The 72,089-nt window shown below is 43.4% G+C and overlaps 1 protein-coding gene across 1 annotated transcript; it reads left to right on the top strand.

The window, feature by feature from the left end:
* The first annotated feature begins 35,899 nt into the window (after window positions 1–35,899).
* Window positions 35,900–54,490, top strand: LOC141093122 (uncharacterized). The gene is made up of 4 exons (XM_073579602.1): window positions 35,900–35,969; window positions 42,737–45,162; window positions 54,231–54,292; window positions 54,457–54,490. The coding sequence occupies exons 1-4, from the start codon at window positions 35,927–35,929 to the stop codon at window positions 54,488–54,490; spliced, it is 2,565 nt and encodes an 854-aa protein (XP_073435703.1). The 5' UTR covers window positions 35,900–35,926.
* The last annotated feature ends 17,599 nt before the right edge of the window (window positions 54,491–72,089 follow it).

Genomic DNA, 72,089 nt, shown 5'->3' with positions numbered 1-72,089 from the left:
GTTCCAAGGAAGAAGCCTTCCTGGGTCTGCGGCTGCAGATAGAGCGCTGCTCGGGACATTACCCTGGCCTATGTATATTAGTTGTATATGGGGAGGACTACACCTCCCAGCATGTGCTGAGACTCTCGGTCCGAGTCTAAAGCCACGGACGTTTATGATCTTTTGTGCCTAAGCTAGAGGCTATTTTGGTGATACGCTGATTTATGGTTTATGGAGCAAATAAACCTCATGAACTTTGGGAAGAACCTGCCTCATGATTGTCTCCCGCTGCACCTGAGCGAGTCACATCCCTACAGGGGATAGTCAGCATCTGCACTCGCCATCCGCGTGAAATCATCGAAGGCACGCAAAACGTGGCAAATGTTCTTCATAGAGGCCCACTCAGTGGTGGTGAAGTGTGAACGGCGCGCAGTGCGACTTGTTTGCGCCTGATGCAGCTGGTACTCCATTACTGCTGCCTGCTGCTCACACAACCTCTCCAACATATGTAACGTTGAATTCCACCTGGTGGGTAGGTCACATATGATGCGATGTTCCGGAGGGCGGAATAGGTGCTGCAGAGCTGCAATGCGCGATCTTGCCATGCTGGAACGCTGCATGTGAGCGCACTCTATGCGGACCTTGTGCAGCAGTGCATCAAGATCCGGATAGTCCCTCAAAAAACTCTGCACGACCAAGTTGAGCACATGTGCCAGACATGGGATGTGAGTGAGGTTGCCTAGGCCCAGAGCTGCCATCAGATTTCGGCCATTGTCACACACTACCATGCCTGGCTGGAGATTCGCTGGCACAAACCACACTTCGCTCTCCTGCTTGATGGCATTCCAGAGCTCCTGCGCTGTGTGGCTTCGATTCCCCAAAGAAATTAATTTCAATACGACCTGTTGACGTTTGGCCACGGCTGTGCTCATATCGGTCGTAACAGGTAAGCATTCACGGGTCCATGTGGAGGTAGACTGTGACGGCTCCTGCAGCGCTGATTCAGAGGAACTGGAGTATGAGGAGGAGTCAATGTGTACAGACTGGATTACTGCAATCCTGGGAGTTGGCAGAACATGTACAGCGCCACTCTCAAAATCTGTACCCGGCTCCACAATATTTACCCAATGGACAGTGAGGGAAAGATATCGTCCCTGTCCATGGTTACTGGTCCACGCATCGGTGGTCAGGTGGACCTTGCTACTGATGGTGTTTAGTAGCGCATGTTTAATTTTTCCCTCCACATGCTTTTGCAGGGCAGGGACGGCTTGCCTGCTGAAATAAAAGTGGCTGGGCACGTTGTATTGAGGGACTACCAATGCCATGAAGTTGCAGAAGGTGTCAGTCTCCACCAGCATGAATGAGAGCATTTCAAGGGACAGTAGTTTTGCAATGCCAGCATTCAGCGCCTGTGCTCGGGGGTGGTTTGCCGAGTATGGGCGCCTTTTCTCCCATGCCTGTGCCACCGATAGCTGTAGACTGGTCTGGGAGTGTGAGGATGACAGGGAACGTGATGCTGTGGGTGAATTGACACTGTGTCTCTGTACAACAGTGCCAGAAGTTCTTCCATGGCAATCCTGTGAGGAAGTCGAACCAGCTGTGTGTGAGCTGGAGGAAGAGGCTACAACATGAGCTGAAGAGGTGGTAGGTGGCGCTGTAGGTTGGCCTAGGTCTTCAGTGTGTCTTTGTAACTCCACCACGTGCTTGGTCCGCACATGTTTCCACATGTTTCCACGTGTTTGTGGTATTGAGGTTGCTGACACTTTTCCCTCTTTTCACTTTCTGATTACACAGCTTGCATTTGACAAAGCAAATGTCATCTGCAACTATGTCAAAAAAGGACCAGGCACTGCAAGTCTTGGGAGCGCCCGTTTTGGGTTTTGGAAGAGGCATGCTCCTAATTGGTGCCGAAGTGGAGGCTACAGGCAACCGAGTCTGCCCCCTCCCTCTCCCTCCTTTTTTGGCCGTTCGGGGAATCTCTTCCTCAGAGCTGCTCCGACCACCTTCCTGTACCTCACGCCATGATGGGTCAAGGACCTCATCATCTACACTACCCTCTTCAAACGACTGCTTCTCCTGGGTAGTCTTGACAGCACAGTACGCACCAGAAAGTGGCACCTGAGTCTCATCATCAGATGCGTACTGAGGTGTGCTGACCATAGGCACTGGCCCACCCGCCTCTTCAGATTCAGAGAGATAAAGCTGTTGCGCATCACTGCATACTATCTCTTCTTCAAATTCTCGAATGCTGCTTGGCTGGCCCCCTCTTTCGAAGCCAACAGATTCAGAGAACAGAAGTAGAGATGGCTCCTGTCCAGGGCTCTCTGACTACCTGGGCAATTTGGCAGGTGGTGAAGAGACAGATGGGTGCTCTTCAGTGCTCTGGACCTGAGAGGATCTGGAACTAATTGAAGTCGATGCGTTAGCTGCCATCCATTCGACAACGGCTTCAATTTGTTCGTCCCGCAGCAGTGGGGTACAGCGAGCTCCTACAAAGCTGCGCATAAAGGACTGTTCCCTGGGAAAACTGGGGGATGCTGAGTCACTGGTGCCCGCAGCAGGCACAGAATCCCCACGTCCTCTCCCTGCAGAAACTCCACGCCCACGACCACGTGCCTTACTCCCTGCCTTCTTCATCTTGGTGGACTGATAAAGATAGGCAGAAAAGTACTAAGGGCTTAGTGTGATTATTCCTGAACAGATGCTAACAGGTATAAGAAACACTAATTTTATAAAGTGCAGACTAGACTTTAATATGAGCTAATGTGGCCTACACAACTGTAAAGTGGAGTGTTTGGTGAACTTTATTAACTTTTTTTTTCACATAAAGACACTGGATGTGCCCAAAGATGTAAAATTGATAGTATCACAAACTTTTTGTAGCTATTACAATGCAGGAAGGTAACCTACAATGCAATGGATGAGGCTCCAAAAAATAGGCTAATACTAATCTGGCTGGGGCTGCAGGGCACAAGCCAGCAGAAAGGCTCCTATTTCTACTCCTATATAGTGTTTGCAAATATTCTAGCTGGATACGGATGGAACCACACTAATAGGAGAAATCTGGAAAAATGAGCAGCACTAATGCAAAAAAGGACAATGTATGAGGCAGTGACACACGCTGAGCGGACTACAACCGGAGGTGGCTGGCTGCAGAACACACTACAGCGTGAGCTGCACTCACACACAGAGACCTCGCAGACAGCCGTGAACAGCGCTGCAAGGCTGCAGAAAAGCTCCTCTATCTACTCCTATATCGTGTTTGCAAGCAATCTAGCTGGATATGGATGGAACCACACTAATAGGAGAAATCAGGAAAAATGAGCAGCACTAATGCAAAAAAAGGACAATGTATGAGGCAGTGACGCACGCTGAGTGGACTACAGCTGGAGGTGGCTGGCTGCAGAATACACTACAGCGTGAGCTGCACTCACACACAGAGACCTTGCAGACAGCCGTGAACAGCGCTGCAAGGCAAAAGAAAGCTACAGCGGTTGATCAAGTAGCCTGGGTACAGCACAATATAGCAAATCGCTAGGTCACACTGTCCATCAGAAAAGCAGCGTCCTGTCCCTAACTGAATTCACAGCAGAGTGAACCCAAAATGGCGGCGGCGGCTTTTATAGTGCACCATGACCTCATTTCAGCAGCCAATCACAGCCATGCCAGTAGTTACATGCCTAACATGCTCTAACAGGATGTGCCCACACTTCTTAGGATCCTCATTGGCTGAATAAAATCAAACTGGCTCATTGCATTATGGGAACTTCCGATTCCAGTATTCGATATACTAAAAGTATCGGAACTCAGTATCGGAATTCCGAAACCGCGAATATCGGCCAATACCCAATTTTGCAGTATCGGAATGCTCAACACTATCAGTGACAAAAAATTCTCCATTAAATGTCACCTGCTTAACCCAGCAGGAGGTACATCAGCATCTAAAAATCACTAAAGTTGAGAAATCCCCAGGCCCGGATGGGATACACCCACAAGTACTGCAGGAATTAAGTACAGTCATTGATAGACCATTTTTTTTAATCTTTAAAGATTCCATAATAACAGGGTCTGTACCACAGGACTGGCGTATAGCTACTGTGGTGCCAATATTCAAAAAGAAGACAAAAACTGAACTTGGAAATTATAGGCAAGTGAGCTTAACCTCAACTGTAGGTAAAATCCTGGAAAGTTTTCTAAGAGTTACTATACTGGAGTATCTGGAGAAGAATAACCTCATGACCCAATATCAACATGGGTTTACAAGGGACCATTCCTGTCAGACTAATCTGAGTTTCTGTGAAGATTTAAGTTCCGGACTGGACCAAGGGAATGCAATGGATGTGGTGTATATGGACTTTTCAAAAGCTTTTGAAATGGTGCCACACAAAAGGTTGATACATAAAATGAGAACAATGGGGATAGGGGAAAATATGTGTAAGTGGGTTAAGAGCTGGCTCAGGGATAGGAATCAAAGGGTGGTTATTAATGGTGCACACTCGGACTGGGTCACGGTTAGCAGTGGGATACCACAGGGGTCAGTATTGGGCCCGCTTCTTTTTAACATATTTATTAATGACCTTGTAGGGGGCATAGAGAGTAATATTTCAATATTTGTAGATGACACTAAACTCTGCAGGGTAATCAATACAGAGGAGGACAATTTTATATTACGGGAAGATTTATGTAAACTAGAAGCTTGGGCTGATAAATGGCAAATGAGCTTTAATGGGGATAAATGTAAGGTCATGCACTTGGGTAGAGCAAATAATTATACATCTTATGTGCTTAATTGTAAAACACTGGGCAAAACTGTCACTGAAAAAGACCTGCGTGTATGGGTGGACGACAAACTCACATTTAGTGGCCAGTGTCTGCAATATCAAGACAGGTTATTACACTTGGGGTTATTTAGTTTAGAAAATCGAAGGCTTAGGGGTGATCTTATTACAATGTATAAATATATGCAGGGACAATACAAAGACCTTTCTAATGACAGGGACAAGGGGGCATCCTTTACGTCTGGAGGAAAGAAGGTTTAATCATAATCACAGACGTGGATTCTTTACTTTAAGAGCAGTGAGACTATGGAACTCTCTGCCGTATGATGTTGTAATGAGTGATTCCCTACTAAAATTTAAGAAGGGACTGGATGCCTTTCTTGAAAAGTATAATGTTACAGGGTATATATATATATATATATACTAGATTCCTTGATAGGGCGTTGATCCAGGGAACTAGTCTGATTGCCGTGTGTGGAGTCGGGAAGGAATTTTTTTCCCAATGTGGAGCTTAGTGTTTGCCACGTGGGTTTTTTTTTTTAAAATGCTGGAATCAGGGTCTCTACCCCTACATCATGCTGCTGTCAGATGGAATAGTAAAAACTTGGTGACAGATTTCCTTTAACTCCTTAACAACCAGAGGTATTTTTGGTTTTGAATTTTCATTTTTTGCTCCCATCCCAAGAGCCATAACTTTTTTATTTTTTTGGTCAAAATGGCCATGTGAGGGCGAGTGGCACTTTTGAACTACACCTTTGGTTTTAACATATCATGTACTGGAAAAAGGGAAAACAAATTCCAAGTGCGGTAAAATTGGAAAAAGAAAGTGCAATCCCAAAGTTGTTTTTTGTTTTTCTTTTACCATGTTCACTAAATGCTAAAAGTGATAAAGTGATCTACCATTATGATTTTCCAGGTCATTAAGAGTTCATAGAGACCAAACATGTCTAGATTCTTTTTTATTTAAGTGGTGAAAAAAATTCCAAAGTTTGCTACAAAAAACATTGTGCCATTTCCCGATACCCGTAGCGTCTCTATTTTTCTTGATATCGGGTTGGGTGAAGCCTTATTTTTTGTGCACTGAGCGGACGTTTTTATCGATACCATCTTGGTGTAGATACGATCTTTTGGTCGCCCGTTATTGCAGTTTAATGCAATGTTGCGCGATCAAAATAAGTAATTCTGGCGTTTTGACTTTTTTTCTCGTTACATCGCTTAGCAATCGGGTTATTTTTTTTAAATTGATAGTTCGGGCGATTCTGAACATGGCGATACCAAATATGTGTATGTTTGTTTTTTTATTGTTTTATTTTGAATGGGGTGAAAAGGGGGGTGATTTTTATTTTTTTCATATTTTGAAAAACTTTTTTGTACTTTTGTCATGGTTCAATAGTCTCCATGGGAGACTAGAAGCTGCCATAATCCGATTGGCTTTGCTACATACAGACGATGATCAGATCGCCTGTATGTAGCAGAATTGCACACTTGCTATGAGCATCGACCACTGGTCAGCTGGAGAACTGCTGGAAACCTCTGGTTGTCATGCCAACCCATCGGTGACTCGCAATCACGTGACAGGGGTCACCGATGGGCGGGTTTTCCAGCGCGCTTGCTGGAAATATGCGATAAATAACACTGTCAGAGACATCAAAGGAAGGGAGTCCAACATCGGCATACTATTACGCCTGATGTAGGAAAGGGGTTAAGAAATCAATATTACTGTGTGTGACATGTCCAACATGCTGCATTAGATTCAGCACAGTATTGTAATAGTGGAATCCATGTACACACAAGTTTACTTGCAGAAAAGAAAGATTATTATTTTTTTTCTGAGAGCTATCAATTTTTATTCAACTGTAACATAGTACCAAAGCTTGTTTTTCTTTTAAGTTTATGTGCACACTGTTTTTTTTAGATGCCAGTGTACCTACAGTTGTGCTCAAAAGTTTACATACTTCAGCAGAATATTTGATTTCTTGACCTTTTTTCAGAGAAATGAATGATAACCCCAAAATTTTCTCCACTCATGGTTAGTGGTTGGATGAAGCCATTTATTGTCAAACTACTGCGTTTTCTCTTTTTAAATCATAATGACAACCCAAAATATCCAAATGACTCTGATCAAAAGTTTACATACCTTGGTGATTTTGACCTGTTAACATGCACAGAAGTTGACACCAATGGGTTTGAATGGCTACTAAAGATAACATCCTCACCTGTGACCTGTTTGCTTGTAATCAGTGTGTGTGCGCATAAAAGCAGTGTGAGTTTCTGGGATCCAGACAGACTCTTGCATCTTTTATCCAGCCACTGACGTTTCTGGATTGTGAGTCATGGGGAAAGCAAAAGAATTGTCAATGGATCGACAGGAAAAGATAGTTAAACTGTATAAAACAGGAAAAGGATACAAAAAAGATATCCAAGGAATCGATAAAGCCAGTCAGCAGCGTTCAAACTGTGATTAACAAAAGGAAAATCAGGGGCTCTGTAAAAACAAAACCACAGCCAGATAGACCAACAAAAATTTCATCCACAATTGCCAGGAAAATTGCTCGGGATGCAAAGAAAAAACACAAATAACATCAGCTGAAATAATGGACTCTCTGAAAACTAGCAGTGTGGCTTTTTCAAGATGCACAATAAGGAGACATTTGAAGAAAAATGAGCTGTATGGTCGAGTCGCCAGAAGAAAGCCATTACTGAGCAAATGCAACAAATTATCTCACCTACAATATGCAAAACAGCCCTGAAACAAGACTCAAAACTCCTGGAACAAGGTAATTTGGAGTGATGAAACCAAAATTGAACTTTTTATCCACAATCATAAATGTTGCTTTTGGAGAGAGGTCAGCAAGACGTATGATGTAAGGAACACCATGCCTACTGTAAACCACAGAGGTGGATCACTGATGTTTTGGGGATGTGTGAGATAAAAAGGCACAGGAAACATGGTCAAAGTTGAAGGACAAATGAATGTAGCACGTTATCAGCAAATACCGGAGGCAAATTTGCAATCATTAGCCCGGAAGCTGCGCGTGGGATGTACTTGTACGTTTCAACATGGCAACAATCCAAAACACAAGGCCAGGTTGACCTGTCATTGGCTACAGCAGTACAAAGTGAAGGTTCTGGAGTGCCCATTTCAGTCTCCTGACCTCAATATCATTGAGCCACTCTGGGGAGATCTCAAGCGCACACTTCATGCTAGGCAGCCCAGGAATTTACAGGAACTGGAGGCTTTTTGCCATGTAGAGTGGGCAGCTTTAAAGAAACACACCAAAAAAGGTTAGGTTAGATAAAAACACCAGAAGCAGGCAAAGATGCTCACCTGCCAAGGCCACAGAACAAATGCACTAAACCATGGTGCAGTGGACCCATTAAGATGGCACAGGTGCAAAAATACCTGATGAGGCAGCCAGACTCCAATAAGGAAAGGCCACTTGGTATCATAATGCACAAAAAATAGAATCTGTATGTGGCAGTGTTCACACAGAAAATGCAAAGCATTCGGCTGAACCTATTAGTGATGCCCATACTATTAAATCAGGGGGGACAGCCAGGGCTACAGGAAAAGGTAGTTATACTGTATAAAACAGGAAAAGGATACAAAAAAGATATCCAAGGAATTGATAATGCCAGTCGGCAGCGTTCAAATTGTGATTAACAAATGGAAAATCAGGGGCTCTGTAAAAACAAAACCACGGTCAGGTAGCCCAACAAAAATTTCACCCACAACTGCCAGGAAAATTGCTTGGGATGCAAAGAAAAAACACAAATAACATCAGCTGAATTACTGGACTCTCTGAAAAATAGCAGTGTGACTGTTTCAAGATGCACAATAAGGAGACACTTGAAGAAAAATGGGCTGCATTGTCGAGTCGCCAGAAGAAAGCCACTACTGCGCAAATGCAACAAAGTATCTCACCTACAGTATGCAAAACTGCCCTGAAACAAGACTCAAAACTTCTGGAACAAGGTAATTTGGAGTGATGAGACCAAAATTGAACTTTTTGTCCATAACCATAAATGTTACTTTTGGAGAGAGGTCAACAAGGCATATGATGAAAGGAACACCATTAGTACTGTAAAGCATGGAGGTGAATCACTGATGTTTTCGGGATGTGTGAGCTAAAAAGGCAAAGGAAACTTGGTCATAATTGAAGGAAAAATGAATGCAGCACGCTATTAGCAAATACTGGAAGCAAATTTGCAATCATCAGCCCGGAAGCTGCGCATGGGACATACTTGTACGTTTCAACATGACAGCGATCCAAAGCACAAGGCCAGGTCGACCTGTCATTGGCTACAGCAGAACAAAGTGAAGATTCTAGAGTGGCCATCTCAGTCTCCTGACCTCAATATCATTGAGCCACTCTGGGGAGATCTCAAGTGCACACTTCATGCTAGACAGCCCAGGAATTTACAGGAACTGGAGGCATTTTGCCATGTTGAGTGGGCAGCTTTACCATGTGAGAAAATAAAGAACCTCATCCACAACTACCACAAGAGACTTCAAGCTGTCATTGATGTTAGAGGGGGCAATACACCTTATTAAGAAATGGGATATGTGAGCTTTTGATCAGGGTCATTTGAATGTTTTGGGTTGTCATTATGATTTCAAAAGAGAAAACACAGTAGTTTGACAATAAACGGCTTCACCCAACCACTAACCATGAGTGGAGAAAAAGTTTTGGTGTTATCATTCATATTCACTGACAAAAGGCCAAGAAATCAAAAATTCTGCCTGGGTATGTAAACTTTTGAGCACAACTGTACATTGTTTTTGAAGAAGATGGTCCAGGAAAATGTGAAGTCTTCTTTGACATTGCTTTTTTTTTTTTTTTTTTAGCTACTTGTTTCATACAAGTCAGCTTGCACGCTCAGGTCACTTTTAGCTGCTGAACGGCTTTTAAAGTCTGAAGCAGTTAAAAAGTTAAAAAAGCCAGAACATATGCAAAGCAAGTCATTCTGATACAGCAATGTGTATGTCCATTCGTTTTGGTGTTTTTTTTTTAGCTCTCTTTCAGTTGTATTCCAGGTGAGGTCTGCTTGAAAAATACGTTGTGTGCGCATATCCATATACAGTCCTTCGCTTTCCAGCAAACTCATTATAAGTGTTTTGGTGCACAAGTGATGTAACACAGGAACTGTGGCCTCCCTCCAAAAAATATAGAAAATAAATTGGGGAGAGATGCTCTGTTTAGTTCACCAAAAGCTGTTACACATGACTTTCACATTTAAAATGTATTTCAGAAACGTTTTGTGGTTCATCAGCTAGGTTGCTTTGTTGGAAACAGTCATGACCTAATATGTTTCATTGTATGCCAAAAATAACATGCCAAAATTTTGGCAAAATTTTCTCCCACAACTAATGGCTGTTTGAAAGTTAGATTAGACAGTCAAAATGTTTGCAAAGTTTACCTCACAGCATGAACCACTGTGACAAAATTGGCACACTTCTAGACTGTCTAGACCAATATAGAAACATCTGCACATGAGGCAAGTTCTGTAAATCTGCCCCAATGTTTGGAATATCAAAGCTATGGTATTCCAGAAAGTGTTTCTGAACATAGTATGGGCATAACTTTCCATAGCCTCTGATGGAAAACACTTCCAGTGGCTTTAGTTACATTTTAGTCTTTCTTCAATTATCCAGTACAAACCACAAAAGGAAAGAGGGTGCCCTACAAAATGGAAAAACAATCCTCTCATATCACTTTGTACTGGATGGAGTTACACTATTTTTAGATATAGAAGATTCATTGCACAAATGTTGCAACAAAGTAAAAACAAACCTGTTTATTTGTGTAACTAGAGTTATTTTTGAAAGGTATTTTGATATAAGGCTAGAGCACTGATCTGAACCCTTGCCCCAGGTAAAGAACTGTCAAGCAAATGCGGAATTTGAGTACACATATATTTTAGAAAAATTAATTTGAAAAAAGTATGGTGCCTACAGCGAAACATGGTGGCGCACTTTTCCAACACGACAATAATCCAATATACACATCTAAGGCCACTGTTGAATTTCAGCAGAAGAACAGGGTGAAAGTGATTCAGTGGTCAAGTACTGCATGTCATGGAGGTCATACAAAATAGTAGCTTTTGATGTTGGGTGTGTTCATGCATCAATTAACTGAGTAAAACTGAAAATTTTGAAATATTATTAACCTTACTTTCATGTTAAAAAAATAAAATTGTTCAATGAAACTCAATGACATTTTGGAAAATATTCTTGTATAGTGAAATATTCTTCAAAATCTTTCTTCGTAGAGCAGTTGTATCCATTTATGTTGAATATAAGTAAATACAATATGTATAGTTTTTGTCGTAGTTCTGTGGTCACTTGTTTTTGCAGGGTTTATGAATGTTTATCTACTTTCTAGCTTTATGAGGGTTTGTTAATATATAGGACATACATTTTACAGTACCAACATAGTGGGTGAATTTTTATGAAATCTCATCCATAGGCTGCAGAGAGCAATGACTAGTGCTATGGATTTGCCATCCACTAAAGTTGAGTACAACAATCTGTGCTGCCCTTCTGACTTCCAATCTGATCTTCAGTGGCATCTGGACAGCATCATCCTTGGTGCCTCTGGACAAGACTCCATGATGTCATGTGAGGCCTAGTCACGACATACATTCGCGGCATAATAAACACCAGAGGCGCCCAGGATGCCAGCATCAGAAGAGGAATTTGCCATTGATCACTGGATTGATTGTTGGACCAGAGTAGTAATCTTTTAGATGTACTCTAACATCAACAGCATGCCAATTTATTCTGAGGATATACACTCCTTACAATGCATAGAGTGATATCACTGTTAAATGCACTGTCATGGGGTTACCACAACAGTGTGGCACCAGAAGACCGCAGCGTCTGATTGCTCCTTTGCCTATGCTCAGTGTGAACCTTGCCTGGGGGATCATGCACAACAAAGCATATAGGCTATAAATTAGCTTTTCAGTACGGATTTGCAAGTTCAAAAAATCTGCACCATTTTATATAGAAGGAAGCGGAAGAGGTTACATTAACTCTCATCTCTAAACTGTGGGGGGACAAAACTGTGGAAATTTAAATCCGGAGCATGACAATTTATGCTATGAACTGTCACATTAAGGGCTCGTTCACAGGAGTGAGGATTCTCTCTTCCAAGAGAATTGGATTGATTATGGTAATGACACTAAGCTCAAACTCTGATCAGAGTGTCAGTTCACTGTGATCCATGATCCAATTCTATCAGCTGAGAGAATCATATCATGGGTGTGGAGAAGGCGGAGAGCTTAATTTCTTCATCTTCTCCATTGTCTTCATCGACGTAAATTGGACTGCAGTCAGGTGACATCCGAGTGCAATCAGATATTTTACATGCATCCATAGACTTATGCGGGTGCTCCTGATGCGATTTGTGGAGCCACTCCCAGCATGCTGCAATTGTTTTCACATGTGAAATCGGCATGACAAAAATTGCAGATCTACCCTGCCCCATTGTATAATATTTGGTTGAGTACTATGCGACAAAACATTGGATGCCACTCAGCCGTGTTATATGCTCTCATGAGTGAGCCCTGAATGCCACTCTTTGCAAAGCTTAGGTTGAAATCTGTGTCAAATCTACATGTAATGCTCATGGATTTTGACACGCGTTTTGATGCTGATTAACTGCAGATAAAGAAAACCATAGCAAACAAAAGAGTCAAAGATAATAATTTTTTAAATGAGGAAAACAATCCAATATCACATGTCTATGAGTGTAAAAAATATGGGAACCTTTAGGATTAGTAGATAATTTGAAACTTTCAATCACTACTGCACCTTTAGAAGCAATACAAACTGCACAAAGTTCAGTTAAGAATGCAACACTTCTCTTTGGATACGCATGAAATACTGCAAAAACAAATTTTGGTCCCAATTCATCATGACTGGTGCTGTTCACGTGTAAAGGTGATGGACTGTGCTGTTGTGTTCCCACCCCTGAAGACTCCAATCGCGCTATGTGTTGTCTTGTAATGTGAATATTGTCTTGCACCTTTTGTATATATTGTATCATATGAAGTAAGTGTTCATGTAAAGTGTGTAGTAATGTAATACATAGTGTAAAGCATAGTATTATAAGATATGTACTTTAAGGCATAGTGTAAGATGTAGATAGTTGACTGTAGGGTAAATCTAGAGTTAATGTTTGGGACTAGCCCATAGTGGGAGGGCTGGCAAACTATGAAACATCTGGTCCTGGCGAGGCCAAAACTCTGGCTACATGTGGCCTGCACAGGTGTAAGGCCCTCACAGCACACACAGCCAGGACCCACACTTCCATGTAACATGTTGGGGCAAGTTCCTCGCCCACGGCTACCATTCCGCGCTACATTACACACGTCAGCCTTGATGAGGGTGTGTACTGGGGTCAAATGCTCCTGATTCATAAAGAGGTTCATGCTTTTTGATGAATCAGGAGTGCCCAACAAGTGGCAAATGCCTCCGTGCACCACACCACAAATCTAACTCTCTTCAAAGACTTGGGTAAGCCCTTGTCACACATTCATCCTGACCATCTTGGTGGAGCTGGGTGAAAACATAAAAAAGGCCAAAAGTTCTGTGACTTTTCAAAGCTATTTACATTAGTAATCGATTTAAATAATCAGGGCTTATGTCTCGGTATATACAATAGATGCAATAGAGCGCTCACACCTATATAGCAGCCACATTATGCTTTTTATACTGAGCTGTCTAAAGGACATGTCTATGGACCATAAGAGCATGAACAGACATATACGAGAGAAATTCTAGAAGGAAAAGCCACTACATACATATAAGGCTACATCCCCTGGTGATTACTTGCTAAGGTTTTCATGCTGCACATTATTTCCAGCATTTCCACACTCATTAGGTAAAATAGGTTACTGAGGTTTTCTTCCATTTTGTTTTTGAGTATCTTTGAGTGCATTTTTTACATATGTTTTTATTGTTGCGTTTTTTTGTCGCTTTTTGGCAAGTCATGGTTAAAATGATGCTGCTTTCTTTTTTATCCTTCTCCGTAGCATTTCATTAATAATGACATCTGAGTGCAGTCCGATTTTCACCGACTGACACAATGCAGAAGATGGAGAAATTCTATTTCCTTCTTCCTCTCACCTGAGAGAATCCGATCACACTCTGATCACAATCAGATCGAAGTTCGATCAATGTGTAGCTCAATCGGCCTAATTCTCTCGGAAGAGAGAAAGTGCGGTGTGGTGTGACCCTAAACCTTAGGATGGTTCCCCACATAGCATGTTTAGGAAAAACTGTACTTTTTTATGCTGGTTGCTATAAGTTAATAAAGAAGGATAAAAAACAGACATCATGCCCTAGGTGTGTTTGTTTGTTTCTCTATAAAATTTAAAATTTCTACATTTAACCCCTTCCTGACATCAGACGTACTATCCCGTCCATGGGACCCGGGCCCCTATGCCCATGGACGGGATAGTACGTCTAGCGCGATTATCACAGCTGACACCCGGCACTATGTGTCAGGGGCGGTCACGGACCGCCCCCGACACGTTAACCCCTTGCACACCGCGATCAAACATGATCGCGGTGTACCGGGAGTTAAAGGGAAGCATCGGCAGGGAGGGGGCTCCCTCTGTGCTTCCCTGAGCCCCCCACGGCAGCGCAATGTGCAGCGCTGCTGCGGGGGACTCCTTTCCTGGCTTCCTCAGTGCCTGCAAAGCGCAGGCATGAGGAAGCCTTGTGCACTGCCTGTGACAGATTGCTGATCTGTCACAGTGATCTGTGATGTGACAGATCAGCGATCTGTCACAGGACAGTGATGTCCCACCTGGGACTATGTAATAAAGTAAAAAAAAAATTAAAAAAAAGTGTAAAAATAATTTAAAAAAAATCGCCAAATAAATTAGTAAAAAAAAAAAAAAATATTCCCCAATAAATTCATTTTTTGAAAATAAAAAAAAACCCAAAACAATAAAAGTACACATATTAGGTATCGCCGCGTCCGTAACAGCCCGCCCTATAAAACTGTCCCATTAGTTAACCCCTGTAGCAAACCTCTAAAAAATTAAAAATAAAAAACGAAGCAAAAAATAATGATTTATTATCATACCGCCAAACAAAAAGTGTAATAACGCGCGATCAAAAAGACGCATATAAATATCCGTGGTACCGCTGAAAACGTCATCTTGTCCCGCAAAAAACGAGCTGCCACACAGCATCATCAGCGAAAAAATAAAAAAGTTATAGCTCGCAGAATAAAGCGATGCAAAAATAATTATTTTTTATATAAAATAGTTTTCATTGCATAAAACCGACAAAACATAAAAAAAGACCTAAATGAGGTATCGCTGTAACCATACTGACCCGAAGAATAAAACCGCTTTATCAATTTTACCGCACGTGGAACGGTGTAAACGCACTCCCCCAAAAGAAATTCATGAAACGCTGGTTTTTGTTCATTCTGCGTCCCAAAAATTGGAATAAAAAGCGATCAAAAAATGTGACGTGCCCGAAAATGGTACCAATAAAAACGTCAACTCGTCCCGCAAAAAATAAGACCTCACATGACTCAGTGGGTCAAAATACGGAAAAATTATAGCTCTCAATATGTGGTGATGCAAAAACTATTTTTACAATAAAAAGCGTCTTTTAGCGTGCGACAGCTGCCAAAAATAAAAACCGCCATAAATAGTAAATCAAACCCCCCGTTATCACCCCCTTAGTTAGGGAAAAATAATAAAATAAAAAAAATGCATTTATTTCCATTTTTCCATTAGGGCTAGGGTTAGGGCTAGGGTTAGGGTTAGGGCTAGGGCTAGGGTTAGGGCTTGGGTTAGGGCTGAGATTAGGGTTAGGGGTGTGTTGGGGTTCGAGTTGGAGTTAGAATTGGGGGTTTCCACTGTTTGGGCACATCAGGGGCTCTCCAAATGCAACATTGCGTCTGATCTCAATTCCAGCCAATTCTGAGGTGAAAAAGTCATATGGTGCTCCTTCCCTTCCAAGCTCTGCCATGCGCCCAAACAGTGTTTTACCCCCACATGTAGGGTATCAGCCTACTCAGGACAAATTGCAAAACAATTTTTTGGGTCCAATTTCTCCTGTTACCCTTAGGAAAATAAAAAATTGGGGGCAAAAATATCATTTTTGTGGAAAAAAATGATTTTTTTATTTTCACGTCCGAGCGTTATAAACTTCTGTGAAGCACTTGGGGGTTCAAAGTGCTCACCACACATCTAGATAAGTTCCATGGGGGGGTCTAGTGTCCAAAATGGGGTCACTTGTTGGGAGTTTTAATAGTTTAGGTACATCAGGGGCTCTCCAAACGCACATGACACCCGCAGACCATTCCATCAAAGTCTGCATTCCAAAATGGCACTGCTTCCCTTCCGAGCCCCGACGTGTGTCCATACAGTAGTTTTCTCCCACATATGGGGTGTCAGCGTACTCAGGACAAATTGGACAACAACTTTTGCGGTCCAATTTCTCCTGTTACCCTTGGGAAAATGAAAAAATTGGGGACTAATTGATCATGTTTGTGGAAAAAATACGATTTTTTTATTTTCATGCCCGGGCATTATAAACTTCTGTGAAGCCCTTGGGGGTTCAAAGTGCTCACCACACATCTAGATAAGTTCCTTAGGGGTTCTCGTTTCCAAAATGGGGTCATTTATGGGTGTTTCCACTGTTTAGGTACATTAGGGGCTCTCCAAAGGCAACATGACACCCGCAGACCATTCCATCAAAGTCTGCATTCCAAAACGTCACTACTTCCCTTCCGAGCCCTGACGTGTGTCCATACAGTAGTTTTCTCCCACATATGGGGTGTCAGCGTACTCAGGACAAATTGGACAACAACTTTTGGGGTTCAATTTCTCCTGTTATCCTTGGGAAAATAAAAAAAATTGGGGACTAATTGATCATGTTTGTGGAAAAAATACAATTTTTTTATTTTCATGCCCTGGCATTATAAACTTCTGTGAAGCCCTTGGGGGTTCAAAGTTCTCGCCTCACATCTAGATAAGTTCGTTAGGGGGTCTAGTTTTCAAAATGGGGTCATTTGTGGGGGGTTTCCACTGTTTAGGTACATTAGGGGCTCTCCAAAGGCAACATGACACCCGCAGACCATTCCATCAATGTCTGCATTCCAAAACGTCACTACTTCCCTTCCGAGCCCTGACGTGTGTCCATACAGTAGTTTTCTCCCACATATGGGGTGTCAGCTTACTCAGGACAAATTGGACAACAACTTTTGGGGTTCAATTTCTCCTGTTACCCTTGGGAAAAAAAAAAATTGGGGAATAATTGATCATGTTTGTGGAAAAAATACGATTTTTTTATTTTCATGCCCTGGCATTATAAACTTCTGTGAAGCCCTTGGGGGTTCAAAGTGCTCACCTCACATCTAGATAAGTTCCTTAGGGGGTCTAGTTTTCAAAATGGGGTCATTTGTGGGGAGTTTCCACTGTTTAGGTACATTAGGGGCTCTCCAAAGGCAACATGACCATTCCATCAATGTCTGGATTCCAAAACGTCACTACTTCCCTTCCGATCCCCGACGTGTGCCCATACAGTAGTTTTCTCCCACATATGGGGTATCAGCATACTCAGGACAAATTGGACAACAACTTTTGGGGTCCAATTTCTCCTGTTACCCTTGGGAAAATAAAAAAAATGGTGACTAAAAGATCATGTTTGTGGAAAAAATACGATTTTTTTATTTTCATGCCCTGGCATTATAAACTTCTGTGAAGCCCTTGGGGGTTCAAAGTGCTCACCTCACATCTAGATAAGTTCCTTAGGTGGTCTAGTTTTCAAAATGGGGTCATTTGTGGGGAGTTTCCACTGTTTAGGTACATTAGGGGCTCTCCAAAGGCAACATGACACCCGCAGACCATTCCATCAATGTCTGGATTCCAAAACGTCACTACTTCCCTTCCTATCCCCAACATGTGCCCATACAGTAGTTTTCTCCCACATATGGGGTATCAGCATACTCAGGACAAATTGGACAACAACTTTTGGGGTCCAATTTCTCCTGTTACCCTTGGGAAAATAAAAAAAATGGTGACTAAAAGATCATGTTTGTGGAAAAAATACGAATTTTTTATTTTCACGCCCGGGCGTTATAAACTTCTGTGAAGCACTGGGGGGTTCAAAGTGCTCACCACACATCTAGATAAGTTCCTTAGGGGGTCTAGTTTCCAAAATGGTGTCATTTGTGGGGGGATTCCACTGTTTAGGTACATCAGGGGTTTTCCAATCGCGACATGGTGTCCGATCTCAATTCCAGCCAAAAACGTCAAATGGCGCTGCTTCCCTTCCGAGCTCTGCCATGCGCCCAAATAGTGGTTTACCCCCACATGTGGGGTATCAGCGTACTCAGGACAAATTGCACAATAACTTTTAGGGTGCTGTTACCCTTGGAAAAATAAGAATTGAGGGTGAAAAGATAATTTTTGTGGAAAAAATATGATTTTTTTAATTGTACGGCTTTATGTTATAAACTTCTGTGAAGCCCTTGGGGGTTCAAAGTTCTCACCACACATCTAGATAAGTTCCTTAGGGGGTCTAGTTTCCAAAATGGTGTCATTTGTGGGGGGTTTCCACTGTTTAGGTACATCAGGGTTTTCCAATCGCGACATGATGTCCGATCTCAATTCCAGCCAAAAACGTCAAATGGTGCTGCTTCCCTTCCGAGCTCTGCCATGCGCCCAAATAGTGGTTTACCCCCACATGTGGGGTATTAGCATACTCAGGACAAATTGCACAATAACTTTTAGGGTCCTGTTACCCTTGGGAAGATAAAAATTGGGGTGAAAAGATCATTTTTGTGGAAAAAATATGATTTTTTAATTGTACCGCTGTATGTTATAAACTTCTGTAAAGCCCTTGTGGGTTCAAAGTTCTCACCACATATCTAGATAAGTTCCTTGGGGGGTCTAGTTTCCAAAATGGGGTCACTTGTAGGGGGTTTCCACTGTTTAGGTACATCAGGGACTCTCCAAACGTGACATGGCATCCGATCTGAATTCCAGCCAATTTTGCATTGAAAAAGTCAAACGGCGCTCCTTCCATTCTGAGCTCTGCCATGCACCGAAACAGTCGTTCCCCCCCACAAATCAGGTATCAGCGTACTCAGGACAAATTGCACAATAACTTTTGCAGTCCAATTTCTCCTGTTACCCTTGGTAAAATAAAAAAATTGAACCTGAAGTATTTTTTTTGTGAAAAAAAGTTAGATGTTCATTTTTTTTTAAATATTCAAAAAAATTCCTGTGACGCACCTAAAGGGTTAATAAACTTCTTGAATGTGGTTTTGAGCACCTTAAGGGGTGCAGTTTTTAGAATGGTGTCACTTTTGGGTATTTTCTATCATATAGACCCCTCAAAGTGGCCTCAAATGTGATGTGGTCCTAAAAATAAAATGGTGTTGTAAAAATGAGAAATCGCTGGTCAACTTTTAACCCTTATAACTTCCTAACAAAAAAAAATTTTGGTTCCAAAATTGTGCTGATGTAAAGTAAACATGTGGGAAATGTTAGTTATCAAGTTTTTTGTGTGCCGTATCTCTGTGATTTAAGGGCATAAAAATTCAAAGTTGGAAAATTGCCAAATTTTCAAAATTTTTGCCAAATTTCCGTTTTTTTCACAAATAAATGCAAGTTATTTGAATGAAATTTTACCACTAACATGAAGTACAATATGTCACGAGAAAACAATGTCAGAATCACCGGGATCCATAGAAGCGTTCTAGAGTTATGACCTCATAAAGGTACAGTGGTCAGAATTGTAAAAATTGGCCCGGTCATGAACGTGCAAACCACCCTTGGGGGTGAAGGGGTTAAAGAAAAAAAAACAAAAGCAATAAAAAATGCCAGAAAACGTGAGGAGGCATGATTGATTCCAAGTTTACGTGTGCCTTGAAACACATGCAAATATTGAGGTAAAAGTATACTGAATGAACAAAGCACAGTTTCAGGCAACTTTTGCATTTGTTAAACACTGAACTTGGTTAGAAACCTAACAGAAAAGTAAACATTTAATAATAATAATAATAATAACAATAATCTTTAATTATATAGTGCCAACATTTTCCGCAGCGCTAAAACACAAGTCATAAGTAACAACGTTAACAATACAGTAATTAAAGCGAAATAAGACGACCCTGCTCGTGAGAGCTTACAATCTACAATGAGGTGGGAAGATACAAAGTACAGGGGTGTATTTACAATGATGGTCTAACCATCTTGAGGGAGTGAGGGATGGATGGAGATAGTGAATGAAACATTTTTCCTCTATAGAGAAAAAATTTTTAAAAGGCGCTATTCCAGCTCCTGGCAAAAGCGTCACTTTTATTCCATATTAAATGGTATAATTTCATCCAAAATAGTGAGAAAAAAAGTGATGCGTTTCAAACGTAGTCCAACGTTCTTTGTCAAAGTTTAGGCTTAAAATCGATAAACCCTCAAACACACTGTCTGTGTACAAGGCCTTACATATTGTCATGGAAATGGAACCTATTCTAAATGGACGATCTACTCTCCTGCTCAGTGACTGCCAAAGGAAATACTCGAAATCCATGAGGAAGTAATTGAGACATTTCTATAGGCCATTCTTGGGGTACTAAGGTCAAGTAATTGAACAGTGAAAAATGCAGAGCAGAGACCTCTCAATAGGGTTTCCAGCACCCACTAGTGGAGAAAACATATATTACAAGTTGCTAGCAGAAAAGTGTTTATCTAAACTGCGCTGACTTTAAGGCCGGGGTCACACTGGCGAGGAATACGGACGAGTGAGAGGCGCTAAAAGCACGCATTAGACACGGACCAATGATTCTCTATGGGGCAGCTCCCATCAGCCGTATATTTCTCGTCTGTATTCTACGATTCGCCCGTAGTACGCCAATGCAAGGCTATGGGTGCGCTAAAAATACGCATTACACACGGACCAGATGTGTGACTTGCGAGAAATATGCACCCGGTGTCCTTTAGAAAAGCCGGCAATTCAGTGCGCTATACAGTAAAATCACACTGACAGGTTTAATAAAGAAAGAATAGATATAAATACATAGAATACATATATATGTCATTGAGACACATATATATATATATTTATATTTCACAGAGTTCTTCATAGCAGAATAGCCGCTAATTCAATTGCCGGCTTTTGTGAAATCATTCCTCAACCCGACATGAAATGACACATGGTTTACATACAGTAAACCATTTCATTTCATGTTTTGTTTTGTATGTCTTTCATTAGTTATTAGATGAGGGTTGATGTGTAAAATTTGGGAGGTGTAGGTGTTAATTTAAGGGGTTAATTCATTGTAAAAAAATGTGTGGGCTCCCGCATTGACAAATTACCGCGGGAGTCCACACATTTTTTTACAATGAATTAACCCCTTAAATTAACACTTACACCTCCCAAATTTTACACATCAACCCTCATTTAATAACTAATGAAAGACATACAAAACAAAACATGAAATGAAATGGTTTACTGTATGTAAACCATGTGTCATTTCATGTCGGGTTGAGGAATGATTTCACAAAAGCCGGCAATTTAATTAGCGGCTATTCTGCTATGAAGAACTCTGTGAAATATAAATATATATATATATATATATGTGTCTCAATGACATGTGTATATATATATATATATATACACATATATATGTATTCTATGTGTCTATATCTATTCTTTCTTTTGTGTTATAAAACCTGTCATAGGGCTCCATTATATGTCCATTTTGCAAGCCGGCGAGAAAATCTCAGCATACAGATGGCATACGGATTACATACGGATGCTTACATGCGCAAAATACGCGACCACACCTTGCTTACGGATGACATACGGAGCACTATTTAGGGGTCATTCATCCGTATTACGCCTGTAAACTACGGGCCGTATTTTACGTCAGTTAGTGTGACCCCGGACTTATAGAATTAAGCTGCATTTATAACAGTCAAAAGCCATTAAACAACTGCTGAACTGCAACATGTTTGCTGCTAAACGGTGGTTTAACTCCTTCTCGCCACAGCCCATTTTCATTTTTGCGTTTCTGTTTTTCGCTCCCCTTTTTCCCAGAGCCATAACTTTTTTATTTTTCTGTCAATATGTGCAATGTGAGGGCTTGTTTTATGCGGGACAACTTGTACTTTTGAATGACACCATTGGTTTTACCATATTGTGTACTCAAAACGGGAAAAAAAATTCCAATTTCAGTGAAATTTCAAAAAAAAGTGCAATTCCACAAAGGTTTTTTGGATTTTTCTTACCATGTTCACCAAATGCTAAGACTGACCTGCCATTATGATTCTCCAGGTCATTACGAGTTCATAGACACCAAACATGTCTAGGTTCTTTTTTATTTAAGTTGTGAAAAAAAATCCAAAGTTTGCTAAAAAAAATTGTGCCACTTTCCGAGACCCATAGCATCTCCATTTTTCGTGATCTAGGGTTGAGTGAGGGCTTTTTATTGCTTGATGAGATGATGTTTTAATTGATACCATTTTGTTGCAGATACGATCTTTTGATCACCTGTTAATGCATTTTAATTCAATGTCGAGGCGACCAAAAAAAAAAAAAAAAAGTAATTCAGACGTTTTGAGTTTTTTCTCTCTACGCCGTGTAGCGATCAGGTTAATCCTTTTTTTATTGACAGATCAGGCAATTCTGAACGTGGCAATACCAAATATGCGTATGTTTGATTTTTTTGTATTGTTTTATTTTGAATGGGGTGAAAGAGGGGTGATTTAAACTTTTATAATTTTTCTTTTAATATTTTTAAAAACATTTTTTTTTACTTTTGGCATGCTTCAATGGTCTCCATGGGAGATTAGAAGCTTCCATAACCCAATCGGCTCTGCTACATACAGGCGATGATAAGATCACCTGTAGCAGAATACCTCACTTGCTATGAGCGCCGATCATGGGGCAGTGTACATAGCAATCCAGCAGTGACAACGAAAGAGGCCTCCAAGAGACCTCTGGTTGTCATGCCAACCCATCGGTGACCCGCGATCATATGACAGTTAGCACAGAAAAAATGCAATAGATAAGACACGTGACGTGTAGCAGGACTATCATTATGGGAGAGGGAAAAACATAAATATTGGACCAGTTCATAGATAAGGAGTCTGGATGTTTTATTGTCCTCTGATTGGGGTCTCCTAATGTGTTGTGATGCCTCCACAAAGTCTTAGGAGCAAATTCCTTAATTGATATAAAAAGACATAAATCCATGTGACACATTTATTCCAGCATGCAGAGTGTCAAAGGTCATCATGAGCTTGTACTCTCAATGCTGGAATGAATGTGTCCCATGGATTTATGTATTTTTACATCAATTAAGGAATTTTCTCCTAAGACCTTGTCGGGGCATCACAACACATTAGGAGACCCCAATCAGAGGGCAATAAAACATCCAGACTCCTTATCTATGAACTGGTCCAATATTTATGCTTCTGCCTCTCCCATAATGATAGTTCTGCTTCACGTCACTTGTCTCATCTATTGCATTTTTTCTGTGCTGTGTTGTGTATAAATATGTGACTCTTCAGATTTTGTATTAGTCTATGCCTGATGAAGAGACCTGAGTAGTCTCCAAAGGTTGCAATGTGTTGCCATCTTTTCAGTTAGCCATTAAAAGGTATCAACCACTGAGGACTCTCAATTCTAAATATTCTTCTATCTACTGGCTAACAGGGTACAAAGATATACATCTTTCCTGTATCAAAATGGATCTTTGTATGGATTGCATTATGGATTAGATCAATAAATAATCTTATATCTTTGGACACCTGGCAGTCTTTTTTGCGAGTAGATGATTAAATTACTGGGAAGCCAGCGGTTCCAGGAAGACCAAACTTTCTCTGTGTATTTTCTTCACTAGTAAAAAAAAACTGCTAAAAATATAAAAGATAATTGCCCTAAGATAGACTGGTTGCCCAGGCAAAGACATCTCGCTACCCTAACAAAACAGAGAGTGGTGGTAGCAAGAAGTGTGGTGTGGATGTTTGAACTGGCTGTGAGGTGCGCTTAGTTCATTGTCAGTCTATTGTGATAGGTCAATGGACCAGCGAATGTGAGTAGCAGAGTCCCGCTTTACTGTCATAACGAAGTCACTGTGTAGAAGATAGGGTGGTTTTCATGACATATCTTTTTATATTGCCTCCTTCTGTGATAATCTATTGTATCTGTCTTTTGTGTTTATTGTAATAGAAACTTAGCTTCTAATAAAGTGAAATCTCACTACACAAGCTGTAATAGAACAAAAGACAGGAAACAAAATCTATAGTGTCTAATAATATTTGTACCATTGTGTAAACAGTATTATCACTCATTGTAATAGAGCCATGAGTCATATAGTGGCATCAGCACTACAAAGGAGGGATAAATGAACACAAACCATTGTCAGGACACTAAGTTATGTCTAAGGGCCCCGTCACACATAGCGACTCACCAGCGATCCCGACAACGATATCAACGTGTCAGGATCGCTGGTGAGTCGCTACATGATCGCTGGTGAGCTGTCAAACAGACAGCTTCACCAGCGATCAGGACCAGCGACGCCCAGAGCGCGGCGTCGCTGTGTACTTAGTTACCAGCGCGCTGATGCAGGGAGCTGGTAACTAGGGTACACAGAGGGTTTCTAAGGGACGTGCGTCACTTAGAAACCCGATGTGTACCTTAGTTACCAGCTCCCTGCATCAGCGCGCTGGTAACTAAGGTACACAGAGGGTTTCTAAGCACAGCGCCGTGCTTAGAAACCCTGCGTTTACCTTAGTTACCAGATGATCGCTGGTCTCCCGCCTGTCACACGCAGCGATGCGTGCTGGCCAGAGGGGGACCGGCGACCAAAAAAATGTCCAGGGCTTTCCAACAGCGATCAGCAATACCGGCAGGGGGGCCGGTCGCTGATCGCTGTCACACACAGCGATCTAGCTGGTGAGATCGCTGTTACATCACAAAACTTGTGACTCAGCAGCGATCTCGCTAGCGAGATCGCTATGTGTGACGGGGCCCTAAGGATACAATTAAATACAACAGGTAATCCTCATTACACAATACAAAAGAGAAGAGTCACAAGGCACCTTATGTCTAGGCTGAGCCCATACCACTATTTTTGCTTGGCTCAAGTTCAGCGGTAATGACATTATCCGTATATAAACATCTGGTTAAGAAATGGAATCAAGAGCAAGCGACACTACTCTGTCCTCCTCCTCCTGGACCTGTCGGCTGCCTTTGACACAGTGGACCATTCCCTATTATTACAGACCCTCTCATCCCTCGGCATCACAGACTTGGCCCTATCCTGGATCTCATCATACCTAACAGACCGGACATTCAGCGTCTCCCACTCACACACCACCTCCTCACCTCGCCCCCTATCTGTCGGAGTCCCACAAGGTTCAGTCCTTGGGCCCCTGCTGTTCTCTATTTACACCTTTGGCCTGGGACAGCTCATAGAATCTCATGGGTTTCAGTATCATCTCTACGCTGATGACACACAGATCTACATCTCTGGACCAGATATCACCTCCCTACTAACCAGAATCCCTCAATGTCTGTCCACTATTTCATCCTTCTTCTCCGCTAGATTTCTGAAACTCAACATGGACAAAACAGAATTCATCATCTTTCCCACATCTCACGTGGCCCCCCCTACGAACCTATCAATTACAGTAAATGACTGCCCACTCTCCCCAGTCCCACAAGCTCGCTGTCTCGGAGTAATCCTTGACGCTGATCTCTCCTTCAAACCACATATCCAAGCCCTTTCCACTTCCTGCCGACTTCAACTCAAAAATATTTCATGAATCCGTTCATTCCTCACCCAAGAATCTGCAAAAACCCTAGTCCATGCCCTCATCATCTCTCGCCTTGACTACTGCAACCTCCTGCTCTGTGGCCTCCCCTCAAACACTCTCGCACTCCTCCAATCTATTCTAAACTCTGCTGCCCGACTAATCCACCTGTCCCCCCGCTATTCCCCAGCTTCTCCCCTCTGTCAATCCCTTCACTGGCTCCCAATTGCCCAGAGACTCCATTACAAAACCCTAACCATGACATACAAAGCAATCCACAACCTGTCTCCTCCATACATCTGTGACCTCGTCTCCCGGTACTTTCCCGCACGCAACCTCCGATCCTCACAAGATCTCCTTCTCTACTCCCCTCTTATCTCCTCTTCCCACAATCGCATACAAGATTTCTCTCACGCATCACCCCTACTCTGGAACTCTCTACCACAACATATCAGACTCTCACCTACCATTGAAACCTTCAAAAAGAGCCTGAAGACCCACCTCTTCCGACAAGCCTGCAACCTGCAGTAACCACCGATCGACCAAACCGCTGCACGACCAGCTCTACCCTCGCCTACTGTATTATCACCCATCCCTTGTAGATTGTGAGCCCTCGCGGGCAGGGTCCTCTCTCCTCCTGTACCAGTTATGACTTGTATTGTTTAAGATTATTGTACTTGTTTTTATGTATACCCCTCCTTACATGTAAAGCGCCATGGAATAAATGGCGCTATAACAATAAATAATAATAATAATAATCTTTCTGATTACTTTAATTCTTTATCATTTGAAACTTACTGCTGTGTGGACAGGTAGGATTGATTAAAATGGTCTTAGGACATATTCAGACTTAATGTAAGCTAGGAAGACCTGATGATAGTAATAATAGACAGACAACATGTTCGCACTTTACAATTCAGACGATGTCAGTCATAACAAAGTAAAACATAATTCAACAATGCATACAATACGATAGAGGATCCTGCTTGAAGAGCTTACCATCTATGAAAAAACAGGGGTGGCACAAAAAGTAAAAAGTGCTTGGAGTGTATGGTCCTACCATCTTTTCTTAAACAATTATGTTCATGTAAACCTGCATGAATTGGTTGCCAGCTGTTATTTGCATTTGTTTAGATACTTCTGCATATAGATAGAAAAGATAGATTATGAAAAAATGGAGGGAGAGGTAAACTGAGAAAAGTTAGATTAGTGAGGTGATGTAATATGCCATCTTAAAATAATGTGTTTTAAATGCATGTTCATAATTCTGGACACTCAGAATTATGCGGACTGTTTGGGATAGTGCATTCCAGAGAACTGGTGCAGAATGAGAAAAGTCTTGGAGATGGTAGTGGTAGGTTCATATTATGAAAAATATTCATCTTAGATCATTCTCAGAAAAGAGACTGTGAATAGCATGGCAAACAGAGCTGTGAGAAGGTGCAGTACTGTGGAAAGCTTTGTGGGTGAGTGTGATAAGTTTACATTGCATTCTGTAGTGGATTGGCAACCACTGCAATGACTGGAACAGGGTGAAGGCATCAGTGTAACACATGGAGAGAATAAAGAGACTAGCTTCTGCATTTTGGATGCATTGGAGAGGGGAGAGTTTGGTGAGAGGTAGACTGATTAGTAGTGTTTTGTCAAGAGTAGGAGAAACAGAGCAACAGTAAGAGTTTTTGTAGTTTAAAAGATAACAAAAGGTCAGATTCTGGAGATATTTTTGAGGTGTAAAAGACATGAATGAGTGAGTGATTGGATATAGGGAGTAAAGGACGGTCCTGAGTTAAATATAATCCCAAGACGGTGGGCATGCTGCCTAGGAGAAATGGAAATATCAGGATTAAGTAGAGTAGAGGCAGGATGAAACAAGAAGTTTAGGTTTTGGAGATAACATGATTTTAGAGACAGTGAATATTAATTGGTATTTTATAGTAGTAGTAGTCTATGAAGTATATTTCTATATTTCAGAGAAATATATGAAGCTGTCACGCTTGGGTCAGAAGAGATACGGACAGTCCATGCATTGCGGTCCGAGATCGGACCGAAATCAACGGACGTCTGCATGAGCACTAACTTATAGTAATTGTTCTGTTCACTTAGGGTAGGAGAATGATGGAACACACTCAGACTTGAATGAGCCTTGGCATGTGAATGCCTTTCAGTTGTTCAGTCTTTTTATAATCCTTGTCCCAGGCTCAAATTTCTAGGATGGTTTACATTTTCAATAGGTAAATCAATGTAACTAAACAGTAAGCTAATAGGGGGGCAAACAAATTCAATATTAAATAGTTCATTTTCTTGCAGCTCACTTATTACAGGAAATGGGGACTACCCAAATTGGTAACTAAGTCTATGCTTGTACTAAACAGCCTAGGTGTCAGGAATGACACTTTGTACGCAATGAAATAACCCCCTTTGACATTTGTTCCTGCCATTCCTGCAATACAAGTTTAAAGATTTTAGTCATTTGTGCAAAGTTACTTAATCAGGGAGAAAAACCAGCTCACCCATGGAGTAAGTGCACGGATAAGGTGCAGCATTTCATACAGCATGTAGCACAAGGAAGGCAGGTCTAGCACTATTCTGAAGATAGGGTTTACAACTTCATTGTCCACAAATTAAAATCTAGCTCAAACCAGCAAGAAATACAATGTACTTTATGTACAACATTAACCATGTAGATACTAGACTGACCCTAATATTGACTTTTCTTACACCAATAGAGCAGAGCACAGTGAGAACGAGTTATTGATGCTAAATGTCAAATGCTGCAGAGATAGCCAGATGAAGAAGAAAGGAATTGTTAGTATTAGATTTACCTGTTAGTAGATCACTAGCAAAGCCAACAATGGCAATAGTAAGATACCAAAGCTTAATAATAATTACCCAATAATAATAGTTATAAAAGTCAAACATAGATATAATCCAAATTAAACAAACTGTGAAGAAAAAAAAGAAAAGTGAATGAAATCATCACACAGCACCAAACTATAAGGAAAAGGTGGTGATGTCAACTACTTACCCTTAGCTATCTAGTAGGTGTTAGGGGCTTGTTAATATTAGCAAATAGAGGTTACATCTACCAATTACTAATTAGAAAATGGAGGCCACATGCATCACTAATGATAAATCAGGTCCATAAACCAGACCACACAGAAAAGATGGCTTTTTACCAGCCCTCTCCATAAACATTTAGTAGAGGAGAATCAGACAAGTCGGTGAGAAACACTTAGGATGGCAACTTACTCCCTATGGTATAAATGATTGTAAGTATTCTGATTGTCCCTTATGACAGGATTCCCTCATACATCTCACTCGACCCCCACAACGGATCTATCCATTAAAGTAAAAGGCTGCTCACACTCCCCAGTCGCACAAGCTCGCTGCCTCAGGGTTTTCCTTGAAACTGATCTCTCTTTCAAACCACATATCCAAGCCCTTTCCACTTCTTGCAGACTTCAGCTCAAAAATATTTCCTGGATCCGTACATTCCTCAGCCAAGAATCTGCAAAAACCCTAGTCCGTGCCCTCATCATCTCCCGCCCTGACTACTGCAACCTCCTGCTCTGTGGCCTCCCCTCTAACACTCTCGTGCCCCTCCAACCTATTCTAAACTCTGCTGCCTGACTAATCCACCAGTCCCCACACTATAACCTGGCCTCTCCCCTCTGTCAATCCCTGCACTGGCTCCCCATTACCCAAAGACTCCAGTTCAAAACCCTAACCATGAAATACAAAGCCATCCACAACCTATGTCCTCCTTACATCTGTGACCTTGTCTCCCGGTACTTACCTGTTTGCAACCTCCGATCTTCACAAGATCTCCTTCTCTACTCCCCACTTATCTCCTCTTCCCACAATCGCATACAAGATTTCTCCCGCACATCCCCCCTACTCTGGAACTCTCTACCACAAGATATCAGACTCTTGCCTACCATCGAAACCTTCAAAAAGAGCCTGAAGACCTACCTCTTCCGACCAGCCTACAACCTGCAGTAACCACTGATCCACAAAACCGCTGCACGACCAGCTCTACCCTCACCAACTGTATCCTCACCCATTCCTTGTAGATTGTGAGCCCTCATGGGCAGGATCCTCTCTCCTACTGTACCAGTCGTGACTTGTACTGTTTAAGAATACTGTACTTATTTTTATTATGTATACCCCTCCTCACATGTAAAGCACTATGGAATAAATGGTGCTATAATAATAAATAATAATAATACATTTTATATTGTTAGCAGAACTTAAAGTAATTGTCCCATACATATATCGGTAACCTTAGGATAAATCATCTGTATCAGATTGGTGAGGAACTGGCACCTGTCAATTTCACTGCTGCAGTTCACACTATACCTGTATGTACACGGTATACAGTGCCAGGATAGTGCAGCATTATAGACTGTAGTTGACATTTTCTGTTACAGCAGCTCAGCTCCTATTAAAGTAAAGAACAGCCACAAAATAGAAAAAAAGGCTACAACATACAGACAACTCTAAATAATTTTAGGGAAATTATCAATTATCAATCAGTTCTCTGATTCAATTTCCCTGCATATGGCTAAGGCTGTGTGCACACGCTGCGGATTATCCTGCGGATCTTTCCGCGCCGATTTGTCAAAAACCGCAGGTCAAAAGACCTGCGGTTTATCTGCATTTTCTCTGTGGTTTAGCCTGTGGGTTTTCCCTGCGGTTTGACACCTGCCATGGAGCAGGTGCCAAACCGCAGCGGAATCCGCACAAAGAATTGACATGCTGCGGTTTGGAAACCGCAGCAAATCCGCGTGGAAAAGTCTGTACTGTCTGCACAGCGGTTTTCATTTTGCATTGATTTTAATGGTACTGTACACCGCAGCAGAAACTGCTGGGGATCCGCCGGACCAAATCTGCTGAGGATCCGCAGCAGAATCTGCAGTGTGTGCACACAGCAACAGCAATTTAACATGTATGTTCATGCATGTCACAACACTGAAATCGCAACACAAATAAGGAAAGGAAGCAAAATAGAAACAACATTTTCAAAACATATTGATTTATTCTATATCAGGTATGAGTGCCACGTGCAGATATACACACACTTACATACCATGGCTGTTATCAGTGAGGTTATTAACCCCTTAACGACCGCCGATACGCCTTTTAACGACGGTAATTAAGGGTACTTAAACCACAGCGCCGTTAATTCACGGCGCTGTGATTTAAGTGAATAGCGCCCCCCAGTGTCGGATTTTCTCCGGGGTCTCAGCTGCCAGGGGTAGCCGAGACCCCAGAGAACATGAATCGGTCGGTTTTTACCGACCCCCGCTTTTGCGATCGCCGTTATTAACCCTATAACGGCGACCGGAAAAAAAGAAAAAAAGCCGCGATTTTACATTTAATTTCTCTTTCCTCTGATGTGATCGCACATCAGAGGATAGAGAAATAGGGTCCCCGATCCCCCCCGGTCCCCTCCCGGTACCTCTCCCTTGTCCTCCGTCCCCTCCCGGTGGTCCCGCGCCCGCCGGCGTCATCCGATGGGCGCCGCCATCTTCAAAATGGCGGGCGCATGCGCAGTGCGCCCGCCGGAAATCTGCTGGCTCCGGCTGGCAGATTCCATTCATTATTTTGATCACTATGATAAACGATCATAGTGATCAAAATAATAAAAATAGTACATAACCCCCCCGTTTATCACCCCCTTATATAGGCACACATAATGAAATAAAAAAAATATTTTTTTTTCAGTTTTCCATAAGGGTTAGGGTTAGGGTTAGGCTAGGGTTAGGGTTAGGGTTAGGCTAGGGTTAGGGTTAGGCTAGGGTTAGGGTTAGGGTTAGGTTAGGGTTAGGGTTAGGCTAGGGTTAGGGTTAGGCTAGGGTTAGGCTAGGGTTAGGGTTAGGCTAGGGCTAGGGTTAGGCTAGGGTTAGGGTTAGGCTAGGGTTAGGGTTAGGGTTAGGCTAGGGTTAGGGTTAGGCTAGGGTTAGGCTAGGGTTAGGCTAGGGTTAGGGTTAGGGTTAGGCTAGGGTTAGGGTTAGGCTAGGGTTAGGGTTAGGCTAGGGTTAGGCTAGGGTTAGGGTTAGGCTAGGGTTAGGGTTAGGGTTAGGCTAGGGTTAGGGTTAGGCTAGGGTTAGGCTAGGGTTAGGGCTAGGGTTAGGGTTGGGCTAGGGTTGGGGTTGGGCTAGGGTTAGGGTTGGGCTAGGGTTAAGGGTTAGGGTTGGGCTAGGGTTAAGGGTTAGGGTTGGGCTAGGGTTAGGGCTAGGGTTGGGCTAGGGTTAGGGCGAACTAGGATTAGGGTTAGGATTAGGGATTAGGGTTGGGATTAGGGTTAGGGGTGTGTTGGGGTTAGGGTTGGAGCAAGAATTGAGGGGTTTCCACTATTTACCAACTTTGGGGGTCTAAAAATTGGGGTCTAAAAAATCACTTTTGTGGAAATAAAAAAGACTTTTTATTTTCACGGCTCTGCGTTTATAAACTTCTGTGACGCGCTTGGGGGTTCAAAGTGCTCACCACACATCTAGATAAGTTCCTTAGGGGGTCTAATTTCCAAAATGGGGTCACTTGTGGGGGGTTTCCACTGTTTAGGCCCATCAGGGGCTCTGCAAACGCAACATGATGCCCGCAGACCATTCCATCAAAGTCTGCATTACAAAATGGCAATCCTTCCCTTCCGAGCTCTCCCATGCGCCCAAACAGTGGTTCCTCCCCACATATGGGGTATCAGCGTACTCAGGACAAATCGCATAATAACTGTGGGGGTATGATTTCTCCTGTTACCCTTGTAAAAATAAAAATTTGGGGGTGAAAAGATCATTTTTGTGGAAAAAAAAATGGATTTCTTATTTTCACGGCTCTACGTTATAAACTTCTGTGAAGCACTTGAAGGTTCAAAGTGCTCACCACACATCTAGATAAGTTCCTTAATGGGTCTAGTTTCCAAAATGGGGTCACTTGTTGGAGTTTTCCACTGTTTAGGCACATTAAGGGCTCTCCGAACGCAACATGGCATCCGATCTTAATTCCAGCCAATTCTGCGTTGAAAAAGTCAAACGGTGCTCCATCCCTTGCGAGCTCTGCCGTGTACTGAAAAAGGGGTTTACCCCCACATATGGGGTATCGGCGTATTCAGGAGAAATTGTACAACACATTTTGTGGTTGATTTTCTCTTTGAACACTTGTGAAAATAAAAAAAATTGGTTCTGAAGTAATTTTTTTCCAAAAAAAAGTTAAATGTTAATTTTTTCCATCCACATTGCTTTCGTTCCTGTGAAGCACTTAAAAGGTTAATAAACTTCTTGAATGTGGTTTTGAGCACCTTGAGGGGTCTAGTTTTTAGAATGGTGCCACTTTTGGGTATTTTCTGTCATGTACACCCCTCAAAATGACTTTAAATATGATGTGGTCCCTAAAAAAAATGGCTTTGTAAATTTTGTTGTAAAAATGAGAAATCGCTGGTCAACTTTTAACCCTTATAACTTCCTAACAAAAAAAAATTTTGCATCCAAAATTGTGCTGATGTAAAGTAGACATGTGGGAAATGTTATTTATTAAGAAATTTATGTGACACATCTCTCTGATTTAAGGGCATAAAAATTTAAAATTGCAAAATTTTAAAATTTTTTGCCATATTTCTGTTTTTTTCATAAATAAACACAAGACTTATCGAAGAAATTTTACCACTAACATGAAGTACAATATGTCACGAAAAAACAATCTCAGAATCAGCAGGATCCATTAAAGCATTCCAGAGTTATAACCTCATAAAGGGACAGTGGTCAGAATTGTAAAAATTGGCCCGGTCATTAAGCTGCAAACTGGCTCTGTCGCTAAGGGGTTAATGCTGCTCTGAGGAATGTTCTGCCAAGCTGAAGGCACTTGTGCACACAAATCATTAAGATCCGCTGGCAGTGACCAGATGTGCTTGATGGGAGACAAGTCTATAGAGGCTGTAGGTATCACGTTTAGGTCATACAGACTGCTCACAGTAGCACAACCAACATGCAGAATTACTTCAAGAGAAACCTGGCTCCTCAGGCACTGTAGAGAAATATCAGTAACCATGTTTCCCCCAAACCAATGTAAGGGTACTTTGATATTGTGTCTTGTTACCTGCTCCTTGGTCCTGTCGGGGATTATGTCCAAACCCCCCTGCAAAACAGGATTCGGGCTTATGCGCCGACGGGGCCATAGTAATGATGCTGACAGAGTAAACATTTGCTCTGTCATGCATGATTTTCGGGCATATATGCCTACTGGAGGTGGAGGAGGAATGTTGTACCAGCAGCCACACGGTGAGCATTACCAATAGATGCACACAGCCAGCCCAGAAAGAGGTGGCTGAGACTGGCAGCTTTCAAGGACTCAGGAGCAGACAGTAGTTCCCACCTTTTCTTTGGTCTGCTCGAATATGGACTCCCAGCCCTCCCACATTCTGGTTGGTGAGTAGAGGGCTTTTTTCTGTGGGGACATATTGCACACATGAAGTGAGACAATCAAAGGTTGTTCCTGCAGTTCTGTGGTAATAAAATATATTTGTTCAAGACATGGGAGGTCAACACTTTTATTGCCTACTTATTGCGTACATTGCAATCGGCAGTCCAAAACTGGACAAGCAAGATCGATCTCTCCCCTGACCATCAGTCGGCCAACCATGGTAAACAATGCAAAGTGAGCGATCTGTAAGAGATTGCTCAGTGCGCATAGGCGGCCATTGTTCTTATCTTCTGAGCTGCACAAAAGTTAATGTCACCTAATGAATGGGCATATTGCTCTTCAATTAAGTGATCAACATTTGGCAGCCAGTTTACACTTAAAGATTATTGTGAAATGAGATTGGCCACAATAATCTTTCAGTGTAAATGCAACTTAATTCTGATGACTGTGATCTAGAGTCCTGCTTTCAAAATACCTCCATATATATTAGACAATGCATTGGTTCAGACAGCAGTCTCAGCCACAAAATGCAGTTCTTACCAATGTACGGTTTGGTCTGTAGATTGGACCAGAATAGTGCAAGTTAGGATTTTCATACAGGTTTGTGTTTAAAATCAGTCATGTGCACTGGCACACTAATGGTCTATGTGCTCTGTGGGTGCAAATGTAAGGAAATGGACAAGAGAGAAGAAGAGTACAATTGAAGTTGATGCCTAGCTGAGTAATTGCAAGCGGACACCGCCATCTGCTGGTCAAAGATGAAAGTGAAAGTAAGGAAAGAATTACAGTAGTAGGGATCTAATAGAGGGATCCTACTTTCCAAGAGTAAGAGTCTGAAGACGACACAAGGTCAGGTGACACCTGCATCACAGTTACTAATTATAATAGGTAATTATAATTCTATGGTATGGGACCTTAGAATAGTAGCACCACTCCAGCGCTGAAAGGAAAATGGTGGAATGGTGCTTTAGTTGCACAACGAGTGGGCTGTGTGCTCTCAAATGCCAGGGCTGAATTTCATTCTGAGACCAGCCCTGAATGTGTACATGATTGAGATTGTGAACCCAAATGGAGACAAAGGCTGTGAGTTATGATGATCTCTGCACAGGACAGCAACATACAGTTGCTTCTCACAAAATTAGAATATCATCAAAAAGTAAATTTATTTCAGTTCTTCAATACAAAAAGTGAAACTCATTATATAGAGCCATTACAAACAGCGTGATCTATTTCAAGTGTTTATTTCTGATAATATTGATGATTATGGCTTACAGCCAATGAAAAGCCAAAAGTCATTATCTCAACAGCGATCAGTCCTATCTCATATCGCTGTTGATAGAGGAAGATTCAAAATGTATTACACAGCTGACACCTGCTATGTAGTAAGCGACCTCAATTCCTAAACTCACTCCAAACACCCACATTCAATTTGACTATCAAAAAGGAGCATATTCCTCTATGATTTGGCAATATGATACAGAACAAAAGTAGCTGATCATAATGATTTATTGTACTTTTTAGGAGTCTAGTGAAGTCCATGACTTTGCATATAGAGATAGTTGTCAATCACAAAATAGGACCACTCACTTGATTATTAGGCATGAATAAAATACTATACTGTATATACCGATTCATTTGGCCAAGACAATATATACAGTATTTTATTTTCCTCCTCTGCCATTTAGCTATATTCTTAATTTTTATATTCAATTATTGACTTAACGTAAATTATGTAACCATTTACCAATTTATACAACTTTACAAGTTCTGAAAAACAAAGCATTTCTTTCCAATATCAGTGTTCATTTTATGCTGCCTTCCAAAATATTGCTGACCATGTTTTATTTTCACTGCCTATATACAAATGTAACTGGTTACTTATTGAAAGCATAGTACCAATATGTTCTCTGTTTCTTTTTAGGCACTTTCAAGGTAACATTGTATCTTCAGCAATGAATTTGTGGAGAATATATCTTCTGCTGCTGTTCATGACTGGTGAGTTAAATCTAGCCAAAACATCAAAAGTTAGAATCTTAAAAATGCTGTTTGCTTAAGTATTCAATACAATCGGCCAGGAACCCCCCCCCCCCCCCTCCATTTCCTTATGGATTATAAGCTTATGAGCAAGGCCCTCACTCCTCCTGTAACTGATGAACTATGTGTTACTCTGCAATGTCTTTGTTGTCTGTACATGTCCCCACTTAATTGTAAAGTGCTGCATAATATGTTGGTGCTATTGTAAGGAAATGGACAATAGAAAAAAGCTACAATAAAGTACAATTGAAGTTGATGCCTAGCTGAGTAATTGCAAGTGAACATCACCAACTGCTGGTCACAGGGGAAAGTGAAAATAAAGAAGGAATTACAGGAGTTGGAATCTAATAGTGGGAACCTATGTTCCCAGGTTCCCAGTGGAAGAGTTTGAAGACGGCACCAGGTTAGGTCACACCTGTGTCGCAGTTACTAATTATAAAAGACCTGGCTGGGCTGAGAAGCAATACTAGGTCCAACCTACATCCAAACCAGTATGTATGTATATACAATGATGAGGACATGGCAAGCTTTGTACTTAAATCAATGACAAAGTCCTTAAGTCTTTGTTACTTTCAACATGATCATTGTTTTTGTGTGATTTGCCATGACAATTTTTTCTGAATTTAATTATTAATTGGAATGTATTTTCAGAAAATGCTGTGTTGTTTAAATTAGATTTTGTGTTGTCATATTTTTTTACATTTTAGCAATGTTTTAATTTTCATATCATAAGCTGTATAAAAATAATTAATTCTTAAAATTTTCACAGTGGCCTCTTGGGCTATTTTTACATTCATTCTTCCTGTTCTTTTCAAAATACTTTCATAAAATTAATTACCATCCCAGATAGACTTAAAATTACAGGTAACACCTCAAAATTAAGCAGATAAGACAGTATCTATCATTCACAATAGGTGATGTCGTCACAGCGCTTCCGGTTACTCTTCCTTTCACAGTGACCTTTGCAGATGCGCATTAGATGTTTCAGGAAAAAAGATAGAGTCTGAGTTATTATATTGCTGATAACATACTTGTTCATTTGGTGAAAGAACAGGACGTATGAATGTAGGATAGTTCCAGAGGGCAGTGTAAAAATTGCACAATTTCTATTTTTTAATATAGATCTCAATATGAAACTAGATGTGTATTTCCTGAAGGAAGTACAGATAGTGCTTTAAAATGGTGCCTGGGTTGCCTCTTTAAGAGAGACTTTCCTGCTGCCCCTGCAAGACTTTTAACTCAGGATCAATTTTAACTGTGGGTGCCTCTCAGGGGCCACTTTGGCCTGTGGGGCCCCTCAGGATCCGATTCGGTGGCCTGGGCTCCTCAGGGCTTGAATTGGTGTACGGGATCCCTCAGGATCTGATTTTGTGGCCGGGGCCCCTCAGGGTCCGATTTTGTGGGTGTGGCCCCTCTGGGTCTGATTTGGTGGGCGGGGCCCCTCTGGGTCTGATTTTGTGGCCGGGGCCCCTCAGGGTCCGATTTTGTGGCCGCGACCCCTCAGGGTCTGATTTTGTGGGCGGAGCCCCTCTGGGTCCAATTTGGTGGGCGGGGCCCCTCTGGGTCTGATTTGGTGGGTGGGGCCCCTCAGGGTCCGGTTTGGAGGTCGGGGTCGATCAGCCACCGATTTGGAGGCCGGGGTGGCTCAGGCTCCGATTTAGAGGCTGGGGTGGCTCAGCCTTCGATTTGGAGGCCGGGATTGCTCAGCCTCCGATTTGGAGGCTGGGGTGGCTCAGCCTCCGATTTGGAGGCCGGGGTGGCTCAGCCTCCGATTTGGAGGCTGGGGTGGCTCAGCCTCTGATTTGGAGACCGGGGTGGCTCAGCCTCTGATTTGTAGGCCAGGGTTGATCAGCCTCTGATTTGGAGGCCTGGGTGGCTCAGCCTCCGATTTGGAGGCCGGAGTCAATCAACCTCCTATTTGGAGCCTGGGGTCACTCAGCTTTCGATTTGCACGCCGGCCCTTTAAGACTCATTTTGGAGTGCCGGCCCTTTAAGAATCACTTTGGCGCATCGGCCCTTTAAGAGCCAGTTTGGCGCGCTGGGCTTCTAAATCCACTTTGGCGCACATTCTCTCTCAAGGGCATGCGTCATGTGATGAAGCTAGATTTGCATTTGTGCTGTGGGTTTCGCTTTAAGAGCTGAAATTATCTGCCAGAAACTCTGACCTGGGGGGTCATGTGAAGTTCGTAGGCATTGGCATAGCAACTGGGTCTGCCTGCGCATATCAATGAGCTTAACTGCCATTTGAATCGCCTCAGGGCATGTTTTCTCTGTGGCAACATTTTCCCATTGAAATGCATTGAGGAAAATGTTTTTTCAAACGCAAATTGCGCAAAAACTACAAATCCGATCGACACGAAAATCACTTAGCACACCACTTGTGGACGCTGGCTTTGAAACGACACCTCAAGGGAGTCTGTGCGTGTAGCGGTTCAGGCCACATTAATTGCAGAAAATCAACTGAATAATAATAATAACTAGATGTGTATTTCCTGAAGGAAGTACAGATAGTGGTTTGAAATGGTGCCCGGGCTGCCCCTTTAAGAGAGACTTGCCTGCTGCCCCTGCAAGACTTTCAACTCAGGATCCGTTTTAACTGTGAGTGCCTCTCAGGGGCCACTTTGGCCTCAGGGTCTGATTTGGTGGGTGGGGCACCTCAGGATCTGATTCCTTGGCCTGGGCTCCTCAGGGCTTGAATTGTTGGCGGGGAACCCTCAGGCTCCGATTTTGTGGGTGTGGCCCCTCAGGGTCCGATTTTGTGGGTGTGGCCCCTCAGGGTCCGATTTTGTGGGTGGGGCCCCTCAGGGTCCGATTTTGTGGGTGGGGCCCCTCAGAGTCCGATTTTGTGGCCAGGGCCCCTCAGGGTCTGATTTTGTGGCCGGATCCCCTCAGGGTCCGATTTTGTGGGTGGGGCCCCTCAGGATCCGATTTTGTGGCCGGGGCCCCTCAGGGTCCAATTTTGTGGGTGGGGCCACTCTGGATCCGACTTTGTGGGTGGGCCACTCTGGGTCCGATTTGGTGGGTGGGGCCACTCTGGGTCTGATTTGGTGGGTGGGGTCCCTCAGGGTCCGATTTGGTGGGCGGGGCCCCTCAGGGTCCAATTTGGCGGGTGGGTCCCCTCAGGGTCCGATTTGGTGGGCGGGGCCCCTCTGGGTCCGATTTTCTGGCCGAGGCCTCTCGGGGTCCGATTTTTTGGGGGCCCCTCAGGGTCTGATTTTGTGGCAGGGGCACCTCAGGGTCCGATTTTGTGGGTGGGTCCCCTTAGGGTCTGAATTGGTGGGCGGGACCACTCTGGGTCCGATTTGGTGGGCGGGACCACTCTGGGTCCAATTTGGTGGGCGGTGCCTCTCAGGGTCCGATTTGGTGGGCGGGGCCCCTCAGGGTCCGGTTTGGTGTTCAGGGCCTCTCTGGGTCTGATTTGGTGGGTGGGGCAACTCTGGGTAAGATTTGGAGGCTGGGGTCGCTCAGCCTCCGATTTGGAGGACGGGGTCGATGAGCTTCTGATTTGGAGGCCGGGGTTGTTGAGCCTCCGATTTGGAGGCCGGGGTCATTGAGCCTCCGATTTTGAGGCCGGGGTCGCTCAGCCCCCGATTTGGAGGCCGGGGTCGCTCAGCCCCCGATTTGGAGGCCGGGGTCGATCAGCCTCCGATTTGGAGGACGGTTTGGCTCAGCCTCTGATTTGGTGGCCGGGGTGGCTCAGCCTCCGATTTGGAGGCCGGGGTGGCTCAGCCTCCGATTTGGAGGCCGGGGTGGCTCAGCCTCCAATTTGGAGGCCGGGGTGGCTCAGCCTCCAATTTGGAGGCCGGGGTGGCTCAGCCTCCAATTTGGAGGCCGGGGTGGCTCAGCCTCCAATTTGGAGGCCGGGGTGGCTCAGCCTCCGAATTGGAGGCCGGGGTGGCTCAGCCTCCAAATTGGAGGCCGGGGTGGCTCAGCCTCCGAATTGGAGGCCGGGGTCGATCAGCCTTCGATTTGGAGGCCGGGGTCGATCAGCCTCCGATTTGGAGGCCGGGGTCGATCAGCCTCCGATTTGGAGGCTGGGGTGGCTCAGCCTCTGATTTGGAGGCCCGGGTGGCTCAGCCTCTGATTTGGAGGACGGGGTGGCTCAGCCTCCGATTTGGAGGCCGGGGTGGCTCAGCCTCTAATTTGGAGGCCGGTGTGGCTCAGGCTCCGATTTGGAGGCCGGGGTGGCCCGGGGTCGATCAGCCTCCAATTTGGAGGCCAGGGTCGATCAGCCTTCGATTTGGATGCCGGGGTCGATCAGCCTCCGATTTGGAGGCTGGGGTCGATCAGCATCCGATTTGGAGGCCGGGGTCGATAAGCCTCCAATTTGGAGGCTGGGGTGACTCAGGCTCCGATTTGGAGGCCGGGGTGGCTCAGCCTCCGGTTTGGAGGCCGGGGTGGCTCAGCCTTCGATTTGGAGGCCGGGGTGGCTCAGCCTTCGATTTGGAGGCCGGGGTGGCTCAGCCTTCGATTTGGAGGCCGGGGTGGCTCAGCCTTCGATTTGGAGGCCGGGTGGCTCAGCCTCCGATTTGGAGGCCGGGGTGGCTCAGTCTCCGATTTGGAGGCCGGGGTGGCTCAGTCTCCGATTTGGAGGCCGGGGTGGCTCAGGCTCCGATTTGGAGGCCAGGGTGGCTCAGGCTCCGATTTGGAGGCCGGGGTGGCCCAGGGTCGATCAGCCACCGATTTGGAGGCCGGGGTCAATCAGCCTCCGATTTGGGGGCTGGGGTGGCTCAGCCTCCGATTTGGAGGCCGGGGTGGCTCAGCCTCCGATTTGGAGGCCGGGGTGGCTCAGCCTCCGATTTGGAGGCCGGGGTGGCTCAGGCTCCGATTTGGAGGCCGGGGTGGCTCAGCCTCTGATTTGGAGGCCGGGGTGGCTCAGCCTCCGATTTGGAGGCTGGGGTGGCTCAGCCTCCGATTTGGAGGCCGGGGTGGCTCAGCCTCCGATGTGGAGGCCGGGGTGGCTCAGCCTCCGATGTGGAGGCCAGGGTGGCTCAGGCTCCGATTTGGAGGCCGGGGTGGCTCAGGCTCCGATTTGGAGGCCGGGGTGGCCCGGGGTCGATCAGTCTCCGATTTGGAGGCAGGGGTTGATCAGCCTCCGATTTGGAGGCCGGGGTCGATCAGCCTCCGATTTGGAGGCCGGGGTCGATAAGCCTCCGATTTGGAGGCCGGGGTCGATAAGCCTCCGATTTGGAGGCCGGGGTGGCTCAGCCTCCGATTTGGAGGCCGGGGTGGCTCAGACTCCGATTTGGAGGCCGGCGTCGATAAGCCTCCGATTTGGAGGCTGGGGTGGCTCAGTGTCCGATTTGGAGGCCGGGGTCGATCAGTCTCCGATTTGGAGGCCGGGGTCGATAAGCCTCCGATTTGGAGGCCGGGGTGGCTCAGGCTCCGATTTGGAGGCCGGGGTCGATAAGCCTCCGATTTGGAGGCCGGGGTGGCTCAGGCTCCGATTTGGAGGCCGGGGTGGCTCAGCCTCCGATTTGAAGGCCGGAGTGGTTCTGCCTCCGATTTGGAGGTCGGGGTGGCTCTGCCTCCGATTTGGAGCCTGGGGTCACTCAGCTTTCGATTTGGCGAGTCGGCCCTTTAAGACTCATTTCGGTGCGCCGGCCCTTTAACAATCACTTTGGCGCGTCGGCCCTTTAAGAGCTAGTTTGGCTCACTGGGCTTCTTCTAAATCAACTTTGGCGGACATTCTCTCTCAGGGGCATGTGTCATGTGATGAAGCTAGATTTGCATTTGTGCTGTGGGTTTCGCTTTAAGAGCTGATATTATGTGGCAGAAGCGCTGCCCTGGGGTTCAAGTGAAGTTCGTAGGCGTTGGCATAGTAACTGGTTCTACCTGCGCATATCAATGAGCTTAACTGCCATTTCAATCGCCTCAGGGCATGTTTTGCCATTTCCCATTGAAAAGCATTGGAGACAGTGCATTCCAATGACGGGAAAAAAAATTTTCAAACGCAAATTGCGCAAAAATTACAAATCCGATCGACACGAAAAATACTTAGCACACCTCTCATGGACGCTGGCTTCGAAACGACACCTCAACGGAGTCTGTGCGTGTAGCGGTTCGGGCTGTATTAATTGCGGAAATCCACTTAAGAAGAAGAAGAAGTTAGCAGCGTTCGGATTACAATATAGTGGTTTTTTCAAACCACTATAATAATAATAATAAGAAGAAGAATAAGTTAGCAGCGTTCGGATTACATGATAGTGCTTTTTTCAAAGCACTATAAAAAATGATTACCAACATTTTTTAATAACATATTTAACACAAAGAAACAAATTTAAACAGTAGATAATCTTCTGATGACAAATTTCCTTTTACTTTAGTTAGTGATTAAAGGAAAGATGCAGACCAAGATTGATTTTTTTTTTTCAAAATTTAGATTAACATATAGCAGCATAGATCCTACATAGCTTTAAACAGGCATTTTCAGGTTTTGACTACTGAATTCAGTTCCTTAATGAGCAATTTATTTAGTTTTTACAATGCCATTGTGACATATTACTACATTACAAAATGCCCTTCTGCCAACACATTTTCAATAGTAGTTACATTTTGCATTTTAACAAAGTCCGTTCAGTTTACCCTGGGCTGTGTTACATAACACATTTTTCAATTGACTTAAAAACTTGTACATTTTTAAGTAATTGTTTACTCAACCATTGTTAATGCTTTGTATGTTTTTTTAAAATGTAATACTCTAAATTTTATATTTATTATACTTACAGTACAAACAGCTCAACAAAGTACTAATGCCACAACACCATCCAGAACTGATGCGACTTCAACAAGCTCTGCTATTATGAATACTTCAACGTCAGCCATAACAGCTTCAGGCAACAGTACTTCACTATCAACCTCAAATTCCTATAACACTTCTACTTCAGCCATAGTTCTCAATAATACAACAGCTTTAGATAAAACAATTCCTTCAACAAATGAAACTTCATTAACAGTAACATCAACTTCATCAGAAGAAGAGGAACTCTCTAACACCTCAACATCATCAACAAGTGTATTAACAACATCCAATACTACAACACCACCAGCTTCATTACCCTCATTAACTCTATCAAGTTCAGCTATATCTACATCACAAGCAACACAGCCTTCCAATGTGTCATCATTATCTCAAGCTACAGCAACATCCTCCAATACCACAATACTTATGCCAACGTCATCACCAACAAATACTTCAACATTATCAACAAGTTTAGCGCTATCAACAACACACACAATGCAAACTTCCAATGCATCTACATCATCGAAGTTAACATCAGAAGCATCCAACATTACAACATATCTGCCAATCTCGAATACTTCAACATTATCAGAAAGTTCAACATTATCAACATCACAAACTATGCAAACATCCAACACATCAGCATCATCCCAAAGTACATCAGCAATAACATCCAACAGCACAACAGTTCTACCAGCTACATCACCCTTAAATACTTCAACATTATCAACAAGTTCAACTCCAATAACACTACATGCAGTGCAGTCTCCCAATGTGTCAGCATCATCTCAAATTACCTCAGCAACAACATCTAACAATACAACATCTCGGCAAACTTCATCCCCCTCCAATACTTCAGAATCATCAAGTTCAACGTTATTCACTTCACAAGAAACACAATCTCCCAACTCATCAACATCATCCCAAGTTACATCAGCAACATCCAACATCACAACATCTCTGCCAACTTCAACACCATTCGATACTTCAACATTATCAATTAATTCGACTTTATTAACAACACAAGCCACGCAGTCTCCCAACACATCAATTTCATCCCAAATTACATCAGATACAACATCCAACACTACATCTCTGCCAACTTCAACACACTCCAATACTTCAACACAATCTCTCACCTCATCAACATCATCCCAAGTTACACCAGTAGCAACATCTATCATTGCAACATCTCTGCCAACTTCAACCCCATTCAATACTTCAACATTATCAACATCACAAACTATGCAAACATCCAACACATCAGCATCATCCCAAAGTACATCAGCAATAACATCCAACAGCACAACAGTTTTACCAGCTACATCACCCTTAAATACTTCAACATTATCAACAAGTTTTACTCCATTAACATCACAAACAGTGCAATCTCCCAACATATCAGAATCATCAGCAGAAACAACATCAAACATTACAACATTTCTATCAACTTTATTATCCTCTAATGCTTCAATTTTATCAACAAGTTCAACTCCAATAACACCACAAGCAGTGCAGTCTCCCAATGTGTCAACATCATCCCAAATTACCTCAGCAACAACATCTAACAATACAACATCTCGGAAAACTTCATCCCCCTCCAATACTTCAGAATCATCAAGTTCAACCTTATTCACTTCACAAGAAACACAATCTCCCAACTCATCAACATCATCCCAAGCTACATCAGCAACATCCAACATCACAACATCTCTGCCAACTTCAACACCATTCAATACTTCAACATTATCAATTAATTCAACTTTATTAACAACACAAGCCACGCAGTCTCCCAACACATCAATTTCATCCCAAATTACATCAGATACAACATCCAACACTACATCTCTGCCAACTTCAACACACTCCAATACTTCAACACAATCTCTCACCTCATCAGTATCATCCCAAGTTACATCAGTAGCAACATCTAACATTGCAACATCTCTGTCAACTTCATTATCCCCCAATATTTCAACATTATCAAGTTCAACATTATTCACTTCACAAGCAACACAATCTGTCAACTCCTCATCATCACCTCAAGTTACATCATCAACATTTCATCTAACTACAAGTAACACTTCAGATTCAACAGTTAATTCCTCATCAACATCATCACCAGTTCCATTAACATCCACCAACACAACTTCAGCAATGACTACATTACCATCCACTACCACAATGACATCATCAGTTACTAGTTTTTCATCACAAGGTACAACAGAAGACCACAATTTAACAACAACTATATCCAGCTTAACCAGCACAGCAAGCTCACAAGCAATCACCGCCATACCTACTGCTATTGTTCCGCTGGAGTTTAGGATTGTTAATAAAAATTTTACAGACGATTTAAGCAACAAATCATCAGAAGCATATATTAATTTCAAGTCCAATGTTGAGAATCAGGTAAGAACGCTTAAATAATTTGCTAACCATTTTAGGCACCATGTCTAATATTCCCAAACAAAAATTAACACTGAAGTCAAATAGTACCACTTCCAATGGGCTTTACATGACTTTTGAAATGAAATGGAATAAATCAAGTGCGTCCCACAGATTCAGCGCTCTGCAGCATTGATTAGAGGATGTGCGGAGGAACAGATGGGGAATAATGTCCAGCAAAGGGGCTAGAGAAGGAACAGTATGGTGAGTATAAGCATTTTTTTTATTTTTTTAACCTTTTAGTGGCACTTTATGGCTTAGAAAAATGGCAGCTAGCCATCATTTTGCTTAATTCATGCTCCAGCGAATTAAAAAAAAAATAGGTATTTTGACAAATGCAGATTTTTGGATTATTCAAATAGAATTCAATTCCACGCAAATATATTTGCTCATCCCCACTAATAAAGTGAACCCATTTATGACTTTAGATGTATCAATATGTCCAGGTCGCCTGGTACTTAACAACCTTGGACATATGGATATGTCCTGGTGATTTTGCGTGCACAAAGCCTGTGCGCATGTGAAAGCCGCCGGGTGTCAGCCAATTCTCTCAGTGCCAGGAGCGGTATCCTCACCGCTCCTGGCACTTTAACCCCCTAAATGCTGCAATCACAGCATTTGGCGAGCAGGAAGTGGGAAGTAAGCACCTCTGCTATTGGATCGATGCCCACAGACCGCCCCGCAGGTGCCCGGCAGGTGAGTATAATAAAAGTTATTTTCTTCTCTTACAGGTCAGGATGGGGGAAGATATACAGCATTATAGAATGCTGCATACAGTGGGCACAGAAAGTATTCAGACCAATTTACATTGTTCTCATTTTGTTTCATTTCAGCCATTTGGTAAATAAAAAAAAAGATTTTTTTTATCATTAATGTACACTCTGCACCCCATCTTGGCTGAAAAAAGCAGAAATGTAGGCATTTTTGCAAATTTATTAAAAAAAGAAAACCAAAATATCACATGGTCATAAGTATTCAGGCCCTTTGCTCAGTATTGAGTAGAAGCACCCTTTTGAGCTAGTACAGCCATGAGTCTTCATGGGAATGATGCAACAAGTTTTTCACACCTGGATGTATTTGGGGATCCTCTGCCATTCTTCTTTGCAGATCCTCTCCAGTTCCATCAGGTTGGGTGGTGAACGTTGGTGGACAGCCATTTTCAGATCTCTCCAGAAATACTCAATTGGGGTTTGGTCAGGGCTCTAGCTGGGCCAGTCAAAAATGGTCACAGAGTTGTTCTGAAGCCACTCCTTTGTTATTTTAGCTGTGTGCTTAGGGTCATTGTCTTGGAAGGTGAACCTTCGGCCAAGTCTGAGGTCCAGAGCACTCTGGAAGAGGTTCACATCACGGATATCTCCGTACTTGGTCGTATTCATATTTCCTTCAATTGCAACCAGTCATCCTGTCCCTGCAGATTAAAAAAAACCCAGAGCATGATGCTGACACCACCATGTTTCACTTTTGTGATTGTATTGGGCAAGTGATGAGCAGTGCCTGGTTTTCTCCACACATAAATCACCAAAAAGGTCTATCTTCATCTCATCAGACCAGAGAATCTTATTTCTCATAGTCTGGGAGTCCTTCATGTGTTTTTACACAAACTCTATGCAGGCTTGCAGTGAGGAGAGGCTTCCGTCGGACCACTCTGCCATAAAGGCCTGACTGGTGGAAAGCTGCAGTGATAATTGACTTTGTGTAATTTTCTCCCATCTCCCTACTGCATCTGTGGAGCTCAGCCACAGTGATCTTGGGGTTCTTCTTTACCTCTCTCACCAAGGCTCTACTGCCACAATTGCTCAGTTAGACTGGACGTCCAGGTCTAGGAAGACTTCTGGTGATCCCAAACTTCTTCCATTTAAGGATTATGAAGGCCACTGTGCTCTTATAAACCTTGAGTACTGAAGAAATTCTTTTTGTAACCTTGGCCAGATCTGTGCCTTTCAATAATTCTTTCACTGAGCTCCTTGGCCAGTTTCTTTGACTTCATGATTCTCATTTGATCTGACATACACTGTGAGCTGTGAGGTCTTATATAAACAGGTGTGTGCCTTTACAAATCAAGTCCTATCAGTTTAATTAACCCCTTTGTGACCTTGGACGTACTATTCCATCCAGGTGCCCTGGGCCTTAATGACCCTGGACGGAATAGTACGTCATACGTGAACTGCCGCACTCACGGGGGGAGCATGGCTGATCGCAGCCAGATGTCAGCTGATCGCCATACAGCTCCAACACCAGAAAAATAAAAAAGCTATAGCTCTCAGAATAAAACAGTGCAAAAATAATAATTTTTTCTATAAAATAGTTTTTATTGTATAAAAGTGCCAAAACATAAAAAATATATAAATAAGGTATCGCTGTAATCGCACTGACCAGAAGAATAAAACTGCTTTATCAATTTTACCACACGTGAAACGGTATAAACACCCCCCAAAGAAATTCATGAATTGCTGTTTTTGTTCATTCTTCCTCCCAAAAACCGGAATAAAAAGCGATCAAAAAAGTCATGTGCCCAAAAATGGTACCAATATAAACGGCAACTAGTCCTGCAAAAAACAAGACCTCATATGACTCTGTGAGCCAAAATATGGAAAAATTATAGCTCTCAAAATCTGGTGATGCAAAAACTATTTTCTGCAATAGAAAGCATCTTTTAGTGTGTGACAGCTGCCAAACATAAAAACCCTCTGTAAAAACCGGCTATAAATAGTAAATCAAACCCTCCTTTATCACCTGCTTAGTTAGGGAAAAATATTAAAATAAGAAAAGTATTTATTTCCATTTTCCCATTAGGGTTAGGGCTAGGGTTAGGGTTAGGGCAAGAGTTAGGGCTAGGGTTAGGGTTAGGGTTGGGGCTATAGTTAGGGTTGTGGCTAAAGTTAGAGTTGGTGTTAAAGTTAGGGTTAGAGTTGGGGCTAAAATTAGGATTTGGGTTAGGGTTGGGATTAGTGTTAGGGTTGGGATTAGGGTTAGGGGGGGCACTCCACCTTCTTCCACGTATGACACTGTGGTGATTCAAGTATACGGCTAAACCCTTCATCCACTCCCAGTAAAAAGACTGTATGGGTGCTTAAGTATAAATTTATTGAGATGATGTGAACAACAATGGTAGATGATAACGGATGATATAGTGGAGGAGATTGATGAACACAATTGTGGATGAGATCGGGTAAAAACTATAAAGAAACAGACAGTGCATTATGTCAGTGCTGGCAGATAACAACACAGCAATAATACAAGGTGCTGTCATAACAGTAAAGCAATGATACAGAGTGCTGTTGTATCAGTAGCAGGCATTATTACAGAGGCTGAGTAAAACAACACACAATGCAGTGAAAAGAGATATCTAAACAAACTTAGGCTGCTAGCATTGCACTACCATGAACAGAAATGCATATAACTACATGCAGACAAAGAGCATTACAAGTAGCTGAAAATACATTGCAAATATCATGGGGGGCTGCATTATGGCTAGCCAACAAAGATACATAGCACAACACATAACTGCATTGAACCCTCACCGGAATCCGCTTGCCAGAATCAGCAATTTTGCAGAGAGCAGGAAACATGTGAGTAGCTCAGAGATCCGAGAGAAAATGGCTACAAGCTTCAAGCTCAGGAAACCTGGAGGGGCAGTTCTAAACAGAACAACTTTAAAGGGAAAGGATTCTAAATCCATGAGCAGAAAAGAGAACAACTATGATATCTAATGGCCATAGCTGGAACGGCGCTTAAGAAATTTCTTGCTGCACATGAATGGGCAGAACAGGGTGTGTTAGGGTTTGGTTTGTGGTTAGGGTTATGGTTAGGGATGGGATTAGGGTTAGAGGATTAGGGTTTAGGCACATCAGGGGCTCTCCAAACGCAACATGGCATCTGATCTCAATTCCAGCCAATTCTGCGTTGAAAAAGTCAAACGTTGCTTCTTCCCTTCCGAGCTCTGCCATGTGCTCAAACAGTGGTTTACCCCCACACGTGGGGTATCAGAACGCTCAGGACAAATTGCACAACAACTTTTGGGGTCCAATTTCTCCTGTTATCCTTGGAAAAATAAAAAATTGGGGGCAAAAAGATCATTTTCGTGAAAAAAATAAGATATTTTATTTTTACGTCTTTACATTTTAATCTTCTGTGAAGCACTTGGAGGTTAAAAATGCTCACCACAGATCTAGATAAGTTCCTTAGGGAGTTTACCTTCCAAAATGGTGTCACTTGTGGGGTTTTCCACTGTTTAGACACATCAGGGGCTCTCCAAACGCGAGATGGCGTCCGATCTCAATTCCAGCCAATGTTGCATTGAAAAGTCAAATGTCACTCCTTCCCTTCCGAGCTCTGCTGTGCATCCAAACAGTGGTTTACCTGCATATATGGGGTATCAGCATACTCAGGACAAATTGTTCAACAACTTTTGGGGTCCAATTTCTCCTGTTACCCTTGGTAAAATAAAACAAACTGGATCTGAAATAATTTTTTGTGAAAAAAGTTACCGTATATACTCATGTATAACCGACCCGCATATAAGCTGACGCCCCTAATTTTGCCACAAAAAACTGGGAAAACTTATTGACCCGCGTATAAGCCTAGGGTGGAAAATGCAGCAGCTATTGGTAAATTTCAAAAATAAAAATGGATACCAATGAAAGTTAAATTAATTGAGACATCAGTAGGTTAAATGTTTTTGAATATCCGTATTGAATCAGGAGCCCTATATAATGCTCCATACAGTTCATTATGACCCCATAAGATGCTCCATACAAAATACACCCCATATAATGCTGCACAAAGGTTAATAATGGCCCCATAAGATGCTCCAAAGAATATGCCCAATATGCTGCTCCATAAAGGTTATGGCCCCATAAAATGCTCCTTAGATTATGCCCCCATAAGTTGCTCCAAAGGATGGTCCATAGATTATGCCACCATAAGATGCTCCATAGATTATGCCCCATAAGATGCTCCATAGATTATGCCCCCCAAAGATGCTCCATAGATTATGCCCCCATAAAATACTCCATAGATTATGCCCCATAAGATGCTCCATAGATTTTGCCCCATAAGATGCTCCATAGATTTTGCCCCATAAGATGCTCCATAGATTTTGCCCCATAAGATGCTTGATAGACTTTGCCCCTTAAGATGCTCCACAGATTTTGCCTCCATAAGATGCTCCACAGATTATGCCCCATTTGCTGCTGCTGCCGCTGCTGCTGTTAATAAAAAAAATGACATACTCACCTCTTGTTGCTGGGGGCCAGTTGCCGGTGTCACTGCTGGCTCAGGACCCCAGCACCTGGGATATTCACCTGTCCCCATTCCAATGCTGCTTGCCGCTGTCTGCTGTGTCCTCTGTCAGTGACTGTTCAGGCAGAGGGCATGGTGCGCACTAACCATGTCATCGCGCCCTCTGCTGCCTGAACGTCACTGACAGAGGACCCGGCAGACAGCAGCGAGCAGCATTGGAACGGGGACAGGAGAATACTGCATATACTTACCTCCTCCTGGCATGGTCTCTACAGCTCTGCAGCCCCCCAGCTTCTCCCATGGTCTCCCCTCAGCGGTCATGTGGTACTACTCATTAAAGTAATGAATATGTGCATATTCATACCACATGACCGCTGAAGGAAGGAAGGGAGACCATGGGAGAAGTGGGGGGCTGCAGAGAAGCGCCAGGGGGTCAGTATGATCTGACAACTCCGTTCCCCCTCCCCCGCCAACCCCATGGCATATATGACTCGTGTACAAGCCGAGAGGGGGACTTTCAGCCCAAAAAAATGGACTGAAAATCTCAGCTTATATGCGAGTATATACGGTAAATGTTCATTTTTTAATCATTCCAAAAATTCCTGAAGCACCTAAAGGGTTAATAAACTTATTGAATATGGTTTTGAGCACCTTCAGGGGTACAGGTTTCAGAATGTTGTCATTTTTGGGTATTTTCTATCATATAGACCACTCAAAGTGACTTCAAATGTGATGATGTGGTCCCTAAAAAAAGGTGTTGAAAAATGAGAAATTGCTGGTCAACTTTTAACCCTTGTAGCTTCCTAACAAAAAAAACTTTGGTTCCAAAATTGTGCTGTAAAGTAGACATGTGGGAAATGTTATTTATTAAGTATTTTGTGTGACATGTTTCTCTGTTTTAAGGGTATGAAAATTCAAAGTTGGAAAATTGCAAAATGTTAAAATTTTTTGCCAAATTTCATTTTTTTCACTAATTTTTTTGCTTGAAATTTTACCACTATCATGAAGTACAATATGTCCCGAGAAAATCGTGTCAGAATCACCAGGATCCATGGAAGCATTCCAGAGTTATTACCTCATAAAGGGACAGTGGTCAGAATTGTAAAAATTGGCCCGGTCATTAACATGCAAACCACCTTTGAGCATACCTCCCAACTTTTGAAGAAGAGAAAGAGGTGCAAAGGCTGTGGCGCGCGCAGTGCACCGCTGCAAATTTTAGGCCACGCCACAACCACACCCATTTCGCGACTAGTCACACCTATGTCCATGCCCAACTGCACCCATTTAGCACTGCTGATCATCACACTGACTGGTACTGGGGACATAGTGGCTAGCATTATGGGCACAGAGGCTGATACTGTGGGCACACTGACTGGTACTAAGGAAAAGAAAGAAAGAAAACAGAGAGAAAAAAGAAAATAGAGAGAGATAAAGAAAGAAAGGAGAGCGAAAGGGAAAGAAAGAACAGAGAGAAAGAACAGAGAGAAGAAAGAACAGAGAGAGAGAAAGAGGGGAAAGAAAGAACAGAGAGAGAGAAAGTTAGAGTGATCAATGAGTGGAACAAACTGCCACGAGAAGTGGTGAGTTCTCCTTCAATGGAAGTCTTCAAACAGAGGCTGGACAGACATCGGACTGGGATGATTTAGCGAATCCTGCTTTGAGCAGGGGGTTGGACCTGATGGCCCAGGAGGTCCCTTCCAACTCTACGATTCTGTGATTCTGTGATTCTGGGAAAGAAAGAAAGAACAAAGAAAAATAAAGAGGGGAAATAAAGAAAGAACAGAGAAAAAGAAAAAAGAACACAGAGAGAAAGAAAGTGGGGACAGAAAAAAAGAACAGAGAGAGAAAGAAAGAGGGGAAAGAATGAAAGAAAGAAAGAAAGAAAGAAAGAGGGGAAAGAAAGAACAGAGAGAGAGCAGATAGAAAGAAAGAGCAGAAAGAGAGAAAAAAAGGGGAAAGAAAGAACAGAGAGAAAGAAAGGGGAAAGAAAAAAGAACAGAGGGAGAGCGAAAGAAAGAATAGAGAGAGAAAGAAAAAGAAAGAGAAAAAGAATGAAAGTGAAAGAGCAGAGAGAAAAAGAAAGAAACAAAGAGGGGAAAGAAAGAACAGAGCAATAGAGAGAAAGAAAGAGGGGAAGAAAGAATGTGCAGACAGCGTGCAGACAGACATGGAGGCCACTGATCATGTGACCCCTGACTCCTCCCCTCTCACAGGTCCTGTGCGCACAGAACACACAGCCCAGCCACATCATTGCAGGCTAAGGTGGGTCTATCTGGGAGGAAGAGGATGGCGTCGGTGGATGGGGGGCGTGGCGGCTCAGTGCAATGCGGGAAAAATAGCGTCCCTGGAGGGACGCGAGAGGAGGGTGTCAAAAACGGGACTGTCCCATGGGAATCGGGACAGTTGGGAGCTATGCCCTTGGGGGTAAAGGAGTTAAACACAGCTGGACTCCATTGAAGGACCAGAACCATCTCAAGGAGGATCACAATGAAATGGATGGCATGTGACTTAAATATGAATGTCGGAGCAAAGGGTCTGAATACTTATGACCACGTCATATTTCAGTTTTTCTTTTTCAATAAGTTTGAAAAATGTCTACATTTCTCCGTGAAAGAATACTTTCCGTACCAACTGTATAAGCCCTGAAAGGTGGTGGCCGTATCTTATATCAGCCAAAACTGGTGACAGGTTTCTTTTAAGTTCTAAACACCATAGGAAACAAAATGGTTGCATGTTAGTGTTCTGTATTGAAGAAATTGCCTAGATAACGCTGTCTCTCATTAACATCACTCAGTGGTTTGCAGCTAAGGGCTGACATTTTGCTTCATGGACACTGCTTACACTCTGCAGATAAATATGTTAGAGGGTTCTTGGCTAAATTAGAGATTGGGGCTCATTTTATCTCCTTCCTCCTACATTTGATCAAGGAAGCGAAAAAAAAATTCCTGAAATAGATCAGTGGGATTTCTGTATCAACAGCACCATGTGCTGAAGTCATGAGTAGTTACTTTCTGTTGTGTTTAAGAATCACTCCTCTCATCAAACCTTTTATCCTTTTAGTATATTGCAGTCACCATATTATATAGCAGTGTGTACTTACAATTGCTCATTTTGCCTTTTATATCCAGTTATACCCAGTTAATTCTTCCCTTTTCTACTATTTCTATGACATCACGTGATTAAAATCAGACCAGCTGAATCATTCTAAGCTCTATGTCAGGGATGGGGAACCTCAGGCAATTGTGATAATACCTCCGTGGCTAATTTACTACCCAGGAGTTCTTGTAAATTACTAATCTCCAACTCCACTTCCTGCAAGGATGTCATATTAGATTTAATTAGTAGACCCATATATCCATGTGAACAGCTGGAGGACAAGTTCCCCCATTGTTTTTTAAGGGTTTCATCTTCAATGCTAAACGAAGAGAAGACTCGAACACGAAGGCCTCTAGGAATTAAACCTTTGGCCAAATATCGGTCTAAAAATGCCTTATTCCACCAAAGACATGTCTTTTTATTGCAGAGGTATTTGAGCCTGGTCACCGACTCGTCCCGCTCTCTCGCGTTTAAAACCACACCTGAATCATCACCAAAAAGCTGATCAAGTTTTGAAAGCCACCACCTATCATAGTCTAGCAAAATGCCATCAATTTATAAGCTGGGGAAATCTCTTTAAGGGGTTAATAATTTGCTTAACTACTGTAGTGCTTACTGAATATAATTAGCTTTTCTTTTGCTTGCCTTAGTAGAATGAAAATATAACATAATTTTTTACATATTCTTTATTTCAGCTGACAAGAGTTTACCAAGAAAAATTTAGTAATTTTAAGTCTGTTACTGTCATAGCATTAAGGTAAGTAAACCATTTTTAACCCTTTTATTTATTAAAATATTTTAGAGATTAAGTTTTTAATTTTACACTATTGTACAGTTTTTGGCATAAACTGTATTGAAAAAAAAGTAGCAAATGATGGATGTACAAGAAATGTGCTCAAACGTTGTGACTTTTCATGTTAGTTTCCAAAATACTCGAGTGCCAAGAAAAGTATGAAGGTGATCCCCAAAGTTTGTACATTTTTGTGGTATACATTTCAACACAAATCTGTAAGCAGATGTAGATACTAGTTTCTGACTGAAATAACTTCCGTTGTGACAAATTTATTAAAAGGCAAGCAACTTTTTAGTTTGGCGCAAATCAGATAAATTGTCTTCAGAATACAAACTGGCATAAGTAATAAAACTAGATGCAAAACAATAGTACCTTTTTACATACAGTTTAATCTAGTTTCAAGGGATTTGCTAGTAAAATATGTAATGTATTTGGGCAACTATAGTTTGAATAGTGGATTTTTATTGTAAAAGCGCTCATCGGTCAAGGGCAACAAGAACCAAATATTGTAACATGCTGTGCTACATTTAACTGCACCAATAATGGTTGGCTCAGATACACTATAGAGCAGAAAGAAAGGGCAAAAAGTGGGCACCTATGGCTTAGAGATGTCTTCATTGTTGGTAACTTGCTTTTGCAGTAATGGATCTGTGATTGCTAAAACTGAGCTTGAGTTTGAAAATTCTACAGTTCCTGCTCCCTCTTCTGACAATACTGTACGAGCCCTGGTCAGCAGCCTCCAGAGTAATAGTTCTGTTGGTGATTTACAACTCATAAGTGAAAGCATCAATTCAAATGGTAAGACAAAAACTGCAATATATGCATGACTTTTGGATATGGGATTGACTTCCATTCCATCTTAAAACAACCATAACTACAGTAAACCTAGACACTGGAATAAATACACAAAATACACTATTTTGGTTGCCAAAAAGGTCACAGCTTTATTTAAATCACAAAATTAAAACATCACTGTAGTAGTCAGGTGAAGTGATAGTACATTGGGATTCACAATTACTGTGATATCCCCAGCTGTCTGACATAGAGCACCAGGATAGACAGCCTTAAAGGGGCGGCACGCACTGGCTTGCCATTCAAGCAAAGCCAGTAAACTTTCAGGGCACCAATGATCCTATTATCCTCACTCCTGTGCTTAACCACTTTGCCTGCCCCTGGTTGACATTACCATTACAGAGGCAGCATGGTTTTGTAGTAAACAACTCATGCCAGACAAATCCAATTTCCTTCTATGATGGAATCACTGACTGGATCAGGGATATGCAGTAGATGTATTATATCTCAACTACAGCAGAGCATTTGATAAAGTATCTGATACAAAACTTATTGAAAAAAAATGAACAAGTATGGGATTGCCAAGGCTATGGTTAGATGGATTCATAACTGTCTCAGTGATCATACGCAGAGTGGTAATAAATGGTTACACATCCAATTGAACAGGTGTTTCAAATTGAGTACCACAAGGCTCTGTTCTGACCCCAGTGTTGTTCAACATTTTTATAAATCATCTAGATAAGGAAACTGGAGTTAAACTATTCAAATTTGCAGAAGATGCAAACCTAGGAGGGATTGATAACTCTAGAAAAGACAGAGATAGGATTCATAATGGGCTAGATAAGCTTGAACAATAGGCAGCAACTAATAGAACGGAATTTAACAGGGAGAAATACAAGATTCAACATCTGGGCAAGAAAAAACTATAATTACCATAGAATAGGAGGAATAGAATAAGCAACAGCACGTGTGAAAAAGACTTTGGTATACTAATAGATCACAGACTGCACATGAGTCAACAGTGTGATGCAGCAGCAAAAAGTCAAACACAGTTCTAGTATGTATTAAGAGTAGCCTAGTGTCTAGATCACGTGAAGCAATTATCCCCCTCTACTCCTCCTTGGTCAGACCTTATCTGGAATACTATGTCTAGTTCTGGGCACCACATTTTAAAAAAGACATTGAAAAACTGGAGCAAGTTCAGAGAAGAGCTACCAGGATGGTGAGCAGACTGCAAAGTATGTCCTACGAGGAACGGTTAAAGGATCTGGGAATGTTTAGCTTGCAAAAAAAAGGATAAGAGGAGACTTAATACCTGTCTATAAATATCTGAAGGGATGTCACAGTGTAGAGGGATCATCTTTATTCTCATTTGCTCATGGAAACACGAGAAGCAATTAAATGAAATTGAAAGGGAAAAGATACAGATTAGATATTAGAAAAAAATGTTTTGACAATGAGGATGATCAATGAGTGGAACAGGTTTCCACAGGAGGTGGTGAGTTCTCCTTCAATGGAAGTATTCAGAGGCTGGACAGACATCTGTCTGAGATGGTTTAGTGAATCCAGCATTGAGCAAAGGGTTGGACATGATGACCCTTGAGGTTCCTTCCAACTCTAACATTCTATGATTCTATGAGTCTACAACATCCTAAAGGCTGACCACCAAAGCCGAGCCTGTTCATCACCATGAGGCTTTAAATGCTCTGTTAGTTAAAATTAGTCCACCTTAAATTGTATGCAACTTCCACCTGACTCTTAAACCACAAATTTGTGACGGGTTATGAATTCCAAGCCACATATGACACTCTTAGCCATTTTTTTTAAATTAATTGAACACTTATTTCACTTTGGTAAACTTATAAATTAATGCCCCTGTAAAAGCATTAAGGGGACTAAACTTGGCAAACATCTGGCTCACAAAGAGCCATCTTACGGAGCTCAGGAGAGACAAAAAACCCTGTGGAGAAAAACTCTAGGGAACCATGACTGAAGGATTGCTCTTCCCTTGGGCTCAGAAGTTTAACGCTAATGTTAACTCTTTGTAGCCATGATAAAATTGGACATGGCCAAGATATACAATGGCTAATTTAACAAATGCAATAAAATATTCATCATTATACAATGGTTAATTAAAGCATTGCAGGACAGTGATAATAACAGGGTGGGAGGGCGGGTGATGTTTCCTCCAGTTTTTCGAGGGAGAGAGAGATAAGACAGAGAGTTAAGGGCATGTCACACTAAGAGATATCGCTAGCAATATCGCTATAACTAGTGACGTTATAGCGATATTGCTAGCGATATCTCTGTGTCTGATACTTACCTACGACCGGCTCCCCCGCTGGTTATCGCTGATCGCGCGAGAACGTTCAGGACTGTTTCTCGTCGTCAGCTTCCTGCGGCGCTTCCTGCTGTGAGGACGAGCGACGCGTGGAGCCGGGCGGGAGGACGCAGGATCGCCTGGTGTGACAGGTAAGTAGCGATCCCCGTCCCCAGCGATGTCGCTAGTGAGATCTGTCTGTGTGGCAGCTCACTAGCGACCACTTAGTGATGTACCAGCGATCCTGACCGCGTCATATCGCTGGTCGGGATCACTGGTACATCGCTAAGTGTGACAGTACCTTTACATTCTCTTTATAAAGGTACTGTCACACTTAGCAATGCACCAGCGATCCCGACAACGATATGACCCGGTCAGGATTGCTGGTGCATCGCTAAGTGGTCGCTAGTGAGTTGCCAAACAGGCAGATCTCACCAGCGACATAGCAGCGGTCGGCGGTCACTACTTACCTGTCAGACGAGGCGATGAAGGCGTCCTCCCGCCTGCATCCACACGTCACCCGTCGCCACAGCAGGAAGCTGACGACGAGAAATGGCCCAGGTCGTTCTCGCGCGATCAGCGATAACCAGCGAGGGAGCCGGTCAGAGGTAAGTATCACACACAGAGATATCGCTAGCAATATCGCTGCTACGTCACAAAACCAGTGACATTATAGCGATATTGCTAGCGATATCGCTTAGTGTGACGGGCCCTTAAGGTCCACCTCCACACAGTAAGACACCAGGCACAAACATAATGTGTTTCTTCCTCTTAAAGCAGAATCACTATCTTGCTTAAAGACAAAGAAGTGACATTTTCTGCAATGGCCGCGCCAACCCCATCGAGCATGCATTTTACATGTTTAAGACAAAACTTAACGCAGAAAGACCCACAAACAAGCAACAACTTAAGTTAGCTGCAATAAAGGACTGGCAAAGCATCACAAAGGAGGAAACCCAGCGTTTGGTGACCATTGTGGTCCATGGCTTCCAGACTTCAGACAGTCATTGCCTGCAAAGGATTCTCTACAAAGTATTAAAAATTAACTTTTTATTTATGGTAAAGTTAATTTGCCTAATTTTTTAAGCCCCTGAAATGACGAGGCTTTGTAGAAAAATGACTAAATGTTTTACAGGATAATTTTGTTCAACCCCTTTATTTAAATCTGAAAATCTGCACTTCAGTTGCATTTTAGTTGTTTCTTATTAAATAAAAAATAAAGCTGAAATCATGAAGATTTGGGTAGTTTCTAAGTATCTCTGGACCTAAATGTGTACTTCAGCAAAATGTTAATATGTGTAAAGTCTGTTCTATAGCCTATTTTTTATTTTAACATTGTAGCATAGTAGGTCATTACTTTGTAATCTGATCCCAATTTTCTAACCTGACCTTGCCAACTGACAGATAGAATCTTAGGAAAACAAAGGAAAATTAATAAAATTTATATGTTTACAATAATTCTCTTTTTTTGTTTTACAGGCGCTAACCTGAGTAACCTAGCTCCACTCGATGTTCCAATCAGTTTCCTCATTAAGATTCCATATAATCAATCATCCCAAAATATTCTGAAAACCCAGGCAAACAATTGGGTATGTTCAGTTTCTTGGTACAAGTTTAAATCACCTATATTTCTGCGACTGATAACCATAATTGTGAGTAATAATGCAGAATATCTGACCTTGTTTAAAGGGAACCTGTCAGAAGTTTTTTACTCCCAATGCCTGCTCACATCTTGTGTGAATTACGGTACATCTAATCAACCAAGTAGGTAGAGACTAGTGATGAGCGAGAATGCTCGTTACTGGAGATTTCCGAGCATGCACGGATGATCTCTGAGTAATTTGGGCGTGCTCGGAGATTTAGTTTGTGTCGCCGCAGCTGCATGATTTGCGGCTGCTAGACAGCCTGAATACATGTGGTGATTGCCTAACAAACAGTCAATCCCTGCATGTATTCAGGCTGTCTAGCAGCCGCAAATCATGCAGCTGCGACGACACAAAATAAATCTCCGAGCACGCCCAATCTACTCGTAGAACATCTGACCATGCTCGGAAATCTCAAGTAATGAGCATACTCGCTCATCACTAGTAATTAAAGTTCCTGTGGATAGGACTTTGATGACATTCTCTGTCCTTAGAGATGGCCGTCAAACATATTGGCAGGAATAAAATAACTTCTCTTTAAACTGCAGCATCTCCAAATTCTTGTTTGCATTGACTTACCGGCCGGTGGCACAATCTGGCGTACAGATTCATTTTTAGCAAATAACACATCAATCCTTTTTGGAGATTGCAGCTGATGATGACAGTTTAGGGGTCAAAATTCTTCTGGCAGACCTTAAATAGCAGAAATTGGAATCATCACAATTTTGCTTAGTGAATTATTCAGGGAAATTAATACTATTGAGGACTTTGTATTTTTTTTTTTCATTTTATTTTTACTTTCCAGGTCAATAAAACCTTATTATTGCTGCCAAATATTACAACAGCAGAAAATGCATCTGTCACCTTCTCGTAAGTAATGTCATGCATTGCATAGTTCAAGGACTGAGTGTCATCAACTTTATAGACAAATTAAGTCATAAAAATTGATATTAATTAGAATAATTAATTATTAGAGATACTCCACTTGCATTTTCACGGCTGTAAGGATCTTATTTTATATCTACTTTTCAGGAACGTCAGTGGATGGACTCTTTACAGTGCAGTATTTCCTATTGTCACTCCTCTTTTCTTTGATGTGGATGCAGCTCTCGGTAACTTCACCTCAAACAGGCAGAACGCCGAATTCACCATTGTACCCAGTACACTTACCATTCAAGGTAAAATGTTTTTTCTCAGCCAACTGTATAGAAATCCTGATAACTTTTATAGATCTTTATAAACTGTAAGCTGCAACAACTGAAGGCAGCACTCAAGGATATGTGACAAAAAAGAGTGGTATATTTCACCCATGGTGATAAAGTTTCGGTTCAAATGTGTGAATCTTCCTCATGCAATAACAAGGTGCAAGTGCTATATATTTATAGGCAGAGTGATCATAATTATATAATATTAGCAAAACTACTTAAAGTGCAAGTGCATAATTACAGGAATATTACATATAAATAAATACACAGCACTTGCACCTTGATATTGTTTGAAGAAGGTTCACACATTTGAACCGAAACGTTGCCACCATGGGCTAAATAAACCAATTTTTTTTGTCATTTATCGAGGAGTGCTTCCTTCAGTTGTTGCTGCTTACCTGTATGGTTTGCTCCTTGCCAGTGAGGCTCTGCACCCATAAAAATGTATCTTTGGCACCCATATCTTTTGGTGCTGCTCCTTTTTACCTTTTTTATAAACTGTAGTTATATAGCGACTTATAAAAGGTTTATTTTAAACAATATAGAGAGAATTCAGAGATGTTTTAGGACTATATACATGAGCTCTATAACAGTACGTGGCTTTAGAAACTGCCTAGTGACCATTCTCGGTACTGCAGCTTGTAACGAGCTGGGTGGTGGAACCACTGTGCCAAAGCCCAAGGAAGACCTGGACGGGTGTGACTAGCAGCCTCACCCAATCCGACCATCGACTCGCAGCAGATAATAACACCGCAGTCCGTGGAGAGACAAGGGAGGTGATTCAGCTGCTACTCTAGGACTGACATTGGGTAGATGGCAGCTGACCCCTGGGAGCGGATAACTGGAATGGCCTGGGGAAATGTCCAACAGTTGCAGGCAGGTAGAGAAGATGACAGGAACCGCAGGTGCAGACAGGACAGTCTGATGGAGAGATGAACCCTCACAGGTGCAGCTGGCTCTGCTGCCAATGAGGTGAGCACTGGCAGGTGAAGCTGGCTCTGCTGCCATTGAGGTAAACACTGGCGGCTGCAGCTGACTCTGCGGATGTTGAGGTGAACACTGGCGGGTGCAGCTGACTCTGCTGCCATTGAGGTGAGCACTAGCTGGGATGCTAGTACAGGAACCTGGGAACTGAGAAGCGTTTTAGGAACAAACTCACAATAATGCACAGGCACCTCCATGTTGGAGGAGGCGGTTTAAATAGTAAGTGACCTCCAGCTATTGGCTGGTGACACTTTAGAGGAACATGCATGGCCCCATTAAGAAAGAGGAAGAGTGCGCGCATGCACTCTAAGCACACTGCTTGGAAACCTGCTAGGAGTCTACACACCCGGGCAGCAGCAGACACGGAAGGAGCAGGACGGGAGCATTGGCGGTGAGTATGCTGATGTCTCTGCAGGGAGAGAGGGACTGCAGGCAGAGATAAGAGTGCTACAGAGCTCAGCCCCTATTCACTTAAAAAGGAGCTGAGCTGCCGTACTTGAGAATGGCCACTGTTAGGAATGGCAGAACGCACTAAATAAAAATAATAATAAAGTGCGTTCGCCGCTCGGGGTCCACCGTGCAGTAGGTGTTACAACCGCTGCTGAGTAATGGCAGACGGCGATATAATGCGCACAGGTTCATCTTCACCCGAAGTGCGCAGAGCGGGCTCTGTTCACACACAGAGGCGCCGCAACAAAAACATACAAAAGGCTGAGCCTGTTAGAGTCACAGGCCTCAGGTAAATGCACACATGGTATAAGGTCACAGGAGCAGGAACTAAGACAGAGGGGCTGCGTCCGTCTAGACCTACCGTGTGTGCAGCGTCGCTACTGCGAACGCCAAGAAGGGCTGCAACTGCAGCGCGGCGCAGCACACTGCCGCTGGACGACACAGCTACAAAGCAGGTGCTATGTCGGACGCTCGCGCAGAGGTGCGGTGTGCACAGTGGCCTAAGGCTTGCCACAGACTGGTGCAGACTACTGAACTAATTCCCTAACCACATGCGTAATATCAGAGGGAAGGGGTTTCATAATAAGTCAGTCAACAGAATCATACATCCGTCACGATTCACACATGGCAGTATAGTCTATACTAGCGCATGTCGGAACGGCCATGCGCACTTTTTATAGCAGTCGGGACCTTCCGGAAGCTTCCAGATCTCCGAGATGGACCAATGAGATCTGGAGCAGGACCGGAGCACATGACTCCCGATCTCCAATGGGAAACCATCTCATGAGCATGCTCTGTAGGAGGAGAGAGGGACTTAGCCCCTGGAGAGATTAGCTGCAAGGCAATCTCCTCTGCGGTAGATAAAGAGCAAGAGACCGCAGAATGTAAAGGTCTGGATTCCTGCAGAGCAGACGCAGGAACCTGACTCCTAGCAGGCCACTAAACAGTAGGGTTCTGCTCTTCAAATGTAAAGGTTAACAAGCAGGAACGCGGGATGAAGTGACAGGACGCAGTTAACAGAGCAAGGGTTAAGAGGATTTATTTACATGGGAAATAATCCACGCAGGGAGGTAAAGAGTTACACAGTATTAAAGGTACAGTACAATACAACGGTTCAAATATTAATAAATGTATAAGGAAGTCCTAATACTGCAGCTCTTGCTGTGAACTCAATGGTGCCGGCAACGGCCGATGCAGTGTCCTCATAAATGGGGTCAGGCAGACAACAATACCCCCGTCTTCTGGTGACAGTGGTCAGTCTCCGGCACCTTCCACTGCCCCTAGTCCATATTCTGTAGTGGCCAAGCAATAGTAAGGGCCACAGCACGCTCTAAGCTCGACAAGACTCCTGCACCACTCTCCTCACAGTGTCAGTCAAGCGTACCCAAAGTGGCTGACGGAAAAAGGGGTCACAATCTGATACGGGCCCCTCGTGGCTCAGAAGTTGTTTAACGGCACGGTCAGGGTACATGGGTCTGTCCTGTATTCGGTCACTAGTATGGGGTATGTGTGTAGTACTCACAGACACGGATTGCCCTGCGTCTTACTTACTTGAAGTCACCGGCACACATTGCTCGTCCCTCTCGCTCTCTGTCCCCGACTGCTGGCGGCAGGAAATGACGGTCACTGGTCTGCGGGGCACTGGAACCTCCCGGACAAAGCACTTCTCTCTCTCCGGCTGCAGCACGACCGGCTCTGCTCTGTCCTGCAGCGTCTCTGCACTGTTCTGCACCCGGCTTCTCTCCTGGCAGCGGTCCCGCTCTAAACGGCCAGACCTTGCCGCATTGCCAGTACCCAGTGGGGGGAAGGCTGTCCCCCCGGGAACAGAGGATGCAGCCTCTTCAGTTCTGGACCCGGCATGCAGGTACTTGCGGTTCGGTCCATCCCCTTACACACACTGTGTTTGTCTGCTGCAAACAGTTGATCAGTGGGGGTCAAATAATTTGAGATTGTTGATCTATACTACAGATCTTCAATGTATGTCTTCAATGTTTAAGTCTTGGACAATCTTTTGAATATATACGCTCAATCATTTTACCATTTTTTAACTTGTTTATTAAATTTGTAGCATATCTTACATGTAATTTTGCATAAAATATGTAAACTGTATTTGACGTACTCTTTAATAGGAAAATTGCCCACAATTAACACCATCAGTCCTCCTCTAAGATTACTAGATGTACCTCTATCGCTCGACCTATCAACGAAATCCGGTGCTGCCTTTCAACAATACAGTAAAGCAATCGAAGATTCTGTAAGTTTCTCTAATATGTTGCAGAAATGTTTAATTCTCATATCATACAATTATTAAAATCAAAAAAATTTAGGTTTACAGACATTTGACATTTTGTCTTCTTAAAGGGAATCTGTCACCAGGTTTTTGCTACCTTATCTGAAAGCAGTATAATGTAGGAAAAAGAGACCCTGATTCCAAGGATGTGTCACTTAGTTTACTGAATGGATCAGTTGTAACTAAATCAGAGTTTTTAGATGTAACATGTAGCAGAGGTCAGAAAGCCCACACCACAACTCTCTATGTACATTGTCTATTCACAATGAGCTGTGGGGGTGTGGTCAGTCTAGCAGTCACCTGAGCTGTAGCCTGGGCAGTTATAATCTCCTGGTGATAAAGCATTCATTGTAAGTAAACTGCAGCACAAAGCCTAATAAGTAACATTTTGCTGAAATTTGTATTTCAGCGTCTATCTTCTGCTGTCTTTAGATTACATAGCAAACACCTGCTGACAGATTCCCTTTAATGCTCAATGTTTGAACGATAAATGTGCAGAATACCTATGTCTAGCTATTAGGCATCAGATGCACTTTTCTAAAGGAATAAATAATTGGGAATTTTTAATGATAGCTTTGGTTCAAAAAGGATCATATTCCTCACCAACCGTTACACCGATGCCTCTACCTTGTGCCAGTCATATTACTGGTTACCCATTCACTCCAGAATTCAGTATAAGCTTATTACCATCACCCACAAAGCACTCCATGGCTCAGCACCACCCTATATCTCCTCCCTCATCTCAGTCTACCACCCTACTCGTGCCCTCCATTCTGCTAATGACCTGAGGTTAACATCCTCATTAATCAGAACCTCCCACTCCCATCTCCAAGACTTTTCACGTGCTGCGCCAATTTTTTGGAATGCACTACACAGGTTAATACGATTAATCTCCAATCCCCACAGTTTTAAGCGTGCTCTAAAAACACATTTCTTCAGACTGGCCTACCATCTCAATGCATTAATTGAACTTTCCCTATGTTGCCTATTTAAATTTTTCACCATAACCAAGTTCCTGGCATCATGTTCTTGCATGCTTTATGTATTTAATAGCCCTTTGTGTCTGTACTGTTACATATTCTGGCTGATAACTGGTTCATGCAGGATTAAACGAACACCCGATTCTTACACTATGGCTGGTCCAAACAATGAAAGCAATTGTTACCACCCACCTTTCGTGTCTCCCCTTTTTCCTCATAGATTGTAAGCTTGCGATCAGGGCCCTCATTCCTCTTGGTATCTCTTTTGATCTGTGATTATTGTTATGCTGTAATGTCTATTGTCTGTTGAAGTCCCCTCTATAATGTAAAGTGCTGCGGAATATGTTGGCGCTATAGAAATAAAATTATTATTATGGTGCTTGAACCTCTAGGTTCAAGCAACATATTGTAATCCGATTTCTTATATTTTGTTCTACTTCTTCTTCTCCGCGTTTTCTGCAATTAATGCGTCCCGAATCGCTCGGCGCAGAGACCCCGTTCAGGCGGCGTTTCGAAGCCCTCAGTGGGGACGGGTGTGCTATTTATTTTTGGAGTCGATCCGATTTATAGTTTTTTTTAAAAAAATCGCATTTTAAGCAAAAATTTTCCCATAGGAATTAATGGCGACCTTTCCATGACCCCCAACTTACATGGATTGAAGCCACAGCGCAGGTGCAGTGACCTTACAAAGATGGCAGCTATGCAAATGCAGCTTTCACACATGACCCATATTAGCCAAAATGGTTACCAAGTGGCCAAAGTGGCTACCGAGGTGCCAAATGTGCCAAAGTAGCTACCAAGTGGCCAAAGTGGCTGCCAAGTGGCCAAAGTGGCTACCAAGGTGCTGATTGTGCCAAAGTGGCTACCGGGGTGCCAAATGTGCTAAAGTGGCTACCAAGTGGCCAAAGTGGCTACCAAGTGGCCAAAGTGGCTACCGAGGTGCCGAATGTGCCAAAGTGGCTGCCAAGTGGCCAAAGTGGCTACCAAGGTGCCGATTGTGCCAAAGTGGCTACCAAGGTGCCAAATGTGCTAAAGTGGCTACCAAGTGGCCAAAGTGGCTACCGAGGCGCCACATTGTGCTAAAGTGGCTACCAAGTGGCCAAAGTGGCTACAGAAGTGCCGAATGTGCCAAAGTGGCTACCGAGGTGCCGAATGTGCCTAAGTGGCTACCAAGTGGCCAAAGTGGCTACCAAGTGGCCAAAGAGGCTACTCTGGTGCCGAATGTGCCAAAAGTGGCTACCAAGGGTCCAAAGTGGCTTCCAAGTGGCCAAAGTTGCTACTAAGGTGCCAAATGTGCCAAAGTGGCTACCAAGTGGTCAAAGTGGCTACCAAGTGGCCAAAGTGGCTACCGAGGTGCCGAATGTGCCAAAGTGGCTACCAAGTGGCCAAAGTGGCTACCGAGGTGCCAAATGTGCCAAAGTGGCTACCAAGTGGCCAAAGTGGCTGCTGAGGTGCCGAATGTGCCAAAGTGGCTACCAATTGGCCAAAGTGGCTACCGAGGTGCCAAATGTGCCAAAGTGGCTAATAAGTGGCCAAAGTTGCTACTGAGGTGCTGAATGTGCCAAAGTGGCTACCAAGTGGTCAAAGTGGCTACCAATTGGCCAAAGTGGCTACCGAGGTGCCAAATGTGCCAAAGTGGCTAATAAGTGGCCAAAGTTGCTACTGAGGTGCTGAATGTGCCAAAGTGGCTACCAAGTGGTCAAAGTGGCTACCAAGTGGCCAAAGTGGCTACTGAGGTGCCGAATGTGCCAAAGTGGCTACCAAGTGGCCAAAGTGGCTACTGAGGTGCCAAATGTGCCAAAGTGGCTACCAAGGGGTCAAAGTGGCTACCAAGTGGCCAGAGTGGCTACCGAGGTGCCGAATGTGCCAAAGTGGCTACCAAGTGGCCAAAGTTGCTACCGAGGTGCCAAATGTGCTAAAGTGGCTACCAAGTGGCCAAAGTGGCTACCGAGGTGCCGAGAGTGCCAAAGTGGCTACCAAGTGGCCAAAGTTGCTACCAAGTGGCCAAAGTGGCTGCTGAGGTGCTGAATGTGCCAAAGTGGCTACCAAGTGGCTACCGTGGTGCCAAATGTGCCAAAGTGGCTACCAAGTGGCCAAAGTGGCTACCAAGGTGCCGAATGTGCCAAAGTGGCTACTAAGTGGTCAAAGTGGCTACCAAGTGGCCAAAGTGGCTACCGAAGTGCCGAGTGTGCCAAAGTGGCTACCAAGTGGCCAAAGTGGCTACCGAGGTGCCGAATGTGCCAATGTGGCTACCAAGTGGCCAAAGTGGCTACCGAGGTGCCAAATGTGCTAAAGTGGCTACCAAGTGGCCAAAGTGGCTGCCAAGTGGCCAAAGTGACTACAGAGGTGCCAAATGTGCCAAAGTGGCTACCAAGTGGCCAAAGTGGCTACAAAGGTGCAGAATGTGCCAAAGTGGCTACCAAGTGGCCAAAGTGGCTACTTAGGTGCCGAAAGTGCTAAAGTGGCTACCAAGTGGCCAAACTGGCTACCGAGGTGCCACATTGTGCTAAAGTGGCTACCAAGTGGACAAAGTGGCTACTGAGGTGCCGAATGTGCCAAAGTGGCTACCAAGTGGCCAAAGTTGCTACCAAGTGGTCAAAGTGGCTACCGATGTGCCAAATTTGCCAAGGTGGCTACCAAGTGGCCAAAGTGGCTACCTAGGTGCCGAATGTGCCAAAGTAGCTACCAAGTGGCCAAAGTGGCTACCATGTGGCCAAAGTGGCAACAGAGGTACCAAATGTGTCAAAGTGGCTACCAAGTGGCCAAAGTGGCTACCGAGGTGCTGAATGTGCCAAAGTGGCTACCAAGTGACCAAAGTGGCTACAGAGGTGCCGAATGTGCCAAATTGGCTACCAAGTGGCCAAAGTGGCTACCGAGGTGCCAAATGTGCTAAAGTGACTACCAAGTGGCCGAAGTTGCTACCAAGTGGCCAAAGTGGCTACAGAAGTGCCGAATGTATCAAAGTGGTTACTAAGTGGCCAAAGTGGCTAATGAGGTGCCTAATGTGCCAAAGTGGCTACCAAGTGGCCAAAGTGGCTACCGAGGTGCCAAATGTGCTAAAGTGGCTACCAAGTGGCCAAAGTGGCAACCGAGGTGCCGATTGGCCACTTGGTAGCCACTTTGACACAATTGGCACCTCGGTTGCCACTTTGGCCTCTTGGTAGCCACTTGGAAGCCACTTTGGCACATTCGGCACCTTGGTGGCCACGTTGGCCATTTGGTAGCCACTTTGTCGCATTCGGCACCTCGGTAGCCACTTTGGCCACTTGGTAGCCACTTTGACACATTCGGCACCTCTGTAGCCACTTTGGCCACTTGGTAGTCACTTTGGCACATTCGGCACCTCAGTAGCCACTTTGGCACCTCGGTAGCCACTTTGGCCACTTGGTAGCCACTTTGGCACATTCGGCACCTCGGTAGCCACTTTGGCCACTTGGTAGCCACTTTGACACAAAGTGGCTACCGAGGTGCCGAATGTGCCAAAGTGGCTACTAAGTGGCCAAAGTGGCTACTGAGGTGCCAAATGTGTCAAAGTGGCTTCCAAGTGGCCAAAGTGGCTACCAAGAGGTCAAAGTGGCAACCAAGGTGCCGATTGTGTCAAAGTGGCTACCAAGTGGCCAATCGGCACCTCGGTAGCCACTTTGGCCACTTGGTAGCCACTTTGGCACAAAGTGGCTACCGAGGTGCCGAATGTGCCAAAGTGGCTACTAAGTGGCCAAAGTGGCTACTGAGGTGCCAAATGTGTCAAAGTGGCTTCCAAGTGGCCAAAGTGGCTACCAAGAGGTCAAAGTGGCAACCAAGGTGCCGATTGTGTCAAAGTGGCTACCAAGTGGCCAATCGGCACCTCGGTAGCCACTTTGGCCACTTGGAAGCCACTTTGACACAAAGTGGCTACCGAGGTGCCGAATGTGTCAAAGTGGCTTCCAAGTGGCCAAAGTGGCTACTGAGGTGATGAATGTGCCAAAGTGGCTACCAAGTGGCCAAAGTGGCTACCGAGGTGCCAAATGTGCTAAAGTGGCTACCAAGTGGCCAAAGTGGGTACCAAGGTGCCGAAAGTGCCAAAGTGGCTACCAAGTGGCCAAAGTGGCTACTGAGGTGCCGAATGTGCCAAAGTGGCTACCAAGTGGCCAAAGTGGCTACCAAGTGGCCAAAGTGGCTTCCGAGGTGCCGAATATGCCAAAGTGGCTACCAAGTGGCCAAAGTGGCTACAGAGGTGCCGAATATGTCAAAGTGGCTTCCAAGTGGCCAAAGTGGCTACCAAGAGGCCAAAGTGGCAACCGAGGTGCCGATTGTGTCAAAGTGGCTACCAAGTGGCCAATCAGCACCTCGGTTGCCATTTTCCCACTTGGTAGCCACTTTGGCCACTTGGTAGCCACTTTAGCACATTTGGCACCTCGGTAGCCACTTTGGCCACTTGGTAGCCACTTTGGCACATTCAGCACCTTGATAGCCACTTTGTCCACTTGGTAGCCACTTTGACACAAAGTGGCTATTGAGGTGCATAATGTGCCAAAGTGGCTACCAAGTGGCTACCGAGGTGCCGAATGTGCCAAAGTGGCTACCAAGTGGCCAATGTGGCTACCGAGGTGCCGAATGTGCCAAAGTGGCTACTAAGTGGCCAAAGTGGCTACCAAGTGGCCAAAGTGGCTTCCGAGGTGCCAAATGTGCCAAAGTGGCTACCAAGTCGCCAAAGTGGCTACAGAGTTGCCAAATGTGCCAAAGTGACTACCAAGTGGCCAAAGTGACTACCGGGGTGCCGAATGTGCCAAATTGGCTACCAAATGGCCAAAGTGGCTACTGAGGTGCCAAATGTGCTAAAGTGGCTACCAAGTGGCCAAAGTGGCTACCGAGGTGCCGAATGTGCCAAAGTGGCTACCAAGTGGCCAAAGTGGCTATCGAGGTGCCAAATGTGCCAAAGTGGCTACCAAGTGGCCAAAGTGGCTACCAAGGTGCCAAATGTGCTAAAGTGGCTACTAAGTGGCCAAAGTGGCTACCAAGTGGCCAAAGTGGCTACCGAGGTGCCGAATGTTCCAAAGTGGCTACCAAGTGGCCAAAGTGGCTACAGAGGTGCCGAATGTGCCAAAAGTGGCTACCAATTGGCAAAAGTGGCTACCGAGGTGCCAAATGTGCTTAAGTGGCTTCCAAGTGTATACACAACATTCATATTCTAACTTTGCTTTCTTACAGTTGACACCTGATACACTGCTGTAAAGCTGGCAGCGCTGTTCAAGCACCATGTATTCCCTTCAGGAAATGCCCATCTAGTTATTATTATTATTATTATTATTATCATTATTATTATTATTGAAAGACATGTTCCTCTTAAAGAGGTAAAGTGGAAGTATAATACTTTTGCTTTAATAATGATATATGTGAATATGTAACAGATACATTTATATGGGTAATAAAAGAGGGACATCCTGAGCTCCACTCCCCATCTCTGCTACAGATTAGAAAATAGCTACTATGTGCAGAAAAAATTGTGCCACCTTTTGGTATACACGTGTCCATTAAAGTGAGAGCATACAAAGAGAGGCATAAGATGAACAATAAAAGTCCAATACTTTATTAGAAATAATTTAAAAGATAAACAATGTTAAAAAAGTGCCAATATAGTGCAAAGTGATGAGCCAAAGAAAGTAAGTGGAACCACCAGATGGCAGACAGGAGCAAGATGTAATGCTAATAGACAATGTAGTCAAAGATTGAAATTACAGAAATAAGTACCAACATAAATAAAACTTCCATCCAGAGACTAGAAAAAAATCATATGGTGCATTGACTATATTCCAATAACCCTCAAAATTACTGCTAAAGTGTCTGCTATACACATTGGATCGAACACTGGAGCATAGATGTGAAGACCGTAGTATCCTACATTGATGTAATGACTGTAATAAACATATCTTACAACACCATGTGATGGTGCCACTTCATCTTTTTTTTACGCACATTTCGGCGGCTTGCCTTCATAAGGGGGAGTGGCATAATGGCCTCAACATGCTCCTTAAAAACCTAGACTGACCAATCACAAAATACCTAATTTTAGTCACATGACTGCATGTTAAAAGAAGGTGGGGAATGGAATGCTGGTGCTCATAGTTTAAAAAACAAAGTGACCAATCACAATTTACCTAGTGTTAGTCACATGACTGCATGCTACAGAAAGTGGGAGAATGGAAAGCTGGTACTCATAGTTTTTAAAGAACCAAACTGACCAATCATAATATACCTAGTGTTAGTCACATGACCACATGCTTCAGGAAGTGGGGAAATGGGATGCTGGTACTCGTAGTTTTATAGATCCAAACTGACCAATCACAATATACCCAGTGTTAATCACATGGCCAAATGCTACAGGAAGTGGGGGAATGGGATGCTGGAACTCGTAGTTTTGGAAAGCTAAACTAAGCATGTGCCTCCCATAACACACACAGAAAAGGCTGTGGATTGGCGCATGTAGCGCAGACACATCCAGGTCCTGTGACACCAGCAAGGGAGTCACGGCGAGCAGGGAGGCGCGATAACCCCAGCCACCACCCACGTGGAGGCTGCGGCATGCGACCCACCTGCTGCCACTGTGAGACGCCGTCAGTGGAGCCACGCCTAGAGAGCCAGAGCGCATGCGCATCGGCCGCAGTGTGGAATAAATAACCCTACCTGGCAATACACCATAGAATACACATGAATAATAGGCCTAGCTAGAGATGGAGACATAGTATAACCAAGGGAACGGGTGTGCAGAATGTGATGGTATAAAATAAAGCAAAGGGTAAGAGAAGAAAAAAATACAAATGGACCCAAAGTAAATCAGTGAATCATGTGGTGGTGCAAAGGGTATGAACCTGTATAAAGTGATAAAATCACCTTGCACTATAATGGCATTTTTTAACATTATTTGTCTTTTTAAATTATTTCTAACTGGCTGAAGAGCCCGGCACTGCCCGAGCATAGGCCCGTGCCCATATGCTCATCATACATATCCTCCATCCCATAGTCGAGTGCCCATATACCCATCACACATCCTCCATCCCATAGTCCCGTGCCCATATACCCGTCATACATATCCTCCATCCCATAGTCCCATGCCCATATAC

Source organism: Dendrobates tinctorius, unplaced genomic scaffold, assembly GCF_039654945.1.
Source record: "Dendrobates tinctorius isolate UK_male_01 unplaced genomic scaffold, ASM3965494v1 ptg000062l, whole genome shotgun sequence".
NCBI classification, from domain to species: Eukaryota; Metazoa; Chordata; class Amphibia; order Anura; family Dendrobatidae; genus Dendrobates; species Dendrobates tinctorius.
Note: the sequence above shows the minus strand (reverse complement) of the source record. Positions and strands in the feature narration are given on the sequence as shown.

What these genes read in the sequence shown, in the direction of transcription:
- LOC141093122 (XM_073579602.1), top strand. Translation starts at nt 35,927, where the DNA reads ATGAATTTGTGGAGAATATATCTTCTGCTGCTGTTCATGACTG. An exon ending in TCTGCTGCTGTTCATGACTG is followed by an intron (nt 35,970 to 42,736) that starts GTGAGTTAAATC and finishes TTATACTTACAG; the next exon opens with TACAAACAGCTCAACAAAGT. An exon ending in GTTACTGTCATAGCATTAAG is followed by an intron (nt 54,293 to 54,456) that starts GTAAGTAAACCA and finishes TTTTCATGTTAG; the next exon opens with TTTCCAAAATACTCGAGTGC.